The sequence below is a fragment of the Acinonyx jubatus genome, chromosome A3, assembly GCF_027475565.1.
Source record: "Acinonyx jubatus isolate Ajub_Pintada_27869175 chromosome A3, VMU_Ajub_asm_v1.0, whole genome shotgun sequence".
Taxonomy (NCBI): Eukaryota; Metazoa; Chordata; class Mammalia; order Carnivora; family Felidae; genus Acinonyx; species Acinonyx jubatus.
The window spans coordinates 131,044,352-131,116,004 of NC_069388.1; the positions used below are offsets into that span (position 1 = coordinate 131,044,352).

At 42.5% G+C, this 71,653-nt stretch overlaps 2 protein-coding genes across 2 annotated transcripts; both read left to right on the forward strand.

The window, feature by feature from the left end:
- The first annotated feature begins 14,167 nt into the window (after positions 1–14,167).
- YWHAQ (tyrosine 3-monooxygenase/tryptophan 5-monooxygenase activation protein theta) lies at positions 14,168–52,752 on the forward strand. Its single transcript, XM_027077851.2, has 6 exons — positions 14,168–14,321; positions 14,711–15,067; positions 46,419–46,542; positions 49,229–49,392; positions 49,593–49,688; positions 51,668–52,752. Exons 2-6 carry the CDS (start codon positions 14,774–14,776, stop codon positions 51,725–51,727), a joined length of 738 nt encoding a protein of 245 aa, XP_026933652.1. The 5' UTR covers positions 14,168–14,321; positions 14,711–14,773; the 3' UTR covers positions 51,728–52,752.
- On the forward strand, positions 38,842–41,561 carry LOC128311320 (copper transport protein ATOX1-like). The gene has a single exon (XM_053201258.1). The coding sequence runs from the start codon at positions 40,723–40,725 to the stop codon at positions 40,927–40,929; it is 207 nt and encodes a 68-aa protein (XP_053057233.1). The 5' UTR covers positions 38,842–40,722; the 3' UTR covers positions 40,930–41,561.
- Positions 52,753–71,653: the final 18,901 nt, after the last annotated feature.

Genomic DNA, 71,653 nt, shown 5'->3' on the forward strand with positions numbered 1-71,653 from the left:
ATGCCTGTGGAACACACGCTCACAGCCATCAGTTGGTTACACTGGACTCAAGAAGGACACCAGGGGACACATCTGTGCTTCTTCTCAGGCAGCCTGAATCAAGGAATCAGATGTGTCCATGATTAAGTTGAAGAAGTTTCTGAGTTTAATTGTCTGGAAATGAACCATTTTTTAAAAAAAAATTTTTTAATGCTTGTTTTTTATTTTTGAGACAATGCAAGAGACAGAGTGCAAGTGGCCGAGGGGTAGACAGAGGGAGACACAGAATCTGAAGCAGGCTCCAGGCTCTGAGCTGTCAGCACAGAGCCGGACGCAGGGCTCGAACTCATGAACTGTGAGATCGTGACCTGAGCTGAAGTCGGACGCTAACCACTGAGCCACTCAGGTGCCCCAGGAAATGAACCATTGTTAAAAGATTCCTGACTTTAATATTTATTGAGTACCTACTACGTGCAGGGAGAGAGACAAACACAGCCCGTGCCTTCAAGCTGGGGAAATACCAGGGCACATAGTGAACAATAAATCACTTTTCAAAGACACTGAAAGATGTTCGGGCACGAGAAGTAAACTACATAGAGCGATATAGAACCTCAAGCCCCACACTCAAAGCGCCTTCAGAATCGATGATGTTTGACTTCAACGAGCAATTTTTTGAAAGAAACTTAAAGCTTTTTCGGTCAACGAATATTTGATTCTCTAATCTATCCATCAGTTAGGTACCTGCCCAGCCCTGTGGATTTTGCCTGCGAAGCACATGATTTAAAACTATCCACCATGAAGAAGCAGAATGCATGCGTTCTCCTTTGGGCGGACAGAGCCTAGTCCCCTGGGAACAGAGGGGGTTTGCACCATTTCCTGTTTGTGTGAATTTCCGAGATGCCTCCAGCCCGTGTTGCAGCCCCGGCACCTGCCAGTCTCTTCTCAGGCGCCGGCCCACACCATGTTCCAGAGGCTGCCCTGCACCTATTCACACACACCAGCAGCCCACTTGGAGCTCAGGATGTCACGCAGGCAAAGCCCCATTATTCAAGTTTCTAGATGAAATCCTCCGCCCAGAGCACACTTTTCAAAAGGGCACCCGAAGGGGAGCTCCAAGCGGTAAGGAGGGCAGAGAGACTGATGTGCAGGCTCTGAGGGCGGGCTGTGGTCCCAAAGAGGAAAAAAGGCAGAGGGGCTCATCCTCCCTCTCCTGTGCTCCCAGCCCCAGCAGGAGATGCCCACTTTATGGGGGGAGGAAGGGAAACGTCTCTGCTGCTAAGGAAGACAGGGTGATTTGGGACCAGAGCAAGCTGGGGGAAGAAATGAGAAGGGGGAAGAATGAGGCTGGCGGAACCGTCATTTGCAACATTTATTTATTTTTTTTCTGCAGAAAGCTAAGGCTGAGTCTTCAAGGAGGGTGGGAGACCCGGCAGGGAGAGGGTGACCTCTTTCTTCTTCAGAACAGCAAGGAATGGGCCATTTCATCTGCCTCTCAAGAGCGACTGCAAAGTCAGGGTTTCAGTGCTGGAGGACCCTTCAAGGTGTTGGTAGCGGCCATCAGCATCATCATCATGACCACAGCAGCAATAACCAGCACAAAGGGAGCCCTTACTGTGCGTCAGAGCAACTCATTTAATCAACAACAAGTTTGCTAAAGAGGATACGGAAATGCCGAGAGGCTAAGTAACTTTCCCAGGGCCACACAGCTGATGAACGGGCAGAGCTGGGCTGGAATCCCATTTTCGGAGACCCCTACAGTCAGCTGTCTTTTGAACGCAAGCCTCAGATGATTTTTCCTAGCACAGAAATTGTTCTGAATCGCCATCGCCCATTTAATGACCATAAACTACTGCTGTAATTTATTTCTTTTATCAAACTGATGGAAGCATGCAATGATAGGGGCGCCCGGGTGGTTCAGTCGGTTAAGCGTCTGACTTCGGCTCTGGTCATAATCTCACGGTTCGTGGGTTTGAGTCCTGCATCAGGCTCTGCACTGACAGTGGGGAGCCTGCTTGGGATTCTCTCTCTCTCCCTCTCTCTCTGCCCCTCCCCGATTTGTGCCTTCTCTCACTTTCAAAATGAGTAAATAAACTTTAAAAAAAAAAAAAAAAAAGCATGCAAAGATCAAATCTGTCCCCGAATCATCTTGTATATCCTACAGTAATGATGTGGGGACATCGACATAGGCCGTAATTTTGAAATATTTGTGAGCCAGTACAGTCAGAGGATTATTTTAAAATCAATTTTATAGGATCATAAATCTTCCCTTCCTCACACAAGAAGGCATGTGGGGGAGTCAACACAGAGAAAATAAAGTAGAAGACACCTCGGAGTAATCTTGGATAGCTCTTAACTCCTGCCTCTAATCAATATCTCTGAAAGGTCATCTGATCAATATCTCTGAAAGGTCATCTGATCAATATCTCTGAAAGGTCTCTCGTTCCTTCCACTCCCATCTGCTACCAGAGACATTGCCTTGATTCCTCCTCCTCAGCTCTTCCGGAGTGTTCTGCAACGGCTTCTTACCTCAAGTCTTCTAACCCATCCTTTACAGGGTAGCCAGAGGAATCCTTCTAGAAAATCCCATCAGGTCATTCTCCTGCTTCAAAGGATCTGACGATAGGGGAGCCTGGGTAGCTTAGTCAGTTAAATGTCTGACTCTTCATCTTGACCCAGGTCATGATCTCACAGGTCGTGGAATCAAGCGCGACGTTGGGCTCTGTGGAGACTGCTTGGGATCTTCTCTCTCTGTCTCTCTCTCTTTCTCTCTCTCTCTCTCAAAATAAATAAATAATAGGGGAAAAAGGACCTAACTGATAGAGACAGAAAGTGGGTGGCGGTTGCCAGAGCTGGGTGGAAGCAGGGGGGGGGATACAGACTTGTTTAATGGACACAGTCCCAGCTTGAGATGGATGGTGGAGACTGGTGCACAACGATGTGATCGCACTTAATGCCATGAAACTATACCCTGAAAAGTGGTTAAAATGGCCCATCCTACATTATATATATTTTTCCACAATCAAAAAAATAAATCAAAATAGGGACACCTGGCTGGCTCACTTGGTAGAGATCTCAGGGTTGTGAGTTCGAGGCCCACGTCGGGCACAGAGCTAAACAAATGAACAAAGAAGTAAGAGTATCCGGTGATTCTCCGGAGATTCTGGTTACATCAGGATGCAACAGCCGTTCCTCAGAAAGACATGCACGGCTCCTCGGAATGCAATGCTCCCCTCTGCTTCTCATCTCCTATCTCCCACTTCTTGCCGGGCCACACACTCACACCACGTCCTACCTATTCTGTGACCCAAACACAACACACTTGCTCATGACACTCCTTGCCTCTCTGTTTGTGCTGCTCTTTGTCCCTGGAGTGCCCTTCTTCCCCTGCCCCCCAAGTGGTCAAGCACGTCTTAATCTTTAAGACTCGTTCATACTAGGTCACCTCCTCCGGGAAGGCTTCCCACCTCGACACACCTGGCACAGATGTGCCCTTTTTCTCTAAGGCACAGGCCCTGCCTTTGTCCCTACAGTCTTCCCAAGGCCTAGCAGACACTCAATAAATGTTTGTTAACTGTTTAATGAATAAGATTTTTGTCTCCATCCCGGGGGAGCTTTGCAAGACATGCATCAATGAAGTGATTCATTTCTTACGAGTATGATGCAATTTAGCGGTGGAATAGCATCTTCTGCAAGAGAGAGAGCGCTTTGTGGATCTGGGAGGAGCTCAGGTTTGAGCGGGGACAAGCTTTCCAGGTAGAGGTGTCAATCAGAGTAAAGCCCCCCTCTCTTTCTTCCAGAGAGAGAGAGAGACGAGATCCGGGCGAAGGCTTTGCCCAGACTCCAGCCTTTACGTGCCCACCTGGCTTTTGCTTTTCTCCATGCAGATCAGAAGCTCAAATATAACTGCAAGGGACATGGGTTATTTTCGGGCTGCTGGGCGTCAGAAACCCTTTCTGTTATTTGAGGAGCTCCTACTTTTCGAGTTTTAGTGGGAAGCAAAGCCCACTTTTATCCCTGGAAGGTATATATTCCTGACACCTACTTCCCCAGCCTGTCTTACAGTGAGGTGGGGCCCGTGACTCAGGCGGAGCCAGATACCCCACCCGTTTGCATCTAATGAATGACCCAAAGAAGTGGGGCTTGTGGAGAATCCCTTCTGGGGGCAGCAGTGATGCTGCCTTGAATTTCAACAAGGATGGAGCCAACGCAGGGTCTCAGGTCCGGTGTCTTGGGACCATGGAGCACAGAAAGGAAAGAGGTCTGAGGTCCAGGGGCTGAAACAACAGGCATCCCTCTGAGCAAGGTCTGCAGTGTGATTTGGGCTGTGGTTCTGGCTCTAGACCCACCCCAGGGCCCACCCATTTTAGAGGCCTGGCTTGCCAGCCTTCCTCACGGTCAGTAAGAAGGAGTGGTCTCATATTTAAGTACATTAGAGTCAGTTTCTGTTACTTGCAGCTAAGGACTCTGATGTAAGAATAATTAACCTTCTCCAGGCTGGGTCCCTGGTCTTCCAGAAGGGGAAGGTGCATTTTCTGAGCACCCTCTAGCTCACATGGCTAACTGGGCTTTTCTCATGGAGGCTCTGAGGGTCCTGGAGGCCCTGTGAGGATCTCGTCTGGGCTGGCCGGACCCGCGGGACTGCAGGGGTTGTCATGTCCCTGCCTCCCTTCGTCGTCATGTCCAGCCTGAGCTTCGGCAGCCGGCCTCCCAATCCCCAGGCCTTTGGGGGCTGCCTGTGTGGCGGCCACAACCTTCTTGTCAAAGCCCCAGGACTGCCTTCCTCTGCCTGGTGCCGGTGAGCAAATTCTCATGTCACCGGCTTCCTGGAGGCTGTGGGTTTTTTGTTTTTTTTTTTAAATCTCTGTTATTTGGTCTCGTGTACGAAATCCATTGGCTCCAGAAATGACAAGTCGCTGCCTTTTCCCCTTTATTTCCGGAAGCTGTGGGTCAGCTGTAGCAGCCTTGCTGCATTCCGTTTGCCCACATCAGGGCTGGCTTCTTCAGTCCAGCTGGCTGGCCTTTGAGTTTCAGGACCAAGAGCAGGGAGAAGGGCCAGGGATCGTTCATTCATTAGCATTGATTAGAGCAATCGCTTTCTCCAGGCATCTCGTGGCATATTAATAGTGGAGTCAGGGCGGGGCGCCTGGGTGGCTCAGTCCACTCTTGACTTTGGTTCAGGTCATGATCTCAGGGGACTTGGGATTCTCTCTGTCCTCCTCTCTCTGCCCCCCCCCCCCCAAATAAACCTTAGGAAAAAAATAGTAGCGCAGGGGGGGCATCAGCGCCTTTCTTCCAGGGGCAGCTTTTGATGGCACACGTTTTATGCATTTTGTTTAGATGTATGATGCCCCCAAGTTTCTTGCCTGGGCTTATCCTGGCTTTAGGGAAATCCAGAAGGGAAATTGTCCAAATAAATGAGGGAATATCATATTCAAAAGAATTCCTTCCTCTACAAAAGGTTGCTTCCCTGGGTTCTCTTCATTCCCAGGCCTGGTGCGGTCGGGAGCTTGCTTACAGAACTGGACAGGACTGAAGGGAAGGAGGGCCACAGGGGGCTGCCTGCAGCTCCAGCCCCTCCCAGCCAGAGTCCTGGGTGCTTCCAGCTGGGGGCTGGCCCCGGGCCAGCCTGAAACCTGAGCAAACAGCCTCAGCTCCCCCTGCCCTGTGGCCACTGTGCCCTTCCCCGTGACTCCTCCCTCCATCCATCTTCTGTCCATTTCGTGGCACCCAGTACATCCACCAAGCACTCTGCTGGGCACGGGGGCTACCCAAGCAAACCACAAAGGCATAATCCCGCCTTCCTGGGGCCTCAGCCTCTAAGGGAATCAGACCCAGGACAAGTGATGTCATGTGCTTCATGCTCAAGGAGCTCACTCAGCTGGGAGTGGACAGAAACCCAAGGACAGCTCTGAGAGGAAATGTCATTTCTGCACAGATTCGGGAGATGAGAAGCTAGCCAGGTGGGAATGCAAGCTGGTGCAGCCACTCTGGAAAACAGTATGGAGGTTGCTCAAAAAACTAAAAATAGAACTACCCTACGACCCAGCAATTGCACTACTAGGCATTTATCCAAGGGATACGGGTGTGCTGTTTCGAAGGGACACATGCACCCCCGTGTTTATAGCAGCACTATCCACAATAGCCAAAATATGGGAAGAGCCCAAATGTCCCTCGATGGATGAGTGGATAAAGAAGAGGCTATATATATATATATATATATAATGGAGTGTTACTCGGCAATCAAAAAGAATGGAATCTTGCCATTTGCAACTACGTGGATGGAACGGAAGGGTATTATGCTAAGTGAAATTAGTCAGAGAAAGACAATAATCATATAACTTCACTCATATGGGGACTTTAAGAGACAAAACAGATGCACCTGAGGGAAGGGAAACAAAAATAATATAAAAACAGGGAGGGGGACAAAACAGAAGAGACTCTTCAACATGGAGAACAAACAGAGGGTTACGGGAGGGGTTGTGGGAGAGGGGGATGGGCTAAATGGGTCAGGGGCATTACGGAATCTACTCCTGAAATCATTGCTGCACTATATGCTAACGAATTTGGATGTAAATTTTAAAAAACTAAAAATAAAAAAAAAGAAGCTAACCAGGTGAAGATATGAGGAAAGAGAGGACAGCGGAGCAAAGCTTAGAAGGGACTGAGGCCCCAGAGAAAGAGGGGAAAGCCAAGAGATAAGGAGAAAAGCTACAGTGAGATCATTGAGGGCTTGTGAGTCCCCAGAAGGATTCTGAGTTGATTCTGTTTAATGAACAGGTACATAGCACTGTTCAAAGCGTTTTATCAGTAATAACCCATCAGATCCTCATAACGACCCTTTGAAGAGGTATTATTGTTATCATCATTCCCATTTCGCAAACGGGGAAACTGAGACACGGAATAGTTAGGTAACCTGCCCAAGATCACATATCTAGTGAGTCGTGGAGTCTGAGTCCAACCAAGAAGCTGCTGCTAAATGCTGCTGAAGGATTTTAAGCAGGAAAGTAATGCAAGGGTCAGACTTAACATTTTTTGCAAGATCCTCCCTGAGAAGGGGCCAGGAGGTTAGCGTGACCAGTCTTCCCAGTGTTGCCTGCACTTGTTAAGCTGGTTATGTGGCTGAGCTGGTTATGGCTGAAGGAAGGGAAAAGGCAGAAGAGATACCAAACTCTCCGTGGGTTGTCTGCATTCCCACATGCTGTCCAGAGCCATCTCCTGGGGTCACCCCTGTCCAAAGCGGGCTTCTCACACAAGGAAAAGAGACTGTCGCCTTTCTGCCCTTCCAGAGTTATCCAGCAGGGCAGCAGAAAGGGGGAAAATACAGACCTTCCTCCTCTTGGTGGCTCTTCCCTTTTCCTACGGTGACCCCCTTTTCCTAGTTTTCTGACGCCTGACATCTTCTGCAGTCTCTCCAGCCCACACTCGTGTCTCCCTTCCCTCGACTCCCATAGCACTTACTGTGAGAGCCACACAATCAATTCCTGTGTACATTGTTCTCTGACGGGCCTCTGTTCATTCAACTGCTCAACTGTCCTGAATTGTGGGTAGATGAGTCATAATTTGGGAGGTGTTGAAGATTTGTTGCTTTATGTACCAAAACTTAAATACTGAAATATATACACACACATGGACATATAAAGAATCTTGAGCAGACTCCACGCTGAAAGCATGAGCCGGAGAGGGGCAGAGGGAGAGAGAGAGAGAATCCCTCCTAGCCTGGCACGGGGCTTGATCCCATGACTGACCATGAGATCACGACCCGAGCTGAAATCAAGAGTTGGACACTCAACCAACTGAGCCACCCAGGCGCCCCTCTACTCCTGAGCTCTAATCAGCTACCTCTAGACCAGTCAGTTGAGCATGTGAGAACTGAAAAGAGAGGGGAAACCCCCCCAGCTCCTCCCTGAGCTCTGGGTTTGGCACCCTACCTCTGGGCTCTCTGCCAAGTTCCTTGTAGGCACAGACTGTGTCTTCATCATTTTTGGAATCCCAGACCCTAGGATGGTGGCTGGCACATGGTAGTCTCTTCAGTACTTTGTCAAATGACCTAGCGAGAAATTGATCCCGATTTGGGGTGGGGCGTGCTCCTTCAAGTGTGGTTTTGTGTGAGTATTCACGCAGGAAGTTTAGGAAGATTTTCTTCTGAGTGCTCAGGGACCTTCCGTGCTGACTTCAAGGCTCTTCGTGTGTTCTTCGTAGCACATGCAATGCTGTGTTTATGGCATTTGTGAATTTACTACCGCTCTATGATTTCATATATGGTTAGGTTGCACAGGAAGCATACAGGGCGAACAATGGCTATTATTGGAAATGCCCCCCTTGACGGCCTGGATTCATTTTCAAAACAAACCTTCACTGAATACCTTCTATGGGTCAATCAGAGTCACCGGGGGCACAGAGGGCAGATGAAAGTCGGCCCCTGGAAGGTCACAGGCTAACCGGAGAGATGGACATGTAACTAAAGGGAACAGACGAGGGGTAAGAAGGTGCCCTCTCCCTGCAGATGTGTTGAGTGTAAAAACAAAGACTTCCACATGAAAATAAAATCAGCCGCTGAGCCACTGGCAGACATATACTCAGCCACCCACTAGCCTCAAATAACTAAACATTATTCTTAGGCTGGTAAACATCAGGGCTTCTGTCTTTCATCGCAAGTAGCACCGCGTCTTGTTTACTGTCGTAAAAGAAGGTGGAAATCAGACAGCCCTGTTTTTGAATCTTAATTCTATTGCTTACCAATCTGGACAGGTAATCTAGCTCCCCTGAGCACAGTCTATTCAACCACATAGTGGGGATTATAATACCTAATTTTTGTTGAGAGGGCACTAGAGATACAAAAGCAAAAAAGAAAACTCTTGGGTGCCTGGCTGGCTCAGTTGGTAGAGCATGTGAACTCTCAATCTCTGGGTTGTGAGTTCAAGACCCATGTTGGGCACAGAGCTTATATCAAGAAAGAAAGAAAGAAAAAGAAAGAAAGAAAGAAAGAAAGAAAGAAAGAGGGAGGAAGGGGGGAGAAAGAAAGAAAGGGGAAGGAAGAAAGAAAGAAAGAGAGAAAGAAAGAAAGAGAGAAAGAGGGAGGGAGGAAGGGAGGGAGGAAGAAAGAAAGAGGAAGAAAGAAAGAAAGAAAGAAAGAAAGAAAGAAAGAAAGAGGGAGGGAGGAAGGCAGGAAGGATGAAAGAAAGGAAAACTCTTACCCTTAGGAAGCTCACAGTCTGGCTGAGAGAGATTGATATGTTATAGACATACACTTAAAGCTATTAAAAAATATCATATTATTTGTTGAGTGAAAAAAGAAAGTTACTGGTTGTATTAGTCAAGATTCCCCAGAGAAAGAATACCAATAGGATGTGTATATATACTGAAAGATATTTATTACAAGGAATTAGCAAATCCAAAATCTGTAGGGTGGGCCTATAGGTTGGAGACCCAGGAGAACCAGTATTTCTGGAAACTACTCTTCTTTTCAGGCCTTCAACTGAGTGGATGTGGCCCACCCACATTATAGGAGAGCAATCTGCTTACTCCAAATCCACCAATTTAAATGTTAATCTCTCCCCAAACACCCTTGCAGAGTAATGTTTGATCACCCTGTGGCCAAGTTGATACATAAAATGAACCATCACACTGACCAAAGTGAAGAATGTCATTGTGTACATGTAAGGTCACATACATGTGTCCAAATGAAAACAGATGTCTACAAAGAGGTCACCAAAACACTAACAGTGGTCACCTCTCAGAGTCAAGCTCTCAAGTTCTTTTTAATCTCCCTTGTACATTCACGTATTGTTTCATTTTTTGTGTAGAATGGGTGCTATTACATTTTAATTAGCATTATCATCAGCACTATCATTATTACAAAAGCAATCAAGGGTTTTAAAAAATACTCTATTATGGGGATCCTGGGTGGCTCAGTCAGTTAAGTGTCTGACTCTTGGTTACAGCTCAGGTCATGGTCTCATGGGTTCATGATTTCGAGCCCTGCGTTGGGCTTTGTGCTGGTGGTGCAGAGCCTGCTTGGGATTCTCTCTCTCCCTCTCTGTCTGACTCTCCCATGCTCGCTCTCTCTCTCTCAAAAATAAATAAATAAACAAAAAAATAAAAAAATAGGGGCGCCTGGGTGGCTTGGTTGGTTGGGCTTCTGACATTGGCTCAGGTCATGATCTCACAGCTAGTGGGTTCGAGCCCCACGTAGGGCTCTGTGCTGACAGCTTGGAGCCTGGAGCCTGCTTCAGATTCTGTGTCTCTTCGCTCTCTGCCCCTCCCCCACTCTTGCTCTGTCTCTATGTTTCTCAAAAATAATAAAATGTTAAAAATTTAAAAAAAAATAAAAAATAAAAAATAAATAAAAAACACTCTGTTGTCTGGCATATAGGAAATGCTGGGGAAATGTCAGAATGCTGGAACCCTTCCCCAAAAGGCCAGCTGACCAAAAGCTATTTCAGGATGCCTGATATTCTACCAGTGAAGTTTTGTTCTTCAAATGGAACAGCTTTCTTTCTTCTTAAAGATGAGATCGTGACCTGAGCTGAAATCAAGAGTCAGACGCATAACCGATTGAGCCACCCAGGTGCCCCAGACTTACGTATTTTTTAACGAAGGAATGACTTGATTTGTTTTTTCCTTAGAACACACGGTGAGGGTTGGAAAACAATTATGTGACCGAGGGGTGTCCAAGAGATGCCAGAAATGGGGCAACCATGGGTACAGAGGGATGACAACAGATGGCAGGAATAAGCCTCACCAGGTGCATCCTTGATGGGAAACTGAGTTCTATAGGCCTGATGTGGCCCGAAGCCGGGGAATGTGTAGACGCCTTCCCTGACCCAGCTCCCTTGATTTCCTTACCTGGCCGGGCTCTGTGTGAATCTCCTTTAGCACTTCCAGGGAGAGTGAAGAGTGGGGCAACTCTTCAACTATCCACTAAACAGAGGATTGGTAATGACGATACAGGAATATGGGTGAAGAGTCCCACTCGAACGTTTGCTCGTCGGTAAATATCTGCCATGTGGCGGGAGAGGAAGCAGTTGCTCTGGAATGACCCACTGCTCTGTGCAAATAAACCACTGAAACAATTTATGAGTAAACTCAACTGAGAGGACTCATTCATTCTGAAATGTACACTGAATGTGGCCATTCTGCAGACCATTAACTCCAGTAATTACAACAGTGACTGGAGAGATAAGGCTCCTTGCCGCAGACAGGCATCTCCCTCCCTCCCTCCTCTGCGCCCCATCCACAAAGAGAGGGAAAGAAGGAAAAAAACCTAGCATTTACTGAATACTTGCGATACGCCCGCATCTTCCTATGTGATAGCTCTACCACAACCCTTTGAGGCAGGGATGGTTTTCACAGATTAGGAAACCGAGGTTCGGAGGGGATCACGGTGTCCAGGGTCAAACCGCAAATTAATAGCAGGGTTGAAATTTAGGATTTTCAGGCTTCAACTTTCAGGGTGCTCTCTCTTGCTCTAGCAGCTTCTTCTCACCAAGTAACTCAGTAAAACTAACAAGGACATCGAACAAATAAGTAGTAACTGCTCAGTACTTTCTTTGTTAGCTGTCTGGTCCCTAGAGTTCTTCCCAGCATGGCGGATGTGGATGTTTAATGTGTTTCATTTTGACAGGATGAAACTCCTGGAGAACACAGGCTAGTCTGATCTTTCCTAGAGTCCCCAAAGCACTGGAGCAAAAATCCAGCAGAGTGGAAACAACAGAGACGGGCTTCAGTGCCCAGACATCGAACACAGATCCGCATGCAGGCGTTGCCAACTTCCTAGCTAGGAGTTCTGTGCAAAATATAACCTCCATGAGCCTCAAATTCCTTATCTGTGAAACAGAGATGATGATCATAATAGTACCTACTTCACGGTGACATTAAGCAGATTAAATCGGTTAATACAAAAGTCTTAAAATGGTGTTTGACACATGTATCCACTTAATGAATGTTAGCTTTTTGGAGCATCTGGATGGCTCAGCCGGTTGAGCATCCGGCTCTTGATTTCGGCTCAGGTCATGATGTCACGATTCGTGGGTTCAAACCCGGCATCTGGCTCTGCGCCGACGGTGTGGAGCCTGCTTGGGATTCTCTCTCTGCCTCATTCTTTGTCCCTCCTCCTGTACATGCTCAATCAAGCTCTCGCTCAAAATAAATAAACTAAAAAGTATGTATATTAGCCTTTTATGTGTCAGGGGACTTGAAGTTCCCAGGGCTTTAATTTTCTCTACCTGAGCTCTTCCAGGTGCAGAGGTCTTCAGATACATACTTGTCCCTCTAGACCTTCATAAAATACTTTGTAATTTCATAGTGTGCCTTAATTTCCAAGCAGTTTTCACTCATGATTGCAGATGATTGTAACTATACGAGTTGGTGCTCAATGAATATTTGATGATTGAATGAAAGCAGAAATTTTAGAGACTGTGTTACTGAGGGCAGCAGAAACTTGCTCAAGGTCACCCAGGGATATGGCAGTACAGCCCAGACTTTCTGGCAAAGAATTAGCGTGCTTGCCCCTTCCCTCACTGCCTACCACAGAGTTTCAGTCCCCTGACAATTCCCTTCAAGGGTCTCTGTCCCCCATCCACCTCCACTGGTATGTCCCCTCGCTTGGGCCGTCACTAATTGCTAAGCTTGAAATTCACTGGTCATACACAAAGCATTTTATCTGGCCTTCCACATGCCAATTCTTTCCATTGGGATTTCTTGGTGTCCAGCTCCACCCCAGCCCACATGGCCATAAACACTTGTGTGTCTGCAGCCTGGCCCCAGGGATTCCAGAAATAACAGCGGGGCCCTACATTAGAACGCTAGAACATAGTGAGGCATTTTTGCATTGACACAGGCCCTTTGCAACCCAGGCCTCCCCTGTCCGTCAAAGCACAAAGCGACCTTTACGAGTCTGGACAGGGAGGGGGAGTGTAGGAGGGAATTTAGATTTCTGGAAAGTCTGTACCTTCTCCTGCCATCTGTGTGACCTCTCAGATCTTCTAGAGATTCTCCAGATCTGCTCCAGCCCCCAGTTAGATTTAAAATCCCTCCTCGGCTGTGGCATTCTTTGGCTTTCAAAGATCCACTCCCTTGGACGTGCTGGAATTGGAATCACAGCAGCGTGAGCCCAGATGGCAATTTTCAACTTAAGGTGGCACAGAAGCCTCTTCCCAGACGCCCAGAACAGTCACCTTATTTGTCAGGCACTGGGGAAGTGCCTGGAGAGAAAGAAGTGGCTGGAGGGGTGTGCCTAGTTTAAAGAGAAAAGAAAGTGCTAGTGGTGACCCTGAATAGGAGCCATCTGGCGCAAACTTTCTCCCTTCAGAAGGGTGTGACCAGGACAAAGTCGAGAAGAAAGTCAAAAGTCAAAAGCGAACACCTAGGGAGAGAAGCTTAGGTTTTCAAGGGTCCTCTCAAAAATAATACCATAAAATAAAACCCATAGACACATATAACAATGTGGGGAAAAAACATGTGTTCAGATGCATAACCTGGAAAGACTAGAAAGAAATATAAGAGCTGCTTTGGGCGGGGAGGGGTGTTTAATGGGTGTTTTTCTCCAAATTATCCCGAATGTCATTTCCCATTTTCAAGAAAATCAGAATATCGGCCATTGCCGGAGAGACCTGCTTGGACTTTCCTGGGGGTTTCATAAGGGAGTTTTCGGTTTTAGGTGCCTGTCTGAAAACTCGAATTAATCATGTAAAGTCATTCTTAAGCCACCTTCTCCAGGAACGAATTCTTCTTTAATGGGGATGGGATTATTTCTAATTCGCAGCTCCAATCGCAACGTCATTAAAGGCTGGGTTCAGTGTGTGGAGCTCCAAACCTTTGTCACGAAAAGGAAGGTGGCGGCTCAGAAAGCAGCTCGTGCAGCGGTGCCGCAGCAGGAGACGCGGCCACCGCAGGAGAGGTGGTGCGAGCCTCCCGCTCCCGGGCCGCACCCACAAGTGCTGGGGGTGGCGGGGAGGATGAGGGGAGTTGGTAACAGCATCGCCATGGCAACAGTGACGTCCTTTTACCCTGGATCTAATTGGAGGAAACCCCGTGGCCGAAGCCGCAGCCTGCCGGTCAACCGAACTTGCCCAAGCCGACCCACCCTCCTAGCCTCCGCTTCCCCTCCCGCCCCGCCCTCTTTGCCCCCTTCCGCGCGCTCAGTGTTCATTGGCCAGCCGCGGGGCTGGAGGCGGGACTCTCGGATGCAGCTCGGCGCGTCATTGGGCGGTGGTAGGAGGGAGGGCAGCCGCGCGGCGGCCCGCCCCTCGGCTCCGGGCTAGGCTGAGACGGGAGGGTCCTCGGCTAAAGCCAAAAGCGGATCAAAGTGGTGGGACTCGCGCCGCGGCCGCGGAGACGTGAAGGTGAGCGCCACGGTCGCCGCTGGCCCTCGGGCCTGGCCGGGCTTGAGGGCAGGGCGGGAGGCCGGCCCCCGGGAGCGGCCGGCCTCGACGCCGCTCTCATCAGGGGCGGCTCTGGCGGCAAGGTGTGGGCCAACGGCCGCTTCCATTTTGGGCCGGGCGGGCGCGGGAGCGGCCCTTCCTCCTCCCCTCGCCGCGGGCCGCCTCCGCGGGGCGCCCCTCGGCCTCCCGGGCGCCGGCGGGGAGCGTGGGCGGGGGAGGGAAATTCAACTGGGCGGCGCGTGTGGGGACGGACAAAAGGGGCGGCGGGCGGGCGGGCGGCCCGGGGCGGCGGGCGCATTGTCTGACGGCGCCGCCCCCGCCTTTCTGTCCGCGCCCTCTCCCGCCCGCAGGCCGTCCGCACGCCTCCTCCCGATCCGGGTCGGTGCTCGCCCTCGCTCTATCTCCCCGTCCTCATGGAGAAGACGGAGCTGATCCAGAAGGCGAAGCTGGCCGAGCAGGCCGAGCGCTACGACGACATGGCCACCTGCATGAAGGCCGTGACCGAGCAGGGCGCCGAGCTGTCGAACGAGGAGCGCAACCTGCTCTCGGTGGCCTACAAGAACGTGGTGGGGGGCCGCAGGTCCGCCTGGAGGGTCATCTCGAGCATCGAGCAGAAAACCGACACCTCCGACAAGAAGTTGCAGCTGATTAAGGACTATCGGGAGAAAGTGGAGTCTGAGCTGAGGTCCATCTGCACCACGGTGCTGGTGAGTCTACACTCGTCGGGGTTGGGGGTGGGGGGGAGGAGAAGGGGCGGCGGGAGCCGTCGGGGTTGGGGGTGGGGGGGAGGAGAAGGGGCGGCGGGAGCCGGGGAATTGTGCGTCTGGGGCGCCAAGGCCCTTTTGTGTGAAGCCTTTCATTGAGAATTTCATGGGAACGGGAAAGAAATGTGGGCCGGGGCTTGCCTGATTGTCTGCCGACGTGTGGAGGGTTTGAGCAGGTTAGCTTTGGCCTCCTTAATGTGTTTAGTTCCTGAGACTCAAAAAGCTGCTTTTCCAGGGGTGAGCAGATCTTTGCCCAGATGCTGGGTTGCTTGCTGCACTGTGTAGCTTCGAAACGTCCGAGTAGGTTTGTGCGAGACTGAAAATCATTTCTAGGCTTGCAGAGGAGATCTGGGCACCCTTTAAAGGTACGGAAACAACTCAACAGACTCGAGCCTTTTTGAGCGGAGGTGCCGATGGAGACCATGTGTGAATAGTAGGTTTTCCTCGTAAACCTAGCAGTGGAAATTTACTTAGAAAACCTGAACAGATACTTCGTTTTTCGGGTAAGAGTATCTGCTGAGCTTTTCCGTGTAGAATGGAGGGGGTGGGGAGAGTTCGGGAACTGTGAAAAAGGTACAGCTGAATCTAAAGAACAAAATGTCCTGATAAATTTCGGTATTTGGTGACGTTTTCTGGCTGTCATTTAGTTACACTTCAACACTGATGTATCGAATCAAATTCATTTCTGGTGTGGAGCGGGCGAGCAAAGCTTTCCAGGTTTTGAACTGTCCAGTTTTAGCAAGGGTGGCAATTGGGTGGAGTAGGGGACTGCTCTGATTCACTCTTATTAGTGAGAGAGAACATTTTTAGCTTTGTCATTGCATGGATCTTTTGGTCAATAACATAAGTTTTCAAGTTTCAAATGCCAGTGTTGTATCCTGAAGTTTTTTTTTTTTTTTTCTTAGTACTACTTTTACAAAAGGCTTACTGATTTTTAACGTTTTAGGTGGGCTTTGAAAGGCAAGCATGCTAGATGGATGATTGATTATTCAGGAGGGCCTAGAGGGGAAAATGCCTCTTTCCTTCCCAACCTTCTCTTCCTTGCCCCATCAGATCACGTGGGCAGGATTTTTTTTTTTTTTTAAACTTCTCTTTCTAATACAAATAATGGTTGATCTGGTCAAAATCATGGCTGATGGAGAGAGCAGGTAAAGGAGCAATGCAGAACGTGCACTTTATGTTATATTTATAGATCTCCTTAGCTTCCACACTCTGCCTGGCATGGAGGAGGCACTTTAAAAGCTTTTTGAGGGGCGCCTGAGTGGCTCAGTCCCTTGAGCCGCTGACTTCAGAGGGTTGGAGACCGAGTTGGGCTCTGCTGACAGCTCGGAGCCTGGAGCTTCGGGTTCGGTGTCTCCCTCTTTTCTCTCTGCCTCTCTCCCCTGCTGGCGCTCTCTCTCTCTCTCTCTCTCTCAAAAATAAATCAACATTTAAAAAATAAAGTAAAAGCTCGTTGAGCCGAATTGCTGCTGTCTTCGAGAAATTTGCCTACTTGAAAGCGAAGGTAGACTTGAATAGCATATGGTGATGGTTACGACATTGACTCTATTCGCGAAGGAAGACTCCTACAAATCCCTTGTGTGAAAAGGAGAAGCTTTTCTACGAATGTAGTACTTGGGTGGCTCTCGCAGCACGTTTGTCTCTTTCTGTTCAGTTATTACTTTGCACTTTGTTAGTTACCTTGCAGCAATTTAGAATTACCCCAGAGCTTTTCCTGTTCCCGAGCAAGTGAACTGTGGGCCAAAGGGATATTTGTTTATGTTTGTGGTTCCTACAGATTTGGTTTTTATGATGGCATGAGTAGAGGAGAGTTTTGTTTGGTTGATAAGTGACTTGAAAGAGAGACCAGGGATATTAAAGCAGACTTTCATACGGATCATTTCAGTAAGAGAGAACCCCAGAAATGAGGACAGTTTTTTTTTTTTTTTTTTTTATGCCTAGTGAAATAGAAGAGTTTTAACTTGATTAATTGGAGACACCAAGGTGTAAGGAAAATATTTTTATTAACAAAATGACTTGACAAACTAATGATGACTTGATGGCTAGCCTATAAAGAAATGCTGGGAAAGCCCATCTGTAAGTTGGCAACTGTATTTGAGGGTTTGGTATGTGCAAGGCACTTTGCTAAGCAGTATGGGGAAGAACAAAGCTGAGAACCATAGATTTTGTCTTCTGATAATTCATGGTAAGGAGTGCATATGGGCAATACCCAAATATATAATTTCCCTAAGAGGGTTATGAACAAAATGCTACATAGTTCAAAGAAAACTGAAACCTCAGGAAAAAAGCCTCACAAAGCAAGGTTTTTGGAGTGAGCTCTGGTGGAGGAGCATCTGCAAAGGGAGGGAGGTGGGAACTCCGTACGACAATGTCATGGTTTTCCTCCTTTGGTTGACAGTGGTGGAGGCATTGATTTTTGAATGGGTGTTGAAGGCCCTGTGTGTAAGCAGCATCTAGAATTCATGGTTTGGGTGCTAATTTGTAATCGAACTGATAGATAAGGAAATGATAGACTAGGGAGCAAGAGTCTGATGACTGATAAATTAGTGATTTAATGTCGAGTCTATCAGAATAATGTGATGAGTGAAACAAGAGGTTTCCGAACATGGATGCTATAACAAGATTTTTTTCTTTTTTCCTTTGTTGAACAGGAAGGGAATTTGGTGTGGAGGAAGTGAATTGTTATAGAAGGTGAAACTGACTTGTAGAAGACTAATAAAAGAGTAACCTGAACAACAGAATAGACAAAATTTTGGCCCTAAATAGCAGACATTTTCAGCCTCTTTCCCTTTTTTTTTTTTTTTTAATGTTTATTTTTGAGAGAGAGAGACACACATACACACAGAATGTGAGTAGGGGAGGGGCAGAGACAGAGGGAGACACAGAATCCGAGGCAGGCTTCAGGCTCTGAGCCATCAGCACAGAGCCCGATGCGGGGCTCGAACCTACAAACTGTGAGATCACGACCTGAGCTGAAGTCAGACGCTCAACCGACCGAGCCACACAGGCGCCCCAACCTCTTTCCCTTTTATAGAGCAGTAGGTTGGGGTGGAATTATTTAGACTATTTAGTCAAAATGACCATGGTGGACAGTTCTTTAACTTTTTAATTTTATTTTTTGTTTTAAAAAATCTTTTTAAATATTTTTTTATTCTTGAGAGAGAGGGGGAGACACAGAGCCCGATACGGAGCTCGAACCCATGAACCGGAAGATCATGACCTGAGCTGTAGTCGGATGCCCAAACAACTGAGCACCAGGACCCATCTTGTGATAAACACTATATTGAGAGAGGATACTGAACTGTAGAGGCAGAAAAAAATGTTAAAGTCCAAATGAGTAATTGAAAGAGCAAAGGAGAATAAGAGGGCCCAAATGGCCAAGACCAGACTCTATGTAGAATCTTAGAGAAGTTAAAGATTTCACCAAGTTACCTGTCTCTCGGTTTGTGAAACTGGAGGGTTGGGCTAAGTTTCTGGGGTCTCTTCTCGTTCTAATTTTTGGGGACTATGAAGTTATACAGGTCATGGCTATTCTTTCTACCTCTGTTCTGACTTTCTCTGAACTCTAAAATGAGTAATATTTAAAGTCCAGGTCGAAGAACATGTCATCGACAGTGTATGAAATGTTGGAAGAACTAACAATAGTGAAATGGTTGCAGGAAGAGGGGGTGCATGAGTTGCTGGTTTATTGGGAATAGCAAAGTTTAAGCAAGAAAGAGTAGTAAGTTGTATGACAACCAGGCATGTGTGTAAGGGTCACCAAAGTCTTCTGGGACTTGGGAACAAAATCTATCCTTTACAGAATCAGTGACCTTGGAGAAAGAACAAGACACTCAGAATTAACCGCTGTCTCAGACAATCCTATGTTGTCCTTTTGCGTCAGTGATCTTTTAGTAGACTAATTTTAATAAGCTGCTTCGATGTAACATTAATAATAACAGAAACTAAGATGTATGTAAATAACAATCATTTAAAATGGGATATAGAAACTGAAAGTTGTCCGTGTATAAAAGCAGTGTAGCCTTAATTCAGTAATATGCTTGAATTTAGTTAAGGGTTCTAAATTAATCTTTTAATGAAAATTTGTGTTGGTTATTATTTTGAAGTAAGACTGATAATATTACTCTTGATAGTTAATGAATCTTAGCCTAATTTTATTGACATTGGAAAAATTCTGGGCTCTGGAATCAGACGGACTATTTTTAAATCCTTATGACATAGCCTTACACTGTTTTGACCGTGGGCAAGTTTCTTAATCTCTTGGCCTGTTCTTCATCTATAAATTGGTGATAACAGTGCTTGTCTTAATAGGTTTGTAGCTAAAATAATAGCAAATAACTGACATTTATTGGACACTTACTATATATTAAGCACTGTTATAAGCATTTTATACTCACTTTGTTCCCGTAAGTTGATAGTATTATTTCTGTTTTAAAGTTAAGAGAACTTAGGCAAAAGGAAAATAACTTGGTCAATGTATCACGAAGTTAGGAAGTGGTGGAACAGGGATTTGAACCCAAGTAGTCTGACTCCAATGAAATTGAATGGAACTCATTCGGCCCTAAGTACAGTGTAGCTGACTGAAGATTACAGTGTGAGTCTTTTTTGAGGCATTTGTACAGTTTGATTTGAGCCATTATGTTTGTAAGTTGTGAGGGAGGGAAGATAGATCTGTGGTGGACAAAACACTCTGAGTCTATAATTTTGAAGCCCTCTTTATATGCAGGATATTGCAATAAAATTCTAAAATTCTTGACTCTTGCATCTTTTGTTTTTAGATTGTTAGCTCTTTGAGCCAAGAATTGTTTTTTGAAGAGTGAAATGGAAAGGAACGTTGTACGTACAGACATCCAAGGGTAAAGTTAGATCAGTGGTTCTCAACCAGGTGAATTTAGCTCTTAGGGGACATTTGGCAAGTTCTGGAGATAGTTTTTGATTGTCAAGAATGGAAAGGAGGGGTGTCACTAACATATGAGTTAGAGACCTGAATGCTGCTAAGCATCCTTTAATGCACAGGCAAATCCACAACAACAGAATTACCCAGCCCAAAGTGTCAGTAATGCCAAGGTTGAGAAACTGTGGACTGGATCATGAATAAAATGAGCAGTATTAAGTTGATCTGGATTGTATAATGCCTGTCCTTCGGGTCCTTATTAACATGTTGGCATCTTTTCAGAACCGTTTGTCTAGAGTTCAGTCATTTGTGTTTTTTCTCCTTGTTACTATTGTGTGTGTGCTGTTTAATTCTAGAGTTCACTTTTCTGGAACTTAATCTGGTGTCCTGTATTTTCAAGGATATGCATCATGGGTGCCTCCAAAGCTCTGAGCTTTGCTCTTTGAAAAACTTGGCATAGAAGAAAAAAGATCCAACTGAAATTATAGTGAAATTTATGAGGAAGAGATGATTAAAACTGATGAATGGCAAATATTCCCCTCTCATTCATAACTGCCACATATAGAATATATATAGCAGTGCATATCCACAGGTGGTTCCAGGCTTTTAAACCCTTGGTGTGTGTTTATTTTAGGATGTTGCATAATTATACTGATGGCTTATTGAACGTTTAGGTTGTAAGTCTCACGTATGGTTTTACTTATAAAATGGTACCATAGCATGGGATTAGTTAATTCAAGGTGCTTAACACTTGGGAGATCTGCTTGATCATATTGATATTGATGTTCCTGTGTGATATTTCTCAATACTGGCTTTTGTGTTTAGCTCTGTTTTTTTCAGAGTAAGAATAGAAAATATCTTTATACCATTGACTCTCTAGGTTTTAAGGAAGGGTAGTAGAGAAGGCATCATTTAAAAGATAGGAAGAGCTGGGGTGCCTGGGTGGCTCCATTGGTTAAGTGTCTGACCTCAGTCGGCCATGACCACGAGGTAATGATCTCATGGTTCTTGAGTTCAAGCCCCACTTTGGGCTCTGCACTGACAGCTCAGAGCCTGGAGCCCACTTCAGATTCTGTGTCTCCCTCTCTCTATGCCCTCCCCCACTTGTGCTCTGTCTCTCTCTCCCTCTCTCAAAAATATTAAAAAAAAAATTTTTTTAAGATAGAAGAAAAAATAAATAAAAATTATAGTTCATCCATTGCTACTTTAAACTCTTAATCCGTAGGTAAATCAGTGATGAAGTTTTCTTGACTATTTCACGATAAATAATTTGACCAGATTTGAAAACATTGTTTGCATTTTGAAGTATTTCAAGACAAAATGATGTTATATAGGACTTCAGAATAATGGGTGGGGGTGTAAATAAAGAGTGGCTATGAATCAATATAAGTGCAGCTGGCTTTAATGGGAATTCATTATACTATTCTTTCTTGTGTATGTCTGAAATTTTCCATAACTAAAAAGGTTTTCCCCTCCCAGAAATACTACTCCTTAGGTATTTACACAAGAGGGATGAAGACGTAGGTCCAGAAGAAGACCTGGACAAAAATCTTTATCCTAAAAGCAAAAAATTGGCAGCAATCCATTAGTAGTAAAGTGGATAAACTGTGATAATATATATATGGTGGAATACTGCTCAGCAAGCAATAAAAAAGGAATGGACTGTTGATATACACTGCAATATAGACAAGTTTCAAAAACATGCTAAGTGAAGGAAGCTGCATGAAAAAGTACATTGTGTGATTCCCTTTATATGAAATTGTAGAAGAAGCAAAAGAGTAGTCTGTGGGTGAAAAATCAGAATAGTGGCCTCTGTGGGAATGTAGGCAGTGATTGACTTGACCAAAGGGAGCTTTTCGTGTTGATTATGATGTTCTTTATGTTGAAATGGGTTAAAGTTCCACAGGTATATTCATCTGTCAAAACTCAAAAAATGTACACCTAGCATTTATGCATTTCATTGTATGTAAATTTTGCTTCAAAAGGAAAAATGAGTGAATGTATGTACTGATATCTTCAGTTTACATGCAAACTAATAGAAATGAGTGGATATGTGATAGAGCGAATATAATATGACAAAAGGTTAATGGTAGAATCTGGGTGGTGGGTATAGAGGTGCTCACTGTAATTGGTGGTTGCCGTGTATTAGGGGTATGACATTCCCCACTGTTGTGGTTGAATGCCTTTAAAACCTATAGCAAGAAAAAACAGTGAAACCTAGGTCTTACTGATGTCAGGACACGAGCATATATAGAAAGGTATTGATACCTACCTCAGAGAAACAGACCGATAGACTTGGCACCAAAGGGGTTGTTTTTATTTGGTGATGAGTGTTAATTAGATTGGAGTTATGGGGTCCAGTGGAAGATTTACATAATTGACTGATACTCTAGGGCTTGTAGGTTTCTTTGTTTGTTTTTAAGTAAACTCTTTGCCCAACGTGGGCTCAAACTCACAACCCCAAGATCAAGAGTTGCATGCCCTACCAGCCAGGACAACCACACCTACTTCTAGGGCAGTGGTTTTCAAACTTCTTGGACTCTGGACACCTTTGCAAACCTAACCACATTGTGGAACCCAAAAGCTTTTGTGGAAACTATTACCTATAGATGTTTACATTATTAGAAATTAAAAGTAATTGTTTAGAATACATTTGGAATAATAAGCCTCTTAGTTAATATAATGTGTGGTTTTTAAGATTGTGGTAAAATATATATAACATAAAATTTACTATTTTAAGTGTACCGTTCTAGGGCATGAATTACATGTATATTGTGCAACCGTCACCACCAGCCATCCCCAGAATTTTTTCATCTTTTCCAACTGAATTCCCTGTTCTTCCCTTCTGGCAACCACCATTCTTTCCATCTGTAAATTTGACTACTTTAGATACCACATATAAGTAGAATAATAACTTCTAAAAAGAAAAGTAAATAGTGGCATTGCTTTACGTTCTATTGTAATGTCCCATCTCTTGTAGCTTCTAGAAAACACTCATTTAAGAGTGACGGTGAGAAAGCAAATAGCATCTTAGTATTGTGAAAGTGGTTTGACTTTGTGCCTTCTCCCCAAAGAGTGCAAGAGAGACTCCTAGAGGTCCCCAGATCACACTTTGAAAATTGCTACTCTCGGGGGATTCTGCCTTGAAACTTGCTAGTCGTCATTGTGATGAGTGTTTGAGCACTTTTCTGAGTAGTTGAGTCCATATTAATTCCTGAAAAATGAAAGAACTGGTATTTTGGAATGGCTTCTGCTTCCTTATATTGAGAATGTTAATGTAAGGTTAATATAATCTCTGTCTTCGCTCTGATCTCTCAACCCAAAAGCAGAGTTGGCATTAATGAAATATGTAGATAATGATCTTTTGGAGTTGCTTGCATTTAGCTTTGAAAGTTACACGGCTTTGGGGTGCTTGGGGGGGCTCAGTTGGTTAAGTGTCCGATTTCGGCTTAGGTCACGATCTCACGGTTCCTCAGTTTGAGCCCCCATTGGGTTCTCTGCTGTCAGCACAGAGCCCGCTTTGGATACTCTGTCCTCCTTTCTCTCTGTGCTTCCTAGCTCATTCTCTCTCTTTCTCAAAATAAATAAACTTTAAAAAAAAAAAAAAAAAAAAAAAGAAGCCACACAGCTTTTGAAGACGGGTTAGTTGTGAACCAGCATGGTCCAAACATCTCAAAAAAACCATTGTCTTTCACACAGATCTTCCCAATCCATTTTACATTTTTTTCTATCTACATGAGCTGTATTCCATGATCTCTTCATCCTCTGGACCATTTACTCTAGCTGGGTTTGGCATAATGTGGTACTAAGTGTGTGTCGTAACTATTCCTTAGTTTAGTGACTGAACATGGTCTCTCCTGTATGTTTGCGTAGGCTTTACTTGCAGAAATGGGGAAACGGTGGTGCAGGTGGTGAGAACGTGACTGTGAGGATTTCTAGAAATTTAATGTAAGTGCTTTCTTCTTAAAGGGCAAGCTTAGATTGCTGTTTATAAATGTCAGGGTAACTGGGAATTAAGTGAGAAGGTACATGAAAATACTTCTAAATACTTAAGAGTGTCATACTGATGTTCACATCACACTTTTTACTGGTCAGGTTACTCTTGGCCGGCGTTAGTCCTTTAGAATTAGTACTCTCACTTCGCCTCTTGTTTTGCTCAGTCCAAGCCATTACTTGAACATAGCTCAGAAAAGTTTTGCTCTTTAAGAACTACAGTATTAGAGCCCTGCCGTTAACACACATACATAAATGGTGTTTTGACCTTTCTGCCTGGTATTATTTCCACGTATTGAGCAGTATATTTTTTAGACCTTCAATGCTTGTGCTGTCTTCTCATAATTCTGATAGACTAGTGAAGAGGTTGGAAAGGTTACAGTAAGGGTTTATGCATCTTTTAGTCAGAAAATACTCTAGATTATTTGGAGGCTGGTTACAGAGACCATCTTGGTGATGTCAAAAACTTAGAGTTTGGCAGGATTGAATGTCCCATTAATATCATTATGTTATGTGAAAGTTATTTTTAATGTAATTTAGCTTTTACTGTATTTAATCTTGTAAGTATAATAAACATACAAGGACCGACATCTGAAATGGGAAATGGTGTAGTATGTTGAAGTGACTTCAAATTGAGATGAGAGCATTTATCAAACTACTGATGGTCCCCAGAAGATTTTTATTTCTTCCTCCTTTCCCATACCTGCCAAGATATTTGAGGTAGAAAAAACTTGGGAACCATATAATTAGAGAAATGGTCAAGAGAGTAACAACTTGAGTAGATGAGGGAAAGAAGCAGAGGAGTGTGCATTGGCTGGGTTCAATGGCTAAGTTTAAGAGTAAAGAAGATATTTAAAAGGCAGTGTTTATTCGGCAAATTTCTTTTATCTAAGGGCATTTCATTTATTTTGCACAGAGATTAGAACTATAATTAAGAAAATGGCATTTTTTATTATTTTATTTCTTGTCACTATTTTTTATCTTTATTGCTGTATTTAAATATGGCAGAGTGGAGTGCCTGGCTGGCCCAGTTGGTAGAGCATGCAACTCTTGATCATGGGGTCAGGAGTACAAGCCCCACGTTGGGTGTAGAGCTTACTTTTAAAAAAATAATTAAAAGTGTGTGTGTGTGTGTATATGTATGTATGTATGTGTAATTCAAATACTGTAAAATTCGCCTAAAGTATATGATTCCGCAGTTTTTAGTGTATTCACAAAGTTGTGCAATGCCACTACTGTAATTTTGGAACATTTTCATCATCACAAAAAGAAAAACTATGCCTGTTAGCAGTTACTCCCCATCTTCCTTTCCCCCAGCTCCTGAGAACTACTAATTTACTTTGTAATTCTTTTTTTTAAAATTTTTTTAATGTTTATTTATTTTTGACAAAGAGACAGAGCATGAGCAGGGGAGGGACAGAGAGAGAGGGAGACACAGAATCCGAAGCAGGTTCCAGGCTCTGAGTTGTCAGCACAGAGCCTGACGCGGGGCTCGATCTCACAAACCTTGAGATCATGACCTGAGCCGAAGTCAGATGCTCCACCGACTGAGCCACCCAGGAGCCCCTAATTTACTTTGTATTTCTGTAGATTTGCCTATTTTGGCCATTTTATCATACAACTGGAATCATACACTCTGAGGCCTTTTGTGTCTGACTTCTTTCACATAGCATAATGTCTTAAAGGCTAAAGACTTAGCCATGCCTTTTTATGGCTGAATAATATACCATTGTATGAATATACTACATTTTTATCCCATTATCTGTGGATATTTGGATTCCTTCCAAATTTGACGATTTCAAATAATGCTACTGTGAACATTCATGTACACGTTTTTGTGTGAAAATGTTTTCATTTCTCTTGAGTATATACCTGGGTCATGTGCTAATGCTTTTTACGCATTTGGGGAACTACTAGAGTGCCTGAGCGGCTGCACCATCTTAAACTTCCACCATCGTGGAATCTGCATCCTCACCAGCAATGCTAGTGGGTGGGAAGCAGTATCTCCCTGTGTTTTTGATTTACATTTTCCAGATGATTAATGGATGTTGTATATATTTTCATGTGCTTACTGGCCATTTGTGTACCTTTGGGAGAATTGGCAGTTCCAAATCTTTGCTCATGTTTTAATTGGGTTGTCTTTGTTAAGTTGTAATATTACTTTATATATTGTGGATACTGATAACTTTTATCAGTTACAGGATTTACAAATATATTCTCCCATTTTTTAGGTTGTCATTTACTTGCTTGATAGTGTCCTTTGAAACACAAAAGTTGGTAATTCTGATGAAGTCCAATTTCTTTTTTTTTCTTAGGTTGCTTGTGCTCTTGGTGTAATATGTAAGGAACCATTGCCTAATCCAACGTCATGAAGATGTACACTTTTCATCTAAGACTTAAAGTATCTTAGGTGTTACATTGAGGGTTTTGGTCCATTTGAGTTAATTTTTATATATGGTGGGAGGAAGGGGTCCAACCTTCATTTCTTTTCATGTGTTTGTTCAGTTGCCTGGCACCATTTGTGGAAATGCTAGTTAATAGATCCTTTTTTTTTTAATTTGTTGATTTTTTAAATTTACAAATAATACAAATAGATGGTTAAAAATTCAGTTCTTACGTAAAAGGGTATACAGTGAAAAGTATATCTTCTCAGACGCAATAACTATTACCAGTATGCGTCCGGAGGTAATTTTATACCTGTGCAAGCATGTCTCGGAGATAAATTCATGTCAGTATACATAGATTTTGTAACTTTTGATAGTTCTATGTTACTTTATTGTGAGCATTACCGTACTTAATTTGACTGGTAACCTAGTGCTGGACATGAGGTGGCTTCCAGTTTTTGTGACTACATAGTGCTTGCATGACTCTCCTTGCCTTCAGGTCTTCGTACTTAAGAGTTTTGAATAATTAATATACCCTTGGTTTGAAATTCTCAACTTAAGGAAAAAATAGTCAGAAATGGTTTGGCATAAAAGTTCACTTAAGGAAAACTTGTGACCACTCCGTCCTTAAACTTGAGCCAAATTGTTTACCCAAAGTACTCCATAGTTTGTTTCTATCCCTCTACTTACTGCTGTTCTCACTTGTAAAGCTTTCCCTCTACTATTTTTGTATGTTGAAATCACACCTACCCTGCAAGATAATTTAGGTGCCCCTGCACTCATTCCATAGTCAGTTACAAATTATTGTTCATAATACTTTCAGATCTGTTTCCTTGTACTACTCCATGTGCAGTTATGGATAGATGAGATATGTGTTTACCTGTAGGAAAACTGAAGCATATTAATTTATATACTTACATAGCCAGTTAGCTGTGAACTCAAATTCAACTTTTATAGAAAAGTACTCTTCCTGTTGTCCACTGCCTTTTATCATAAAGCCTTCCTTTACAGACCACGTTCATCTGAGGTCATCTCTCCTTTCTCTGGATTCTCTTTTGTCTGGAAGTGGGGAGAATTGGGGCTTTACACAACCATGCTCTTCAACGAGAGCAGCTCCCATTTATCTCTTTTGATGCATACTTCTGTTTAAAAAGAGTCGGGGAAGGAAGTAATTATCGATTGGTAAGATATTCAACTATTACCATGTTAAAAGAAGTCCATTTTCCTCAATGGGACTTAGGAGACCTTCCAGTTTTTCTCGAAGCCTCCTTTCTCACTTGTCCTTCCCTCTGTGCTCCAGCTACATGGAACTACTTTCCTGTTCTCCTGTATTGTGAAGTTTCTTACTCTGGCTCTCATGCTCTCCCCTGTGTAAGAATGTGTTATCACATTTACCTAACCTTTTCTTTCTCACTAGGCCTAGTGATGGGGCCCAATTCCATAGGTAGTGTCTGGAGTTTACCTGTGTCCTGCCTTCTTCTTGTGGCTGCCCCCAAAATAAATTGTAACCAGTTCAGATCAGTATTGGCAAGCTGTAAGGGTATGTAAGAATAAAGACTTCATCTTTTTTTTTTTCCTCTCTATTTTACTAAGCACTACTTTATTTTTCAAGGTTATTGTTTTGTGCTGTACCCAGTAGTTCAGTAGAATATAATCAGTAACCTGCATAAATTTAGTTCCAAATGTAGAATAATTTCCTTACCACAGTCTCTTAAATTCCTGTTGACTCTCTTCCCTTTGTACCCTATGACAGCTATCTGATAGATGGGAGCACTGTATATAATATAGCAGCAGAGATAAATGTATGTGGCACGGGTTAGCTGTTGATGGGAAAATTAGTCTACAAATAATTATATAATTTCTGTGCCTTAGAAATGGCTTAGTCCAGCTTGTCATAGACTTACAAAAGACAGAGTTCATGGGGTGCCTGGGTGGTTAAGCCTCTTGAGCATCTCACACTTGAATTCAGTGCAAGTCATGATCTCATGGTTTGCAGGATTGAACCCGCATTAGGATTGAGTGCACTGTCAGCATGGAGCCTGCTTGGAATTCTCCCTCTCTCTCCCCCCCCTCCCTCCCCTTCCCCGTCTGCCCCTCCTGTGCTCTCCCTCTCAAAATAAATAAACTTAAAAAAAAAAAAAAAAGGCAAAGTTTGTATAAAAGTACACCGGTGTCGTCAATAGTATAAGCTATGAACTATTTTTAGTAGTTTTCCTAGGAAATCTCAAAACTTGACCCATATACTAAGCTAGCAAGGCAGTTTTGACCTGATTTTAATTACTAGAACATGCTTTGTATTAGAGATCAAGATGTCTGTCAGTACCAAACTTAAGATTTGACTTCCTGTTTTGTTTTGGTATTCCTTTTTTTTTTTTTAAGTTTATTTATTTTTGACAGAGATAGAGTGCGAGCATGAGCTGGGGAGATGCAGAGAGAGAGAGAGGGAGACACAGAATCCGAAGCAGGCTCCAGGTTCCAAGCTGTCAGCACAGAGCCCGACGCAGGGCTCGAACTCACGAACTGTGCATGACCTGGGCTGAAGTCGGAGGCTGAACCGACTGAGCCACCCAGGCGCCCCTGTTTTGGTATTCCTTTTAAGGAAACCTCTTGTTTCTCACTGTCATTTTTCTTTTCATTTGCAAATCAGTGGCTAGAGTGGTTTCATATCAGTAAATTGCATAGTTTTCTAAGGGGAAGGAAGTGTAGACGTTGGTATTAGCCTTGGTTCTTTTAGTAGCACTGATATTTAAATGTTGGTAAGTTGTGGTTGTGTATGTGTCATTATTTCTTATGCAGATTGACAAATTTGGAAAGTAGTGTTAATACTACCAGCTGGATGTATTAAACTGTCATTCCAAACCTGTATGTCTTGGCCAGAGAGTTAAGAATCTTTGAACAGAAGGTATACCATTCCTGTTAAGGCAGCTCAGCATCCAGCTGCTAAAATGTGAGGAAATAGCAGACAGGTCAGAGATGAAGGACTGGGCATTACATTTGTTTCTAACATGTGGATTGGCTCTGCTGCTTTGTGTGAAGCGAAGTACGAAGACTGTGCGTTTTCTTTGCTATGCGCACATGGCAGTTCACACACATCCCAACATTTGTTACACACACAACATTTGTTACACATCCCAACATTTGTGTACACACATCCCGTAACATTTGTTACGTGTCTTCACCACCATAGTGGTGACAGCTGTGTAGGTGAGTTAGAAGATAGGATGAACATTCTTCTACAAGAACAGCATTTTACTGGTTTGGGGTTTTTTAAAGTACTAATTGTTTAGGGGAGCAGAGGAGGTGCACTGTGTTCATAAAAAGGCCATCTTGGCCCCTAAAAAAAGCACCACTGTGCTGTAGCAGGTGTTGATAGCAAGACTACTGTCATTGGTAATCATTTTTCCTCATTCACGGGATGGTGGTGGCTGGAGATCTGATGGACCAGGAGAAAGAATTTAAAATATTTGGGGCAGAAAGATAGGTAAAGTTTTTTTCTTTTTATTGCGAGCTCTGGGTTTTTTTTTCTTGCCTTTCCCCTTGCCTGTTTATTCTCTGGTTTCTAGCTCCTTATTTTCTTTTGCCCACAAAAATAATCAACTGCTTGACTGCTTGGACCACTCTGGCTTACTTTTTGCTTTTATTATAACTATAGTGACACATATCCCTTTGGGTCTGAAGAATCCATATTAGTTCTCTATGAGAACAGTTGGTCATGACAGAAATCATATTATTTTGATTTCTTAATTTGACAAATATCTCAGCCAGTGTTGGATTTTAGGTCTGTTACTTTTAGAATTATGTTTCAGAAGTTTGAATACAGTTGGATTTTAGTTTAACACTACAGTCAGCTCTTTCTCCCAAGAATGCATGTGCGCATTCATGAATGCCCTGGGTTTGTATGACTTTTAATAAATAGTAACTGTTGCTGTGATGGCCCAGTAACAGTTTTGCAGGGATTCCCCGCTGCCACCAAAATCAGGACAAGGAAGAGTTTGTTTGTCAGGGGCACCAGATGAGTAAAAGCATAGTGGACATCGATGGCCCAGGGTTTCTCCCCTTGGCCTTTTGGGCTCCATGTCTCATTTGTTGGCAGTCTGAGAGTGGAGCTGCAAAAACTGTAAATCGATCAGAGAATAATGTTAGTTGCCTACAGACCAGTTTACAGGAGGAACCAAATTCAGCCTTAGGAAATTGCTTGGTGAGCACAGAAATCAACAAAAGGCGACAGTTACATGATCTTAATGACTAGTTACTCTGACACCTGCTGCATCCAGCCTTGGTATAGGTGCTTTGGTTTTGGAAGACTGTGTTCATGGACCCAAGTACCTTGTCACTAGTGCTGGAGATTACTTGGTGTTTGCTTTTTCACTTTCTCCCCAGTACCTGCCGTGTTACCATAATTACTAACATAATTAGTGCCGATTTGTTTGGCTTCAGGTACATGGGAGGTGCCTCATTATTGCTCGGTGCTTGCTCTTCCTGCTGTTGCAGGAATGGTAATCGTAGAAATAAGGTTGGGCCTCAGTCAGGACAGTGCTTCCCAAATGTTCTTGTGTTATGGTACACAGAAAAACCATCTTTATATGACACACTGGGGAAAATGGATTCCTCCCCCCCCCCCCCCCCAAGCTCACCCTGCTGCTGAGAGGTTCAGTATCTCTTTACCATTTATATTAGTTGAAATCTATAGGTTAGAGTCTTATTCTGGAGAATGGTGAGTGCTAGGCTATAAATTTATTCTTTCTTCAGCAGGCCATTGGGATTTCTGAGCAAGGGATTATTAATATACCCAGAATGGAATTTAAGGTTAATCTGGCAGCAGGCTATAAAATGGATTAGAGAAAGACAGCCCTAAAGCCTGATAGATCAGTTAGGTGATTGGATTAGTTGAGGTGAAATGATACGGTTAACTTGGATGATAGAAATAGGAATGAGGCTTGAGAAGTTCAACATGTAGACGCAGAGAGGGCTTGACAGCTGGTGGTAGGATGAGAAAAGCAGAGTGAAAGTCAAAGGCAGTGCTGAGGGACCTGGACCTGGGTGGCTAGGAGGGGGAGGAGGATGGTGGAATAATGAGTAGCAATAAGGACTGTAAGTATAGTAACAGGTTTGGAAAGACATTTACTTCTGTTTAGGACGTTTTGAGGTCCAGTAGAAACTCATGTCTATAAATGTATGAGGACGCTCAACCATATAACACTACAGAGAAGTTGGGAGTGTGGATGGGCTGGTAGGAGGAGTTGGTTGCTTACCTCCCTGAGTTTAGTGCACTTCAGAGTATGGCCTTTAGCTTTGTGGACTCAAACACACTTCAGGGATAGATCCACACCAGTCAAGTTCAATGTGATTGGTGTACAAAACCAAGAACATTGGGGTGCCTGGGTGGCTCCGTCAGCTAAGTGTCCGACTTCAGCTCACGTCACGATGATCTCATGGTTTGTGGGTTTGAGCCCTGAGTGGGGCTCTGCACTGACAGTGAGGAGCCTGCTTGGGAGTCACTCTCTCTCCCTCCCTCTCTGCTCCTCCCCCACTTGCTTGCTCTCTCTCAAAATAAATACATTTAAAAGAAAAAACCAAGAGCATTATTCGTTTACAGTGAGGAATAACTGGCACAAAGATTGCAGTACTTGTATTGGCATGACCAGTGTGTTCTCTTTCAGTGGGCAGATAGACTCACATAGGAATCAAGTCATCGTCAGGAAGTTGCTTAGTAAATGTGGCCTCCTGATGAGTTCCGTGGCTGCTCAGGTGTATAATGGGCATCGTCTCCACGGCAGGGCATGGGTTTGTCAGTGGGTTGATGGACTGTAATTCACACTCCTTAGGCAGTATATTGGATTGTTTTCTTCCGTGTCTGTCCCTTTTCTGTGTCCATGTCTCTCTCTCTTCTTTCTGATCAACTCCTCCTTATTTTTAAAATATATTATTTTACATACTGTCAGATGACAGGCGTTTTGCATTTTTATTAATTTGCTATACAAAGTTTTGTATCAGATCTAGACAAAATAAAGCCTTCGGTGGTGTATAGTTAAGGAGAGGGAGATACATGTTCCCAAAGTATACAATGCTTATTGGTCTGAGGTTTCCAAATGAAGTCTTGACTGAGGTAAAATTACATCCATGAGTTTAGGTGACGAAATACCAGAGGGCCTGGGGAGTAAGGCCAAAGGAAGCATTAGGATGACACCCAGGTTTCTAACTAGGGCAACCAGGTGCTTTTGCTAAGAAAATTGAATAGGGGAAGAGAATCAACAGTAGACTGTGTTAGCAAGGCAAATTTAATTTTTTTTTAATGTGTAAAGTTTAAAGTCTCAAAGGCCCGTCCAGGGGGACTTGTGTGTGTGCGTGCGCATGTGTGCGTAGGAGCACTCGCTCAGTCTGGTTGTGAGAGAAAAATACGTGTGGTGGTACATGGTCATTGAGGCTTATGTGTCACATAGTGTTCTGGATCAATTTGCATGAACTCACTTAATCTTCATGACAACCCAGTGGAGTAATAGAGATTGGCATTAACTCTGTTTCACAGGTGAATAGACCGGTTTAGAAGTGGAAACGTTAATTGCCCAAATAGGTAAAGGGCAAATCTGTGGGTCATTAGCATGTAGATGGTGGTTAAAATCATGCCAATAAACACCTCAAATGAACCCACACCTTGTCAGTTACCTTAAAATGGTAGTGAGCTATTGAGATATTTGAGATCTTTGATTATTCTAATGAAACCTTTCTTCCTGGTAGCAAATTAATGCTTGTCAGATTTTAGAAAGTGTAGTCAAAAAGGCAGACACCTGTTGAAAAAAAAGATAACCCTACTTAAAAATGTAGGGGCTCCTGGGTGGCTCAATTGGTTAAGCCTCCTGCTCTTGACTCTTGATTTCAGTTCAGGTCATGATCTCACGTGAGATGGAGCCTTGGGCTCTGTGCTGACCGCACAGAGCCTGCTTGGGATTCTCTCTTTCTCTCTCTCTCTGCCCCTCTCCCACCCCCCCCCCCCCAAATAAATAAGTAAACTTCTAAGAAAAGGTAGATAATCCTCTAAAAGAGGGTTGGGAGACACATGTCCTTTTTATAACCAACTCAGTTCTTTGCACATGCTAAGTACAAAAGAAGTTCTGTATTTCTGAATAATCCAATACGACCCTCTGCGAACATGAGGTGTCACACATGTATTGCTGTTCAACATGTTGTAATAATTTTGTGTTGTTACGGTTTTAGGAAAGTGGAAACTTCACAGATTAAGACCAAGAATTTTTCAGTTACTTGAAATTTCAGTTACTGTAATTATTCTAACTGGTGACTTCTCTTTTATTCCATTATTTCTTCCTTCCCACTCCAAAAGGGTTTTTTCAGTAAAGGTCTGAGTGGGAACTTCTCTCTTCGATAGATCATTTATTTTGCACCTGCTTTTATATGGCACTTTAATTGGTTGAGGAATTCTGACTGACAGTTGTTTTTCTCAGCACTTGGAAGATACTTGATTGTTTTCTGATGAAAAATCAGCCTGTCGGTCATATTGTTTCTTCCTTGATAGGTAACGTGTCCTTTCTCTGGTTGCTTCTAAGAATTTTCTTGTCTTTGGCATTCTTCATCTTACCGTGCTGGTCTAGGTATGAATTTATGTTTATTTTATCTTGCTTGGGTTCAGTGTACTTTTCTACTCTGAAGATGGTGTCTTTTATATTATAACTGGGAGAGTCTCAGCCTTACTTCTGAATAGCACCTCTTCTTCATGCTTTCCCTTCTCTGGAATTCGTATCACATGTTCTCTTAAACATCATTTTTTAGACATCTCTGTAGAATTCTACTTGCATCTATAGACTTATCCACAATTTTTTTCATCTTCGTAGTTTCTTAAAGTAAGCCTTCCGTTTTACTAATTTTCTCTCTTTTTTAATTCTAAAAACCTTTCCCCCTCTTCCCTCACTTCCAGGCTGCCTTTTCTTAATTTACTGTATCCTGTTCTTCCTCCTAGCTTCTGTTCCCTCCCCCCTTTTTTAAAAAAATATTTTTGCTTATTTGAATCAAGTGAAAGTGTCAAACTTCTACAAAGATAAAGAGAATGTTGTAATAACCCATTTCCCAGCTTTAACAATTAGGAATTCTGTTTTGTTTATATCCCCACCAGAAACACTCCTCTGCCTCCATTTGAAGCTCGCCCTGGGCATCATCTGTTTGATCCATAACTATTAAAATGTAGGTCTTGAATCATTTTTAACATACTTATTTTAGGGGCGCCTCGGTGGCTCAGTTGATGAGGCTTCTGACTTTGGCTCAGGTCATGATCATATGGTTTGTGAGTTCAAGCCCCTCGTTGGGCTCTCTGCTGTCAGCAGCACAGAGCCTGCTTCAGATCCTCCGCTCCCCTCTTTTCTGCCCCTCTCCTGCTGTCACACATGCACATGTTCTCTTTCTAAATAAATATTTATCATACTTACTTTATGTTTTATTTTACACACTGTCTTTTTTTTAAGTTCTTCGGGTTCTAACCATCCCTTGTTTGCGTGTTGATCCCGTAGAGTGGATCTGTCCCTTGAGTAGCTTTGTTGTTGTTGTTTTTAACGTGTATTTATTTTTGAGACAGAGAGAGACAGAGCATGAAGGGGGGAGGGTCAGAGAGAGGGAGACACAGAATCTGAAACAGGCTCCAGGCTCTGAGCTGTCAGCCCAGAGCCCGACGCGGGGCTCAAACTCACGGACCCTGAGATCATGACCTGGGCCGAAATCACTTAACCGACTGAGCCACCCAGGAGCCCCTGTTGTTTTTAATAATATGGATGTAGCTTTTTCCATGGAACTTGTGGCTGTGCCTTGCATTTGTAGAAGTAGCTTTACACAGTCAGTGCTTTTGGGGATTTGTTTCTTCTGGGCACACTAAGCTTCAGCTCATTTTTACATACGTTTTCAGCTCGTGGATTCACACATTGTGTATGAAATAAAAAGCTAAATAAATAGCACCTGCACAGAACATGGGTTTGAGTTTCAGTGTTTTATGGGACACCGCACCCACCTGCCAGAAAACCCCAGGAAATAGCTTTCTTGCTACCTTTCAGCATTGATAGGTTTTTCTAGGGTCCCCAGTTCTGGCACACACCACTCTCCTTGCGTTATAAACCTTGACTTTTTGCTCTTAGTTTCATCTTATCCAGCATTTCGATGTCTCCTTTTTTCTTTTGGAGCTCTTGTAGTTTTTCTATTTTATTTGCTTCTATTTAGTGTTTTGATTATTTTTAGAAGGGAAAGTCTGTTCAGTCTCACTGTATTGCCAGAATCAAAGCCTTTTCTGCCCATCTATTTTAAGGTGGTGAGTCAGAGATTTCTTAAGTACTCCACTCCACCATACTAAGAGTGCATGAGTGTGTGTGTGTGTGTGTGTGTGTGTGTGTGTGTGTGTATTTTAATCTGTGGTACTGCTCTGCAAGTAACATTTAAAATGTGTAACCGTTTCATGTGGTCAGTAGACAGTACATTAAACACACATTCAGACTTGTATTTCAGTTAAAAATCTTCTGTCCTTGTATTTTATTTGGGCTAAAATTGAACAGTCACGTTAACTTGGACTTCTCATACTGAGAAGTATTTTGGTTATATTATATATGACTTAATGTAATAGAAAATATGAATAAATGCCATTTAATTGCCAGTCTTTAAATACATGAAACTTATGTGAGATACATCTGGGAAATGAATCCATTAACGTATAAAGAGTTCTTACAAATCAGGAAGATGGCAAAGGACACAAATAGAGTGTTAATAGAAAAGGATACACAACTATTCACTTCATTTATAATCAAGAAAACTGCAAACAGAAGCATAATAATCTATTCTCCCCTTACTAGATTGGAAAAGAGAAAAAAGAATGTTCCCTGGGTTCAGAGGATATTGAGAAATAGAAACATTAATAACATTGCTAGTGAGATTATAAATAATTGAAATCACCTGGGTGGCTCAGTCAGTTAAGCATCCGACCTCTGCTCCAGTCATCATCTCGAAGTCCATGAGTTTGAGCCCCGTGTCAGGCTCTGTGGTGACAGCTCAGAACCTGGAGCTTGATTCAGATTCTGTGTCTCCCTCTCTCTCAAAACATAAAGATTAAACAAAAAAAAAATTTTTTTTTTAAATAAATTGGAATCACCTCCAGGGAGGACAGTTTAACAATTTATCCTAAGGATCAAGTGTACATTTTGTGCACTGTTGGAAATATCCAAAGATTTGAAGCAATTTAAATGTTCATCAGTGGAGAGTATTTAAACATTTATAGTATGCCCATTTAGTGTACTACTGTGCAGTTTTAAATATATGGATATGGAATGATCTCAGAGGGATTATATGGAGATAAAAACAGGGTACAGAATAGTGTGTAGTGTGGTGATAGGAGCGGGGTGGGGAACATGGATTTTAAATGTATAAAAAATATCTGGAAGAATGTATAAGAAACTGGAGGAAGGAAAGAACCGGATGGCTAAGAACCCAGGGGTGGGAGAGAAACTTTATTTAGCATTTTTGAATTTTCTGGGATGTACATGCATTACCTCTTATTTTAATGGCAACCAGAGTCTTCTTGTGTGTGAAGAGAAGATACAAATAAGGAAGAATCCTGTGGTGTTGATTTGAATTGGAGATACCAGTATGAGGTCATGATTTAAAAAAAAAAAAGGTTTCCTTGAAGGAGCAAAACCGTGAAATAACAGCATAGCAAGACTATTATTTTTCTGTAGGAATAACAGAGGGTGGTTAACTCTTGCAGTTATTACTTTGATGAAAATAAAGAATTAGAAAAAGAAGTGCGTACTGCACCGTTTTAAGGTGGTCCCGTGCGCGAAGTCCTGTTGCTCTTGCACCTGTTCAGCATGCTCCTGTGCAGTGGCCTCGGTTCATTGGACAAGGAATGAGTCTCACTGTGTGATAGGCGCTGTGCTACATGCTTAACATGCCACATACAGAATTTTATGAATGAAAAATGGCAAGAAAACATTTTTATCTAGAGGTCGACCTGCTTAACAGATTGCTCTGTGATTTAATGCCTTAATAGTAGCATAGGTTCTTAAAACTTAGCGAATATTTTGTTTATTTTATTTTTATTTCACCTAGGCTTTTGTTTCAGATTTAAATTCTAGTTAGTTAACGTATAGTGTAATCTTGGTTTTAGGAGTGGAGTTTAGTGATTTATCACTTACATATAACACCCAGTGCTCATCACAAGTGACCTCCTTAATACCCATCATCCATTTAGCCCACCACCCCCCCCAAAACACCCCTCCAGCAACCCTCAGTTCTCTATAGTTGAGGCTCTTATGATTTGCCTTCCTCTGTTTTTTTTTCCTCCTTCCCCTTTATCTGTTTTGTTTCTTAAATTCTACATATGAGTGAAATCATATGGTATTTCTCTTTCTCTGAGTTTCGCTTAGCATAGTATACTTTAGTTCCATCCATGGCATTGCAAATGGCAAGATTTCATTCTTTTGGATGGCTGGGTAATATTAGAGAGAGAGAGAGAGAGAGTGTGTGTGTGTGTGTGTGTGTGTGTGTATCTGTATCTATATTTATATCTACCACCTCTTTATCCACTCATCAGTCGATGGACATTTGGGCTTCTTCCATAGTTTGGCTATTGTTGATAATGCTGCTGTAAACATTGGGCTGCATGTGCCCCCTTGAATCAGTATTTTTGTATCCATTGGGTACATACCTAGTAGTTATTTTGCCTATTTTATAGAAGAGGAAATGAAATTAAGGAACTTGCTCTAGATGCAGACTCTAGAACCAGATTATCAACTAGCACTCATTCCATTGAGGCGTTCGAACGTAATTCATGATGGATATTATGAAATTTGGTGCCTTTTAAAAATGTTCTTGTGATTTGGGAGTTTTTTGTATTTTTCTTTTGAAAAGATTGCGACCTTCAGTACTTTCCACCTATTTGTGCAATTGTACCTTTGTGCCACAGACTCCTTCCTTCGGAGTACCTTCTTCCCCCATGCTTTCTGCCTATTTTTGTAAAATCGTATTTACCCTTTAAGACACGGGTCACTTGATACCTCAAGAAAAACTTGTAGGGACGCCTGGGTGGCTCAGGTGGTTAAGCATCCGGCTTCGGCTCAGGTCATGATCTCCCGGTTCGTGAGTTCGAGCCTGGTGTTGGGCTCTGTGCTGACAGCTCAGCCTGCTTTGGATTCTGTGTCTCCCTCTGTCTCTGCCCTTCCGCTACTCAAGGCTCTGTCTCTCTCTCTCTCAAAAATAAATAAACATTTGAAAAATAAATAAAAAAGAAAAACTTCCAGTTGCTTAACAGAGTAGTTATTTCCTTATATGAGCTCCCATAGGGCTGTTATATATATATATATATATATATATATATATATATATATATATATATATATGTATATGTATGTGTGTATATATATATATACACACACATATACATACATATATACATATGTATACACACACACACACACACACACCATTGACTCACTCATTGTTTCTGAACAAGTGTAGGGAAGGCAGCACATTGAGTGAACAGAGCTCAGTGACACTAGACCTCCCTTAGTACATAGACATACAGTCTAGGGTAATGAATGTCCAGCTGCTCACTCATTTAGGTAGAAAACTGTTTTACAATTATCTGAGGCTAAGACCTAATTTTGTTTTATTAACTAGTTAAACACAAAGGGTTCTCCCCCCCCCCCCATGGTTTTAATGTATACAAAATTAACCAAGAATGCAATTACTATGTAAAAGTCAAGAGAAGATTTTACTTTATTTTGTTTGTAATGACTGGTTAGACTGTTAGTGATACTTGTACAGACTGTGGAAGTCTGTATCTGAAGGTTCTCATATTCATGGTGATCTCTTAGAGGCAAACATCTGGCTGTGTTAAGCTTTACACTTTAGGCATATAAACATTTACATAGGGAAATACATACTGTTTTACTACAAATTGCTTTTATTTCTCCCTTGTCTTAATGTATATTAATGTAGATTTTAAAATTATGTGTAGACATATTACCTACTAATTTCATTTTAGGATAGTTAGGGACGCATAAAATACTAGTTATGGAAGGGATTATTATCTGAAAGGATAATTGAATAGAGGAGGAGGGGAGCGGCAAAAGTATTAAAGTAAAAGCTCTAAAATTTAGGTCAGTATTGTTACTAAAGATGCTTTGGTTTCATTTTTTGTCACTAATGAGGCTGATATTTATAGTTGGTTGTCCAAATTTGCATCTATTCAGTTGACAAATAGGTGATGTTTAAAAGAAGAAGTTCAGAGAAAGAACTAGTTACATGGCCCCACCTTCGGTTGTCAGTGCATGCTTCAAAGTTTTAGCACCTTCTGTATGATTGTTAAAGGGTCTGGCAAGAAGTTTAATCCCTTAACTTTTAGTATTGAAATAATACTCTGAGCTATGACTAGGTGTCTGCAGGATGATTAGATATCTTCAGAAATGGGGTACTTCTTAAGAATGAAAGAGATAGCATTATAACTGTACGAGACAGCAGGCTTAAGCCAGGCAAACCAGGACATAGGGTCACTCTACTCCTCTGGTACAATTTACTAAAAATTTTTTTTTGTTCATTTGTAGAGGTTTGGGATTTGATATAGGTTTGAGTAAAGAAGGTAGGGACCTGAATATAGGCATTGCAACTTGAGTTTGAGCTCTTACTGATCTGATCTGCCATGTGATGTCAGCTAAATCACACAGCCTAACCTATGGGATCCCTCACATTGGTGATTAGCCTCTATGAAAATTTTTACTTCATTCCTTCATTTTTTTAGTTAGGCACCAGAGCTGGGGTTTAAGACTTAGATTCCAAGACTTAACAGTTATGAATCAGTAACATTTTTTTAAAGTTTGTATTTATTTGAGAGACAGCGTGAGTGAGGGAAGGACAAGGCGAAAGGGAGAGAGAATCCCAAGCAGGTTCCATGCTCAGCATGAAGCCCAACGTGGGGCTCAAACTCATGACCCTGAGATCATGACTTGAGTTGAAATTAAGGGTCAGACACTCAACCGACTAAGTCACCCAGGTGCCCCAATCAATAACGTTTTTAAATAGTGCTGGGGGTGGGGGCTTGGGTGGCTCAGCTGATTAAGTGTTAAGTGTCTGACTCTTGGTCTTGGCCCATGTCATGATCTCACAGTTCGAGAGATTGGGCCCCACGTTGAACTCCGTGCTGACATTGCAGAGTCTGCTTGGGATTCTCTCTCTGCCCCTCCTCTACCTGTGTGTTCTCTCTCCCTCAACATAAAGAAATAAACTTTAAAAAAAAATAGTGCAAGGGAGAGAGCCAGCAGAGGCGTCGCGTCGCTACCACCACATCCACAGTCATGCTGAAACACGAGTTGTTTGTGGACATGACCTGTGAAGGCTGCTCCAGTGCAGTCAGTCGGGTGCTCAACAAGCTGGGAGGAGTTGAGTTTGGCATTGACCTGCCTAACGAGAAGGTTTGCGTCAACTCTGAGCACAGCGTGGATCTTCTGCTGGAGACCCTGGGAAAAACAGGACCAGCTGTGTCCTACCTCGGCCCCAAGTAGTGAGGGCCTGGACCCTGGGCCCAAGATGGAGCAAAGCGGGCAGGCCGCTGATCCTCTCCTGCCTTCCCGACAGACCTGGGCCTGGCAGTCCTACTCAGCAATAGGAGTTCCTACAGAGACCCTCACTTGCCCTGCTCCTCCCTAGCGTCCCTGCAATAAAATCGAGCCACTTTGGTTGTAAGTGTTAAAAAAAAATAGTGCAAGGGCAATTAATTGTGCAAGGCATTTATTTTATTAAGGGTAGAAAATATTTCCATAGATTGATAATGCGATAGATGATTAACTTGGGTCATGTTATAGATGATTCATTGCCTCCTTAGTTAAGGCAACAAGTCCTTTATGAGATTCAACCCTAGCTGGTATACTTAGAATGGTAATTTTTTTTTTTTAAGTTTATTTATTTTGAGAGAGTGAGAGAGCACATGGGAGCAGGGGAGAGGCAGAGAGAGAGAGAGAGAGAATCCCAAGCCAGCTGTCAGTATGGAGCCCAGCGCAGGGCTCGGACTCATGAACCGTGAGATCCTGACCTGAGCCGAAATCTAGATGTTTAATCATCTCAGCCACCCAGGCGCCCCTAAAATGGTAATTTCTGAGAAGAGGAGGCCTTTGGATCATAATATTCTCATTATGTATAAAGAAACAGTTTTGAGAAGCCGTGATTTGCCACCAGGTCATAGAGCTAATGACATAAATCACTTTCACAAAGGAATCTAATTTCTAAAATCCTACATTCTAAAATAACCCAAAGTTACCCTGGTCCTTATCTTCCTCTCTCTCGGACCCATCCTGTAATTCCAGCCCATCACATGCAGCCTCTGAAAGGTCCACTCAGCCACCCCAAATCAGGGTGGTTACGTGTGTATAATTTCTTTCTGGATGAAATGTGATTTCCTTCTTGAGTCTTAAATTTTACTTTGATTTCAGTGCCTTGGATTAATCAACCTAATTAGGAGACAGTTAATGTCTAGAGACTATTTTTCGTGCATATCATGTCAGTGGGTTTTTTTTATTTTTTTGTGCTACATGATACTTGAGGTTGGAGTGTCAGAAAAATGTAGCTCTTACCATTCAATAAATGTTCCAGTTGTTAAATAATCATATTGCCCTGTACGCCATATTAATTATTTTGTTTTACTAATTGTAATAAATACCTAACATAAGGACAAATGCTTTTAGGTATTTTTGGGTATTATTAACCTTTATTTTACAGGGTAGGGCTTAGAAATACTACCTCCAGTTTCAGATAGTGGCTCCACTTAATTGTATGACTTGGACACGTTTTTGGACTCCAGTGTGCTTTTATTCGTTGTCACGATGGTTTGTTTAGCTGTAAATAATACATTAAGTGCTTAGAATGGGGCTTGGCATATGTTGAGCATTTGACTATTTGCTGAATGGATGGATGTAGTTTTGGTAGTAGTATGTGCTGATTAAACTGATAAAAATATATGGATAATGACTCTTCATCAGTTACCTACTCTTCTAAATAAATCAGCTTCTTATATAAAGAATAAGCTAGCTATATGATGAGGGACAAGAGCAGTTTATTTTGTCTGTAAACAGGAATCACTTATAAATGAGTTTAAGGTAAACATTATTTTAGTTTGTTGAATGCCATGGAATATTACCACTGAAGCCAAAGGAATTGTTTAGAAAAACTGTTGATGTGATGGTAGGATTATTATAAGCCAAAATAATTCACTGCTGGGGATAGAATTAGTACTAGAGTTTTGCTTTCTTCCTAGCCTTTTCTCTAAGACATCGGCTTGAAGAGGAATAGTTGCTATACTAAATTTACATCAATATTATTGCATGACAATTTCATTTCTTATACAGTTCTCCATAGCTTTTCTGATACAACCTTTTATTTTTATTGCCATCCTATCTTTATGAGATTAAGCTTATTCTGAGGTCCTTTAGCGTCTCTCAAAGTGACCTGTGTAGTAACTTAAACATTTTCCTCTGATTTTGCTCAGATTTGTGTTTCTTTGGTTTAGCCCTCAGTTACGAGTCCACCTTGTAATTTTGGGTAGTGAGTACGTGGACTTTACAGATCTCTCAGATTTTCAAAAAAGAATGACCATTTGCCTTCTACCCAAGTCAAGTCACACAGTCAGTGCTGGAGGAACCCCCATCTTAGCTCTCCAAGCCTCCCAGGATCATAAAATCTGCAGGTCGAAGAGTTACAAAGGGGATCTCCCGCTTAATTGACAAGAATAATGTGCAGGAGAAATCAGCGGGGGAACTTTTAACTACCTAGATGTTAAAACTGATTCTCTTTCTGTCTCCTGACTTCTTACCAGTTACCTTATATGGAAAGATTTTCTTATTCAGGTACTTACCATTTATCATTTTGGTTCTCTCTCTCTGATCCATGTTGAGTTTTTAAAATAATCTTTTAAATAAAAGTTGTACATTTAGACTTTATACCTTTAAGTATAGCCTTTATTCTGTCTGGTATTAATAATTAATACTGGTATTTTTTAAAGTTATTTATTTTGAGAGGGTGAGCATGAGCAGGGGACGGGCAGATGAGGGCGAAGAGAGAATCCCCAAGCAGGCTCCATGCGAAGCCCGATGCGGGGCTTGATTTCACGAAGTGTGAGATCCATAACCTGAGCTGAGGTCCAGAGTTGGATGCTTCACCGACCGAGCCACTCGGGTGCCCCAGTACTGGTATTGATACTACCTGGTAATAGCCATGATCATTTTGGTAAGACATGAAGCAGAATCCACTGTCTTTTGGGGCTAAAATATACATCTCTACTACTGGTAACATGTGGCAAGACAGAGTTATTCTGTACCTGTTGTTTCCGTCCTTCTTAGGGAGCTAGTGATGTGACATCTGACAAAGAACCCGTAATATCTAGCTGAAACTCCAAGGTGGAAGTAATGTACAAGTGACTATGTAAAAGCCAGCCTTGTCGATTGTATGTCGTGGCTGTATGCAAGCTAGTAGTCAAAGTTGGCAATTTTAGAAAGGACGAGTTTAGCTCACGAGTGGCTGTGTACTTACTAGTGCAATAGTTGTTCGCAGCTTTCCCGATCGTTTGGAGGCCAGTCAGCCGTCCTCATGAGCGCGCCCACATCTGGCTGCGTGACTGAGGAGGGATCGGTGCTACAACCGCCTTTCTCTTCTCGCCCCAAGTCCTCGCTCGGGTCAGGCTTTTCTCAGCCTCTGCTACCACACTTCGGCCACGTTCCATCACAGAGTACTACGTCTTAAAGGAACCGAGTAGCTTTTTTTGTGACAAAATGTCTTCACCAGAGCTGGCACCTTTTTGGAGCTCCTCTGTGTGATCTCGTCTTAACTGACTCACTCGGGAGGAGAAGAATATTTTATATTCCAGTTCTCAGTTTGGGTGCAAGCAGAGGTTGTGGCTCCCACAGAATCGATACTGTGTTTGTGCTGTGTAATGCAGCTTCTCACAATCCACTCTTGTTGAATTTTTCTTTAAAGATAGGGATGGCTGGGGTTCAGTTTGCGATTTCAAAACAAGTCCGCTTCTTTGCGGCGGTCCCTCCACGCAAAAGTCCTAAAATCTGGTGTTCCCCAAAAATCGTTTTTAAATTGAAAGCCGTCCATGATATATATAGATGGTATTAGAGGGAAAAGTTAAAGTAGTACGAATTTCTAAGATTCTGGGAAAGAGTTTCTCAGGTTCATGTTAGCGAATAGCTATTAAAGTTGAATTGGTGATGCTGAGCAGAAGAAATTCTTACAGCCTTCTCTTGAATCTTTTCTCAATTAAGAGTTTGGTGGTGGTCGGGAGCCAGCATTCGTCTTCACCGTTCCCCCCGCTAGTGTTTGGGTGTGGCCCTTAATGACATCTATTGATTCATTCCTGGCCACAATTTTTATGCAGTTTGCCAGTTTTATAACGTATAGACTCCTGGGGCTTTGTTAGGTAATTTTAAAATAAAAAATTTTGCCTGAGCTTTAGGCCCTTTTAAAATATTTTTTATGTAAACTTTTAAAAAGTAAATTTAAGGATTTAAAATATGTTTTCCTGTTCATTTCCGTGAAAATAAGTTATGGATGTAATCATTGCATTTTGTTTAGGCCATGTTTAGTCAGGTAAACAATGAGAGAGTTCTTCAGTTAGAACCGTTTTCTAAACTTTTTCTTAGCTTTTTTTTTTTTCTTTTAAACTGTAAACAACCTTTTGCTTCTTCAGTAATACAGTTAGGTGAATTTGAAACCATCTTAGCTGGATTCTTCTCTAAACTTCAGTTTTGTATTGTAGTTTGTTTTTTTAATGTTTATTATTTTGGGGGAGGGAGCAAGCAGGGAGGGGGCAGAGAGAGAGGGAGACACAGATCAATGCAGGGCTCAAATTCAGGAACATGATACTCATGACTTCAGCCGAAGTTGGACACTTAACCGACTGAGCCAGCAAGGCACCCTTGTAGTTGGTATTTTTGTATAATGTTAACTGATCATATCTGTGGCTATTTTTCCAGAATGCAAAGATGACCGTGGCTGTTTCTTGCTTAAACTTTTTCACTAGTTTTCACATTGCCTAGATCAGTGCTGCTCAAACTTTGCACCGAGTCAGAAGAGGGGCGATACCTGGCTGGCTGACCACTGACACCAACCGCTTAACATGTGACACTGCACTGCGCATTGCTTTCACATCCACTGATTGGTTTCACTCCCAAAACCAACCTGTGAGGTATAGGTGTTGGTGTCTTAAAATTTCTGTGAGAATTTTACTCTCCTCCATAATATGTATTGCAAAAAGATTTTTAAATTACTTACCATCGAGTAAAATTGATAGTCCACAAAGATCTCTATTCCTATTTGTCTTCTGTGACTTTTTTTTAAAGATTTTATTTGTAAGTAATCTCTACACCCAGTGTGGGGCTTGAACTCATGACCCTGAAATCAAGAGTCGCATGCTCTACTGACTGAGCCAGCCAGGTGCCTTTCTTCTGTGACTTTTCTTCTGGCACACCTTGTACAAATTCCTCAGTTTGAGAGGCACTAGCTCATTGGATCGAGTGTACATTTCTTTGAGTAAAATAGGGAATAAAGACATACTTAATTACTAACCCAATATTTTCTTTTGAGTTTATTTATTTTGAGAGAGACAGATGGTGGGAGTGGGGGAGGGCAGGGAGAGAGGGAGACACAGAATCCGAAGCAGGCTCCAGGCTCCGAGCTGTCGGCACAGAGCCTGATGTGGGGCTCCGAACTCACAGACTGCGAGGTCATGACCTGAGCCCAAGTCTGATGGTCAACTGATTGAGCCACCCAGCTGCCCCCAGGCTCTTTCTAATTAGTGTTCGATGTGCTCTAGCTCTACTATTAGAAACTGTGACTTGCTGTGAGCCAAAGCATTCAACTAATGACAACCTTGTGACCCCTGCTCTCAGTCCATGTTTCAAGTCCAAGGTGGTATGGTTGTAGTTGCTGTGGTAATGATGCCAGTGCATATTGTTGTGAGCTCATATTAGTGCCTAATATTTTATCTTGTTTCTTGCAGGAATTGTTGGATAAGTATTTAATAGCCAATGCAACTAATCCAGAGAGTAAGGTCTTCTATCTGAAAATGAAGGGAGATTACTTCCGGTACCTTGCTGAAGTTGCATGTGGTGATGATCGAAAACGTAAGTATGTTTGGTTTATGGGTAAAGTTAAAAATGGAAAGGAAAGGAGGATAAATGGGACCCTGTACCAGTAGTCACTGTGTCATCTCCAGGCCCTCTTTAACTTTTTAAAAATCTTGGAGTCTTAAAAAAAATCTAGGGATCTATGTAAAAGAAAATTAATAATGTTACCTTAGTTTTCTCGAAAATGAAAACAGTCATGAATTGACCTTATGTGCTGCTGTTTTTGAAAAATTAAACTCCTAAACTCTGATTATAATCGGATAAGATATTTTAAAAATATCTTAAGAAAGCTTAATCTTTTATGCTTTAGAATTTGGCTAAGTGTATTTTTAGCCCCCAGTCAGTTGCATCTGCTTTGAGTGATTCTGTTGTCTCATGGCCCTTAGTGTCATTATACCTTACAATTTAAGATAATTGGAAATTACATACAGAATATAGAAACAAGATGTTGTACTTCTTCTGTTTGACATATTAATTTATTAACTACTACCTGTTCTGAAGGATCATCTTGTTGACTAATTATAACTGCATTTCCGAGGAAGAGAGGTGAGATGAAACTATTATTGCTCGTATATAATTTGTCATAGAAAAATGTAGATACAGAAAAAGAGAGTAACTGAATTGCCAGTCTTGTTTGTTTAAAAAAAAAAAAAAAAAATCAAAGTGAATGTATTAACACTGAACTCTGTCTCCTGGAATATTAGTAGCTAAGTATAAGGCAGGTCCTATAACTAAATTTTGTGTATGTGCCTGCTACCAAATTTATCAAGTTCTAGATAGAAGCTTCACTTAATTCCTTATTAACAGTAGGTTCATTATTTTAATTTTGCCCCATCCAAAAAGAGTGTGCCCCTTCAAATAGTTACTGTGGCTTCCTGCCCGCACAGAGTTACTAACTGAAAGTGGGACAGTGTGACCATGCCAAATCTCAGTGTAGTTGAAGATACCAAGAGAAGACTGTTGTACTCTGCTGTAATAAAACTTGTATACTAAACTTAATATTATTGATGTATAATTTCTGTTGCCATAAAGATAAGCAAAACTGAAAGTGACAGATACTTGCAAGTCAAAGGGGGGGGTCTTTGGAAGACTGGGACATAGGCCCAGCCTTAGTCTGATGATTTAATCCTTTCTGGTTCATGGGCATTTCTGGTCCTCTCCATAGAATACTCTAATAGTCTGGGATTCGTAGATAGTCTATATTTACAGCCTAGATGCTGAGACACCTTTACCGCTGCTCATTGTATGTAGTACTTCCTTACATGCCAGTCAGCGGGAACTCCTTCGTATGTGAGGGCCATATTTAGATCAATAAATGTGCCATTTCAGAGGACGGAAAATGCACATATTCAGGCCAAAAAGGGCTAACTTTAAATTTCTGTTAGGTCAGTATTTCTAAAGCTGTACTGGACCAGTGGTCTCGTTGAGAAAACCTGCCTGCCCCTTTGAACGCATGAATACAATCAGATTAGTGTCGGTAATAATTACTGAACAGTTTTTTCAGGAAGGTGACATTTTTATTAGGTCAGTAATCCACCTCTGGTCAGAGCAGATTTTGTTCTATATGTTGACACTTTCTTATTGCCTTTCACGTAATACCTCTTTTGATACCAAGAATCAGTATTATTTTTACAAATAAATCACAAAAATACAGATATTGGTGGTGATGATCTTTGTAAAGTGTTTTCATTATTTTGGAAAGAGGTATTATAGCCCAGTTTTTTTCTGGTTTTATTGATATTATTGACCCATATCAGTCAAGTTATTACTACTATTTATTATTATTATTATTTTAAATATTTTATTTTTAAGGTAGTCTCCATACCCATTGTGGGGCTTGAACTCATAACCCCAAGATCAAGTATCACACGCTCTTCTTGTAGGGGCCCCTGGGTGGCTGCGTAGGTTGAATGTCTGACTTCAGCTCAGGTCATGATCTCACAGCTTGTGAGTTGGAGCCCTGCAGTGAGCTCTGTGCTAACAGCTTGGAACCTTGGAGCCTGCTTCGGATTCTGTGTCTCCCTGTCTCTCTGCCCCTAACCCACTCACATTCTGTTTCTCTCTCTCTCTAAAAAATAAACATTAAAAAAAAAAAAAAAAAGTGCATGCTCTTCTGAATGAGCCAGCCAGGCAGCCATCAGTCAAATTATTATTATTATTTAATGTTTATTTATTTTTGAAAGACACAGTGCAAGCGGGGGGAGGGGGTGCAGAGAGAGAGGGAGACACGGAATCCGAAGCAGGTTCCAGGCTCTGAGCTGTCAGCACAGAGCCTGTCGCAGGGCTTAAACCCACGAACCATGAGATCATGACCTGAGCTGAAGTTGGATGCTTAACCAGCTGGGCCACCCACGTGCCCCTCAGTCAAATTATTTTAATTGCTGCATTTCCAATTAGTGAAATTAAAAGATAGGAAAAAAGTGTCTTAGTCCAAGAGATTGAAAAATCTGGTCACACTCTCTCATGCTGTTTTTAAAAAAGCTGATTATAAGCAAACAGCATTGTAAACTAGTTTTTAAATAGCCTACTACAAGAATGTTTTTGTGGTATAAGTGGCTTTAAGAGAAAACCACAGAAAAATCACTGCTACATGAGGCAGTAGCGTAAGTTTAAGGGTGTTAATGTGCTGCATATTTGATGGATATTTTCAGTGTTGTGCTTGTTTGTTTCCTTCCCTTCACAGAAACGATAGATAATTCCCAAGGAGCTTACCAAGAGGCTTTTGACATAAGCAAGAAGGAGATGCAGCCCACACATCCAATCCGCCTGGGGCTGGCTCTTAACTTTTCTGTATTTTACTATGAGATCCTTAATAACCCAGAGCTTGCCTGCACACTGGCTAAAACAGTAAGTTTCAGATCATTCTCCTAAGTCCTTACTCATACTGATAAGGTCATTGCCACAAACTGAGAATCTGTGAAAATGAGTCCGTTGAACTTTATTTTTAATGGATAGTAGAGTATAAAGTGGTTGCTCACCTATTTAGTAAAAATGGTTTGTAATTGTAATCACTCTGTGTTGATGCAAATATCGTTTACCACGCATAGGCTTTTGATGAGGCCATTGCAGAACTTGATACACTGAACGAAGACTCCTACAAAGACAGCACCCTCATCATGCAGTTGCTTAGAGACAACCTAACAGTGAGTTGTTCATTCTTTCAGTGTTGTTATCCTTTGTCTTTTTTTAAGAACAAAAATAGTTATTTCAGTCTCCCTATATTTTGAGTCAGAGCTCAACTTTCTCTCAGAAAATGAACACAGGTATGTAAGTGAAAGTATCATTGAGTGCTTGTTAGTATTCTGTGTGGGCCAAATGTTCTTTTGTAGGCAGACTTTCAAGTTGAATAGGCGTTTTATTAGACCTTCCTGAGAAGATCCGACGTTTGTAGGAACTCTTAATATTAATGTCATTGACTATTGCATTGGAATGAAGATGTTGATAATTATGTTAATATAGGAAGGTTTTATAGTTGCAGTATTTTCTTGTTTTGGATCAATTAGCGACAGCAATTTAGGAATTGTGTAGGTATCTAAGCTTTCCTAAAATCCCATGAAATGCCTTGTTATAATGAAAATTTACTTTGTGATGTCTTACAGTCATTTGATAGTGAGTAAACCTTAACCTCAGTTTACCCCACTTCTGTCTCTAGGCCAAGACCTGTTTCACTTGTTTATCTTTTTTGTTTTTCTTTTGTTTTTCTCCTACTTCTTGGATAGGCAGATAATGAAGGGGAAAATAATGGGCAGAAAAACACAAATTGAGCTTTACTTAGCTTCTTTTATAGGCTCAAGTAAATTTAATATGTCAAAACGTTTAGACAAAATGTGGCCGAAGGGACTATTCCTTTTAATGTAAGTGTAGTTCTCCCCAGTTTGCAGCTTTATTTTTGCTAGAAAGGATTTTTTTTTTTTTTAACGTTAGCACCGTATCTGTTCAACTTTGCTGAACAAGGGAATAATGAAGATACTTCATTCCCAGCCATTAGAAATCTCTTCTTGTGGGGTAGTGGTAGAAGAATGATCGGTGTAAATAGCTTCCACAGAAGAAAAGCAAACTGAGCCATTATCTCTTCTCAGGACTGTTGTGGGGCTGCCTTTATCTTAACTGGTTTTGTTTTATTTTCTCTCTTAGACAGTTCTTTAGGGACATTTTGTTTCTATTTATTTTAGCTTTTTAACAATAACTGAAAAATTATATACGATTCTTGTTTTTCTAAAATTACCCGTAGCCTCTTTGTGTTGATCTAATAGAAATTCATTTTGTGAACTGTTGTTAATAGTCAGTAAAACTTGACTATTTCCTTCTTCACTTCATTGTTCCACCCTAAAATTGGAGAGGTCCTTGGAGATCAATTCTGTTTTAACATCCTAGCTAATTCAAGAATGCTTTCTCAGGGCACCTGGGTGGCTTAGTTGGTGAGGTGTCTGACTTCGGCTCAGGTCATGATCTTGCGGTTCGCGAGTTCAAGGCCTGCATCGGGCTCTGTGCTGACAGCTCAGAGCCTGGAACCTGCTTCAGATTCTGTGTGTGTGTGTCTCTCTCTGTCTCTCTGTCTCCCTGCCCCTCCTCTGCTCATGCTCTGTCCCTGTCTCAAAAATGAAATAAGTGTTAAAAGTTTTTTTAAATTTAAGAATGTTTCTGTACATCTTCTTGCCCACTACTGCGTCCTTCTAATTTCCATCACCTGTTCTCGTTTAGCCCTTTGCAGCATACAAAATAGGTCTGCTCCTATTTCAATACAGTCACCCTTCAAATATTTGGAAACCGTTAAAATGACTATGGTTCACCTCCTTCCTTAAAAATTTTTTTGCCTTGTTAATTTCATAAATTATATTTCAGTAGTGCTTTCAGGAAGAACATTTGGCTGCTGTGAGCAGAGATAACGTTAAATTCTAACAATACTACGTTTTTTTTCCTGAAATTATACCGCTATTAAAAAAGAGCTTTAAAAACGTACTGAAGCAGTTTGTGTCATTTTGTAAATGCATATTGGGAGGTTCACAAAAATACACTTCGGGGGAGGAGTTGATGGTGTTTGGGAGTTTGAGAAATCTAACTTCCAGTCTTTGGTCACAGTGTCTATTGTCTGGATAACTTAATATGATTTTTTTTTTCCTAGTTATGGACATCAGACAGTGCAGGAGAAGAATGTGACGCGGCAGAAGGGGCAGAAAACTAAATGCGTACAGGGTGTCATCCTTCTTCCCCTCAAGAAACCTTTTTACTCATCTCCATTCCTTATTCCATTTGGATTTCCTATAGCAAAGAAACCCATTCATGTGTATGGAATCAACTGTTCATAGTCTTTTCACACTGCGGCTTTGGGAAAACTCCATTCCTTGATTTGTGTTTGTCTTGGCCTTCCTGGTGTGCAGTTACTGCTGTAGAAAAGTATTAATAGCTTCATTTCATACGAACGTCAGTAACTTCCAAACACTTATGTAGAGGACTAAAAATGTATCTGGTATTTAAGTAATCTGAACCAGTTCTGCAAGTGACTGTGTTTTGTATTACTGTGAAGATCTGAAAATGCAGTTCATTACAATTTCAAAAGTGTTCTACATAACTTCTTAATTTCTACATTCCCTCCCTTACTTCTTTGGGGGTTTCCTTTTAGTAAGCAACTTTTCCGTGCTCTTCCTGTATTCCTTTTTGGTAGGAATCCAGAAGTATTAGATTGAACGGAAAAGCATTTGGCATTTCTGCGCGGGGGGTCGCAAATTGAAATTCCTCCTGTATCAAATATGATGGAGGTCTTGTGTATCTGTGACAACAGGAAGTTTCCTTATTCATTCTTCATTTGCTGCTGTTTAAGTTGACAACTTCCCTTCCCAATAAAAATTCACTGACACCTCCTGCCTTTTGTAGTTCTGGTATTCACTTTCCTATGTAATAGAAGTAGCATGTTGCTGCCAGAATACAAGCGTTGCTTTTGGCAAATTAAAGTGCATGTCATTTCTTAATACACTAGAAAGGGGAAATAGAGTCCACAAGTCCGAGTCTAAAACGTTAGTACTTTTCCATGCAGATTTGTGCACATGTGAGGGGGCGTCCAGTTTGTCTAGCGACCCTCGTGTAGAGAGTTGGACCACTGTTGTGTGTTGCTAATCATCGACTGTAGTCCCAAAAAAGCCTTGTGAAAATGTTATGCCCTATGTAACAGCAGAGTAACATAAAATAAAACTACATTTTATAAACCACTTACTATGGCTTTGTAACAATTGCATACTCATTTTAAGGGACAGACGAATTTACTACTTCCTGAAGTTTATTGATACTCCTCTTTTATCTTATGTAAAATGTAGTGATGCTCATACCTGCATTGTGACTTCACTTGTCTAGCGGTGCCTGGAAATGGATACACTTGGACTACATGTCTTAGAGTTAGTGTTTTGCCATAGAGCAGTTGTGTGGACCATCTCTTCTTCAGATGTAAATGTTACCCAGTTAAGTGTTACATGGAATAAAGTGGACATTTTAAAACTAGAAAAGTTAATGATGTGAGTATGAGTGCTTTGGTTGGTATTAGAATCATGCTTCCGTGGATATTCAAGCCGAATGTCAGAGTTCCAGAGTATATTACTTGTTTAGTTTTCAAAGAATTCTCTCTAAACATTCAGTTGTACCATGAGTGAGGTTCGAATAATTTTTGTTTTATAGTATCACATTGGCTGTTAAACTAGAATGTCTTAAGTGTTGACCTGAGAATTTATTTCAAAGTCAGAAGATAAGCTGAAAAATTCAGCTGCGTAGAATCAGCCTTTATCTCCTTAAAACGTGACTATGAAAAGATAGAATTGAATGAGACTTGGGGAAAAATCAGTAAGACACTACGTTTTATTTATTTTTAACGTTAATCATTTTTGAGAGAGAGAGAGTGTGTGTGTGTGTGTGTGTGTGTGTGTGTGTGTGTGTGTGAGAGAGAGAGAGAGAGAGAGAGAGAGAGAGAGAGAGAGAGAGAGAGAGAAAGGGAGACACAATCCAAAGCAGGCTCCAGGCTCTGAGCTGTTCGCAACAGAGCCCGATGTGGGGCCCGAACTCATGAACAGTGAGATCATGACCTGAGCTGAAGTTGGATGCTTAACTGACTGAGCCACCCAGGGCGCCCCAAGACACTAGAAAAAACGTTGTGAATTAGAAGAAAGAATCATCACATTGTAACAAGTACTGGTAAGTTCTGAGTAATCACTGAGTTTACCAAAGTAGCCTTCCTTCTTAAAAAGCAGATTATTCTCAGTGTTTAGTCTCAAATTTAAATAAATATGACCTTGCTTTAGCAGAAATCGGCATCTTGCAAAGGGTCCAGCCTGTGTTATCTCCTTTTAATCCTCTGATTCGGGGACTTCTTGCACTAGATGTAGAGGATTTTTGTAGATCTTTGCTGAGAACCTAGTGGGAGAGAAAACACCTTTCCTCGGGAAAAATACATGAATAAAGTTTCTGGTGGAGGAAAGGGTGATAGGCTTCAACTTAAACTTTTTAAATTACTTTCAGACATCAGAAATGTTAAATGTCACCTGCTTTGTAGTTCGAACTTAATTAGCAGGGTGTTTTTTTTTAAATGTCATTTAGGTTTTAATAAAATAATTGGGGGGATTGCATTCTAACATTGACGAGCATTGGGGATTTCTATTCAACATACAGTGCAGTGAGCTATGGTTTGTTGATTTTAGATTGGAAAAGAAAAACTGCTTTTTGATTGGGGGCAGGATTGGTAGAAAACACTCACGTATATCAAACTTAATTATCAGTAGAGACTGTTATTTTTGTTTTTTAAAATCATGAAAAACACTAGAAAGACCATTTAAAGATGTGTAAAATTTCTAGTAGTAAAAATAATTTGAGAAAAATCAGAATTGTAGTCACTTATCTTTAAATGTAGTCACTTCTTTTAAAAAGCCAAACGTTCAGACACACTTGAGGGTCTATTACAGGCATGCCATGGGACTGTTTTTGTCAAATTGTGAGCCTGATTTTATTCGGACTGATTATAGGTGAGTGTCATCTGAATATATTAAAATTAACACCTAACTTCATCCTTCTTCATAGTTGAGGAAGATTTTCACTTTAAAATCTGATTAAGGCAGTTATGCTCTATGTTTTATTCTGACCTACATCTATCCTCTTCCCTTCTCTGATTTGTATTTAATGAGCTTTGCAAGTGGACAGTTACCATGTGTGTATATCTTGTGTATTACTATTGAATTTTGAGGACATTGCAACTAAGTACTAATATAAACCACGGTTAGCTTTTTTTGATCCATTCAGCAGGTGCTTAGGGAACCTGTAGTACCTGAAGATGTGAAGATCATCATCATGAAATCCAGTTTGAAGCCGTCTTGCTATTTACTGCTTATCTACATTTCACTTGCAAATGACTATATGCCTTTAGAACTAATGCCTGAAGGGAATAAGTAATAATAAATACCCAGAGAACAAAGCGAAGATTTCCACCTCTTCCATTTAAAATTATAACACCTTGAGCATATCCATAAGTGGTCCAGCCCTTTTGTTTTACTTACAGGGAACCAGTACTGATTGAATGGATTGTGGTGTCTGATCATGTGCTCTGCCTGTTCATATTTTATCCTCTCAAATGCCCTGCCAAGTAAATTTCCCCTTGACTGATAGGACATCTGATCAGGGTGGGGGGAAATTATCAAAAATTGTGTGTCTATTAAATGGCAGACGTGGAGTTTGAACTCAGATGCTATACCAAGTTCGTTTCTGTGCCACTATTCCCCTGCTACAGGTGCTACAGTTTGAAACGTACTGAGTCCAAACAGACCAACTGACTTAGCTGAGGGCCCAGCAACTAACGAATGTTTGGCCTGGAACTAGACAAAAGAACCAGATGCAAATAACCAAATTCTCCGTAATTCTCTACTGGCTAAATTGAAAAGGATTTTCAGTGAAAATTACTCTTAATTCTTTTGGCCGCTCAGATTTAGAAAACGAAGGCTTTAATTTATGCGTCTCAATTTTTTTTTTTAAAGGTGTGAGCCCTCTGACAACCTTTAGAAAGTAAGGAAGTAACATTCGTTGCCAAGCATTTTTTTTGTCATATCTGTGGTTTACTGCATATGCTTCCCGTTGAATAATAGTCCGTGTTAATCATGCTCAGTGCTTCGGGCTGCCAGTCCGCTGGCCCAGGCTTCCACTCGTATTGCTGTGTGCGGTCTTGGGCCAACATATTGAGGCCCGACTTTCCCATCTCGACAGGTCCTGTTTTTTAAGCATCTTCACAAATATAACTCCCAATAAAATCTGGGGGTTAGATTTGTCTAAAAGGACTCCTCTAAAAGGAGGAGAAAGTTGAAGCACAGAAGCTAAGGACGGGTAGTAGCGTCAGGGTTTGAACCGGAGTAGGCTGCTTTCAAGCTGGTACTCCTAGATCCTGTGGTACATTGCGCCCCGCCCCCTTTTTTGGGGAGATGAAAGCAGTGACAGTCAATCAGTACTTTTCCCAATTTTAGGCTAAAACCAGATACCAGATGATGGGTTGTAGAAACTTAATGGGTCGCTGCCAGCTTTTTTTGGTTAGTTTTTAATAGGATGAAGAATCGAGGCACCTGGCTGGCTCAGTCGGTAGAGTGTATGACTTGGTCTCGGGGTGGTGAGTTCAAGCCCCGTGTTGGGTGTAAAGCTTACATCAAAAAAATAATAGCGTGGAAAATATATGGCATGTTAATAAAGGTAATAGTTTGTAAAGTCAGTTTCTGTGAGTAGTGTTATGTAAAATTGAGTTCAAATGAGTTTGGAAACCATTTCTTCTGGGTGATCTTACAGGTTTCTTTGCAATCCATGTTCTAGGACTGTACGTTGATAATTTTACTGTAGTGAATAATATCCATTTTTAATGGTTGGGGCCTTTCCGCTTACAGCATTTTGATCTTGGCAACACTTTTCTGCTTAGGAATGTGCTGAGCAATGAGTCCATTGATGCCCTTTAGAAAAAAGGGGAGACTCCCACTTTTGAAAGTGGTGTTTTTATTTCACATTGCTTGAAGGATTATGTAAAGATTAATTCTTTTATCTTTCCTCTCCGACACTTTCTGCAACGTAATCCCAGCCTTGGCCTAAGACTACCAAGGCAGTACCTAAACCCTGGAAACAGGGCAGAGTTAGGATTTACCCAACTAGCAAAGAGGTTTTTAAGGGCTTTCATGCAATTGGAATTATTAAGCGCACTTAAACTCAGGGTTGAACCTGGAGTAAAAAAAAAAAAAAGTACAGTAGGCCTTACTACCCTAGGCTCTTAAATTCTTTTGTGTGAGCTGGAATACAGCTGTTTCAGGAATATCTGGAGACCTTACTCCTGCTTATCAAAAGGGTTAAGAACTATAACTTGAACTAAAGATTTCGTAATTTCCTTGCTAATTCAGACATAAAGCGATCCGCTACAGGCTCGTTGTTTGCCATGCTGGGCTGTGGGGGGCTGGTTTGGTGCTCTAGTTCGCTAGGGCATTTGCTTTGCTCTTGCTTGTGATATGTGCCCCTGACTGAGGGTGGCTTTCATGGTCACCTAGGCTATTTAGAAGCACCCTGTTGTGGTTATTGATAGATATTTGCCTGTACAAAAGTCATCATTGTTCTTTCTGTGAGTCTTCTGTTTCCTAGATATCACTGGTGAAAACTAGAGGTTTGTTTAAAGCCAGCTGAAATTTAACTTAGAGGGCAGCCTGGCTTCCACTGCGGTCACATAGAGGAATTAAGCCCTCTTAGTGAGGCTCAGGTTAACGTTATTTCTGAGTGTGTGTGGATGTGTATACTGGAAGTGAGCATGTGTTGTGAAGCTACCTGCCATTCATTCCACACCAGCTGACTTGAATCAGTCAGGCCCCTGAAGGAGACTTGACCTCTAGTTTCTCATTTTGAGCTCCCATCACCAGGTTTTTTTACCATCTGGACTTGGTGAGCGCTCTTTCTCCCTCCTAGACCTGAGGGTCTTCAGACAAGGCGGTGTGTTTCAGCCATCGCCCCTCGACATAACGCTGTTCTTTCAGCTATTCTGGAACTTGGATTCACTGGAAAGGTTTTTCTCTTTTTCTTTTTGGTTTATTTTTGAGAGAGAGCACGAGAGCGGGAGGGGTGAGAGAATCCCAAGCAGGCCCCACCGGAACTCGAACCCACGAGCCGTGAGATAGGACCAAAGCAGAAATCAAGAGTCGGATGCTTAACTGACTGAGCCACCCAGGTGCCCCATCCCTGGAAGGATTTCTGAAGACTTGGCATTCTCCGACTCTGCAGCGCCACCACTTGAGAGTTGGCACTCTGAACGGGACCAGATTGTTAACTCTTCCAGGCTAGACTTGCCTCTTCCCACAACTGCAGAACACGAGGGCCGGTGACCTAGTGGAAACAGTGGCGGCCTGGAAGCGTAAGGTCTAACTTACGTCTTCCTTCGTTTGTTGGTTGGTTCGTTCGTTCATCCATCATCCACCCATCCATTCACTAACGGAGAGCCTGCTGGGAGCCAAGGACTACTGGGCACTAGAGCTGGGAACTTCCACTCCATAGCTGTAGAGTCCCATCTCTCCTCATCAGCTGTCTTCCCTGTGACAAAGATAGACCCCCTGTTCTGCCCGTGAGCCTCTTTGTGTTAGCATTTCCAAGTGTAAAGGATTTGGAATAGATGCCTGTGGAACACAGGTGGAAAAGAAGCCTAATTTCAGAGTTGGAAAGCTCCAACAAAGTGAAAAGGCTTGCGGATAAGAAAATCGACCACACTTTGAATAGACCTATTGCCCTAGATTTTCAAGGACGCAGACACAAAAAGAAAATGACGGTGTAACTTGGGAATGCAAAGTTAAAAAAAAAAAAATTAAGCCATAGTTTTGCTTCTAATTAGCATTCGCTGATGGAATAAAATGGGGAGAGGTCATTGTGTTAAAATAAGAAGAATCGAGACCCAGAGAACAAGCCAAGAAGAAATGCCTCTGTCTCTCAAGAGTTAACTGGTGAGTGATTGATGGTGCCTCCAGGCCATAACTATCAAATGTTAGCGCATCAGGAGTACTTGGAGGGCTTGCTAAAACAGGTTTTGATCTAGTAGGTGTGGGGTAGTGCCCTTAATGTGCCTTTGTAACAAGTTCCCAGGTGATGCTGATGCCGGCCAGGACTTGGTACTTCTAGAACTACTGCTTTAAGGAAGTTTGAACAGTTCTTTAAAGCCAAAGTAAAGATCCAGTGAGTTTCACAGCAGGGGAGTAAAGTCAAAGGATTCTGGGTAGAGCAGCACATTGTGAAGCTAATGAAGGAGAGGGTCTTCCTTTCAGCCGCTGAAATTGATTGGGTTGTGTGTGCACAAGAGCACCAGAGGCCCTCTGGATAACTGCCTCTGTCCTTTCATTGCCCATATCAACGATTTTGTATTAAGAGCAAAAATACAGGTTTACTCTTACCCTGATCAAGCAGGTTTCGTGATTTGACAAGATGCTGAGGCGATGAGTTAGTAGGCTTGATCCTTAAAGTCTTAGATAAAGAGATTAGGGATCTGGCTGGTATGAGGCCAGAGGTCTACATTCGGTATTAACGGGAGATCAGTGTTGATGGGAGATTGGCCTCAATCTTAAGGCTGGGGGCCCGGGAACTTGTTAGGGCATCTTGTGAGCTAATGGTTCTGTGAGTCGCCGGGGTCAAACTGAGGGCCCAATATTCCTATCACAAGCTAGAGCACTTGAATTCCTTCCTCTATTTTTATTCACCAATCCCTCCTGCTCCTAAATTGTTGATTTTAAAGCAAAAGTAAAATACGAGTGAGACTTTTAGGAGACCGAATAGGGGCGCCTGGGTGGCTCGGTCAGTTAAGTGTTTGGCTCTTGGTTTTGGCCCAGGTCGTGATCTCTCAGTTTCGTGAGTTCGAGCCCTGCATCGGGCTCTGCACTGGCCACACGGAGCCTGCTTGGGATCCCTTCTCTTCCCCTCTCTCTCTCTGCCCCTCCCCAACTCGCTCTGTCTCTCTCAAAATAAACTTTAAAAAAAGATCTAACAGAAGAAGTAATATGCAGTCGTTTAGTATTGTGTTCACATATTTCATGTGCCTTTAAGGTGCAGGGCTGTAGAAAAGATGAAAAGGCTATTTCAGACCAAACCACAAGGGTTTCTTGCAGGGTGACGGATACCCCAAAGTGAGCTCTGCACGTTTTGCTTAAGTTTCTAATAGATCAAATAATGAGAAGGATAGAGAAATGATGTTCACGTCTTTGTTGCTCACCTCGTATATTTCCAATCCTGTGTTTGGTAACAGATTTGAAAATCTCTAAGGGCTGGCTTCACCTCTCAAGTGAGGAGATGTGCGTAATGAATGCATGGAACACCAAACACGCCGAAACACAGTTCCTGCCCCCACGCAGCGGCTCAGCATACTCATCAGTGAATGAAATGTGTGCGGTGTGCTAACAGATGTCAGAGTTTAGGAATGGGACGTGAGTGCAGCCTACGGAAGTGTGGGAAAGTAGGCTCAGGATGCCGGCTTCCGTCCGTTTTAGCACCAGCCAGAAGAGTTCCTGGATGTCTGACAAATCCCACAGGTGCTTGTTAGGCGGGTGAAGTGAGATGGCTCTGGACTTGAATCTTGTGACCTTGGGCAAGTCACTTCAAATGTGAACCGGGGATAATGCTTCGAAGGGTTGTTAGAGGATCAGAACAGAAAATTTGTGCATCGTGCATGCAATAGAGACCTGATTTTGAGATCCCAGCCCTTCTGCCAGGTGAACAAAACAAGGGATCAGGCAGTGATAGAACTTGGGAGATGTTTCCATAATGTACTGTGTTTCATGCCACGGTATCGTTCTGCCCTAACTCTTTATCATGAAATCATTGCTCTTGGCTGAAGTATTTTAAAGCAAATAACAGGCATTATGTATTTTTTACTCCATAATTCAGTGTACATCTCCTAAGAAATACAATGTCTTCGATAATAATGGCCATTTTCACACCTAACAAAATCACATGCATTCTTTGGCATCGTCTCTACGGTTCGTAGTCCTACTGCCTCGGTTGCCTCAAAAATCTATTTTTAGTGATTTGTTGGAATCTGGGTTCAGAGAGGGACCACATGTTGCATTTGTGGCGTTTCACATCTCTTAATCTAGAGCGTGCCTCTTTCTTTGGGTGGGGACGTGGGCTTGTTGCAGAAGCAGGGGTAGGTTCCTTTAGACTGCCTCCCATTTTAGATTTGTCTTTTGCTTCCTTGTGGTTTTATGTAGCTGGTTTCTCTATCCCCCATCGATATCTCCTATAAGTGGAGGTGAGCTCAAGAGGCTGCATTAGATTCAGGTTCAGCTTTTCTGGCAAGAAATCTAGAACTTGTGCTGTGTCAGTGTGGCACATCTAGAGTCGTGCTTGTGGGTCCTTATCAGTACTGCTCCCTATACCTAGCGTGTCCTTTCCTTTTCTGCCAAGCAAGTTCCTATTCATCCTTCAAAACCTTGTTTCTTTGAAGGAAAGCTAGAAGAGACCCGTTGCTAACTCCATTCAAAGTGAAGACAAGTTCCTGATGGCTCCAGGGAGATGTCACTTCTTAGGTAGAAATGGGATGCTAATCACTTCCTCCTCAATTCTTCAAAGCTTAAACCAGAGTAAGAGAGATCACAAACCCAAATTAGGCTGCCCTCTTTATCTTTCTTTCCTTAAGAATCTCCAGAGCAAATATGCCCCTACATCTCCAGGAGCTAAGAGCTCCTAACGGTAAAAGGGAACATTGTATCCTCTCAAGTCTCCCAAAACTCACTTGAATTTTGCCGTAGGCGTTTGACTGCCCTGTTATTGAGGCACATTGGAGGTGAAAACTGGTGAATAGCTGGTGGCCCAGCTGTTCTTTTTGTATATATTGTGCTGCCTGGACGTGCCTGTCACTATCTACTGTTGGACTGCACACTCCTCTGTCAGCTAGCAGTCAAAAACCAGCCTGTCTCAGCTGGGGCCCCATTTTAGGAGTTGTCTAAAGGGTTAACCACCGTTGAGGTGGACAGAGCCCCAAATTGGAGATCAGAGAGGCCTGGGCCATCATTCCTGCTATTAACTTGCTGGGGACCTTGAGAAAATCTCTGAACTTCTTTCTGGGAAGTTCAGAAACACTATGACGATGTTCCAGGAGTATTTCAAACCCTGCTTTGATCTACATAAAATAGGTATTTGCATTGTTTCTGCAAAAGATTCCTTTGGGGGATAGAGTGCTGTGGCTAAAAACAGCATCACCAGACCGGATAATAACTGCATTCCTTTGTATATTTAAAGTTTATGTCTGTGTCACTAACTGGAGTTTTTTTGGTTTTTTTTTTTTCTTTTAAGATTTTTTTTTTTTTTTAAAGTAATCTCCACACCCAACATGGGGCTCCAACTCAACCCTGAGATCAAGAGTCACATGCTCTACTCACTGAACCAGCTACGCTCCGTGGCATCTTTAATGGATGTCTGCTTCGAAATTATTTCTAGAACCAGGCAGACTATAAGTCAATACATAGTTAGATTGTCATATTGACGAAGCATCAAGGGCTGTGCGTGATACCAACAATAAGCCGCAGCGTCAACTTACTTGTCTGATCTGTACTGCTTCAGAGTAAGCCAATAAATAAATGGTAATGTCCCCCCACACCCACCCCCCAGGCAGCTCTGTTATGTTCTGGCTCTTCAGCGTGACCTGTCCCTCTGAAGCAAAGCACAGGACTGCATGGTGACCATGCAGGTCAGACCAGCAGGTGTCCCTGGTTTTCATGTATAACCTGAACAGCATGGAAGTGACAGTGCTTCCTTCTGTTGCCTAGATTCTAGGATGTTTTTATAAGCAGATCTCATTGATCAAGATCCTAGACCCTGACCTCATGGCTCCCTGCAGCAATGCCGTGGTCAGCTAGGTACGCTGCCCACTGCCCAACTACGGACACCATTCCCACCAGCTACAACCGGAGTGCCACCCCCTTAGAGCAAAGGAGTCTGGAGCACAGATAACCCCAGCTCTGTCACTTCTTCCTCCTAAACCACATTATGGGTAAAAGATCCGCTTTTGTATAAAAACGATGGGCTCATTCCTTATCTGCCAGGACTCCCCAAGCCTCAGTTTGTTTCTTTAATAAACTTATTGAGCACCGACTGTGGATGGGGTTGCACTCCTCGGGCCTCCAGCCAACCTGTTTCCCGAAAACCCCTGAGCTATTCCAAGGGTGTAAAAAGCACTCCCCGAAGATCCTGACGCTCGGTTCAGGGCGCGCACTTGCCTCCAGCTTTGCTGCTCTGCTCTCAGCCTCCTGCAGCCTGATGCCTCGGTTATCTTACGTGTGACTCACGACAGGCTCCCTGCCAGCAGGCAGGGCAGAGGGGGAGAAGGGGCAGGAGGCCAGGCACACAGCTACTCCATCGGAGCCTTGGCAAGTGGGCGCAGAGGTTAAGTCGCTGGGCTAGGTCAAAAACGTGGGAGTTTCTTCTGGATTTTATTGTTCAACCTCAAGCAAGAAGAAACTGGAATTTGCCCAAAAGCAAAGAACACATCCTTCAAGACTGTTAACCAGTTACTTTATTTTCTGGGAACAGATTCGTGAACTAAGGTTCCTTAAGTGGAGTCAGTCCCCATGCCCAATAAACGTGTTTTCTCTGAACAGTGTATGGGGGCTGGGACAAGGAGAGTTTTTCCCCAACTGTGAACAGAAGCAAAGAGCTTGGGTCCCCGTCTAGCGTGTGACCTGGCTTCAGGGCTCCTCAGAATGGAATCAGTTGAAGAATAGCGATTAAATCACTAGAGCTTTCATATTAAAATTTAGGAGCCTGGAGGAGAAGGGAGGAGGAGAAAATGTAAACTATTCTCTTCTCTGCTGGCTACCTGACATCATCATCCTCCATCAGAACGGCTTTGGAAGACCGAATATTTGCAAAATGTGTGGTTTTTCTGTTTTTCCTTTTATCATTCTGCTGCTCCAACAAATTGCTTTAAAATGCTACAGTTATGGGGCGCCGGGTGGCTCAGGTGGTTAAGCACCGACTTCGGCTCAGGTCATGATCTCACCATCCTGAGTTCAGCCCCGCGTCTGGCTCTGTGCTGACAGCTCAGAGCCTGGAGCCTGCTTCCGATTCTGTGTTTCCCTCTCTGCCCCCTTCCCACTGGTACTCTGTGCCTCTCTCTCTCAAATATAAATAAAAACGTTACAATTTAAAAAAAAAAACCAAAATGCTACAGTTATTTTCCCATATCGCTACCTGACAACATCAGCCTCTCATTAAATCCCTACAAGGTTGGTACTCTTCACTCCCTATTTTAAACACGAGGTAACTTGTCGAAGTAATTGCCAAGTGTTCAAGTCCAGGCTGTGTGGCTGCAAAGTCCATGCCCTCCTTTCTAAGCCACAATGAAATCCTCAAAGAACAGAGCAGAAACTTAGCAATTATGGTATAATAAAGGATGAGATGTAGCTCCTGGACCAGTCCGCATTGGTCCTTCTGCCCCCTTTGCTAGGAGGGTTGCTGTGGCAACGACATAGCATTTGGAAGAACCTGGGGAAAGTGCTGAATACTGTTGAAATTTATTAAATCCGCCTCAAAGCTTCACTTAGTTGGGTTTGGATTAGGGGATTGACTAATTCTCAGGGTGCAGTAAAAACTGTCTCCATGGGGCACCCGGGTGGCTCAGTCGGTTAAGGCTCCGACTTTGGCTCAGGTCATGATCTCTCTGTCAGTCCGTTCCAGCCCTGCGTCAGGCTGAGTGCTGACAGCTCGGAGCCTGGACCCTGTTTCGGATTCTGTGTCTCCCTCTCTCTCTGCCCCTCCCCTGCTCATGCTGTCTCTGTCTCTCTCTCTCTCTCAAAAATAAATATAAAAAAAAAATTTTTTTTAATTGTCTCCTAAACTCTGCTGGTTAACTGTTCTCTGCCTACTCTTTTTCCATTACCCTGGAATCTTCAAAAGGTGACAAGTGCGAAAAACGTCCCAGAGACCTGGAACCTACAACAATAGCTTAAGTTGGCCACTGAAGTGTGGTTAGGTTTTTGATAGCTAGAACTATGTTCTGGGCAAGAGGAATTTCAGAAGGAAAGGCAAAGGGGGAAGAAACCCCCTGGTGTTTCCCATGAGCTTATAGTTCTGTGAGGTCTGTGTAACACATTATAAACCCAGTGGCTTCAAACAGAAGTTTATTCTCTCACAGTCCTGTAGGTCAGAAGTCCAAAAATCAAAGGTGTCAGCGGGGCCATTCTGCCTCTGAAGGCTCTAGAAGAGAGTCTTGCCCTCCCTCTTCCTGGCTTCTGGTAGTTGTGGGCAACCCTTGGTCATTCTTGGCTTGTGGCTGCATTACTCCAACTTGTTCTTGTTCTTTTTTTTTTTTTTTTTTTTTTTTTTTAAAGTAAACTTGGGATGCCTGGGTGGCTCAGTTAAGCATCCGACCTCAGCTCAGGTCATGATCTCCCGGTCCAAGAGTTCGAACCCTGTGTCCGGCTCTATGCTGACAGATCAGAGCCTGGAGCCTGCTTCAGATTCTGTGTCTTCCTCTCTTTCTGCCCCTCCCCCGCTCATGCTCTGTTTCTCTCAAATAATTAAATGTTAAAAAAAACTGTAAACTCTATGCCCATCCTGCGGCTCAAGCTCAACCCTGAGCTCAAGAGTCGCACCGACTGAGCCAGCCAGGTGCCCCTACTTCAACTTTTGCCTCAACATCATTACATGGGGTGGGGGGGGCGCTTCTCTTTCATATGCACACTAGTCATTGGATTTAGGGCCCATCGCAATCCAGGAACACCAACTCTCAGCTTGATTAGATCGGCAAAGACCTTATTACCAAGTAAGGTCACATTTGCAAATACCGAAGGTTAGGACTTGAACCTATCTTTTGGAGATGATACAATTCTACCCACTCCAAGCATTAAAATTGTCTCATTTATTTGATTAAAAATGGGAAATTGTGGGATATCTAGCTGTCAGATAACTTACTGATAGTTATTTAATAAATACTGTTGAATTCCTTATGCACAGCAGTGTTACTTGCTATGGAAGGCAGCAGGATCCTTGCCTTAGGAATTTTGCTCTGGTGAGGAAAAGTAAAATATCATCAGTAGACAACAAGACAGGTTAAAGCAAATATTGACGATAAAAGAAGCAAGAAACATGTCATGAGAAGACATTAAACCAGTGCTCCCTAGACCAGTAGAGGTGTTGGTGGAGGGCAACCAGAGGCAAAAAAGTCACTTCAGAAGCTGTTAGACCAGTACAGAGGGGAGGTAGTGAAGGATCCCGCCGGACAATTACCTTGGACACCGATTAAGCAACCTCGACTAGTGCTTCCCTACAGAATGAAATATTTTGAAACAACTTTATGAAATCTAAAGAGTACAAAGTTGGGGCTCCTGGGTGGCTCAGTCGGTTGAGTATCTGATTTTGGCTTGGGTCATGATCTCATAGTTTGTGAGTTCGAGACCCATGTCAGGCTCAGTGCTGACAGCTCTGAGCCTGGAGCCTGGTTTGGATTCTGTGTCTCCCTCTCTGCCCCTCCCCTGCTTGAAGTCTGTCTTATTCTCTCTCAAAAATAAATAAACATTAATAAAAAGAAAGAGTAAAAAGTTAATGTAGTTGAGGCACCTGGCTGGCCCAGTCAGAAGAGCGTTCGACTCTTGATCTCAGGGTCTTGAGTTTGAGCCCCACCTTGTGTGCAGGGATTACTAAAAAATAAATAAACTTAAAAAAAAAAAAAAAGTGAACGTAGCTAAATGCAGTGTGGTATCCTGAGTTGGACTGGGAAACAGAAAAAGAACATTAGTGCTAAACTGTGTGATCTAATTAGTGCTTGCTAGGGGCTGGGAGGTGGGGGTAATGGACAGTGTGGGTGTGAATTTCTCTTTGGGGTGATTAAAATGTTCTCGAACCAGATAGTGGTGATGGTTGTACAAATACTGAATGTACTGAATGTCACTAATGGTAAATTTTATGTGTTTGATCACTATTTTGAAAGGCCATAAAAAGATACATTGTCCTTAAAATTGTGAAATCCGATGTTAATTTTTTAGTTTTGACAAATATACTGTGATTATGTAAGATGTGAACATTAGGGGAAGCGGAGTGATGAGTATGTGGGAACTGTGTGCGAACTTTGTAAATTTTCTGTAAATCTAAAATTATTCCAAAGTGAACATTCTGTTTTAAAGAATTAACGTGCAAAAACTGCCTGAATCCAGTATTGTTTTTAGGCCAATATCACATTGTGTGTGTTTTTGTTTCTATGTACCTTTCATCTTTGAAATAGAAGTCCTTTGAGGGCAAATGTTGAATGTCGGTCTCTTTGGTACCATTTTTCACCCCAGCTTTATTGAGGCATAATCAACAAATACAAACTGTGTATTTAAGGTGTACAACATGACGATTTGATATACCTATACGTTGTGAGATGCTTTCCACAATCAAGCTAATTAACACATTTATTACCTCACAGAGTTAATTTTTTGTGTGTGTGGTGAAGAACACATACTCTCAGCAAATTTCAAGTATACGATACAGTATTAACTAGTCACCATACTGTACATAAGATCCCCCGGAACTTACTCAGTTTGTTTTTTAATGTTTATTTTTGAGAGACAGACCGGGGTGGGGAGGGGGGAGGGGCACAGAGAGAGGGAGACACAGAATCCAAAGGAGGCTCCAGGCTCCGAGCCGTCAGCACAGAGCCCCACGCGGGGCTCGAACCCACAAGTCATGAGATCATGACCTAAATCAAAGTCGGAAGCTCAACCAACTGAGCCACCCAGGTGCCCTGGAACTTACTCATTTAAAAACTGAAAGTTTGAGGCACCTGGGTGGCTCAGTCGGTTGAGCTTCCGACTTCGATTCAGGTCATGATCTCACGACTTGTGGGTTTGAGACCCAGGTGGGGCTCTGTGCTGACGGCTCAGCCTGGAGTCTGCTTCGGATTCGGTGTCCCTCTCTCGGCCCCTCCCTGACTCGTGCTCTCTTTCTCTCAAAAAATGAATAAACATTAAGAGAAAAAAAAAGAGGGCACCTGGGTAGCTCAGTTGGTTAAGTGTCTGACTTTGGCTCAGGTCATGATTTTGCAGTTCATGGGATCGAGCCCCGTGTCAGGCTCTGTGCTGACAGTTCAGAGTCTGGATCCTGCTTCAGATTCTGTATCTCCCTCTTTCTCTGCCCCTCTCCTGGTCGCACTCAGTCTGTCTCTCCCTCTCTCAAAAGTAAACATTAAAAATTGAAAAAGAAAAAGTCCCTTCCTTAAAAAAATGAATGAAACTGAAAGTTTGTTTCTTTTTTTTTAAAGTTTGTTTATTTTGAGAGAGAGAGAGAGAGAGAGAGACAGAACACATGAACAGAGGAAAGGCAGAGAGAGAATCCCAAGCAGGCTCCATGCTGTCAGTGCAGAGCTCGACAAGGCTCTGTCTCACAAACTGAGATCAGGACCTGAGCCAAAATCAAGAGTTGGAAGGACATTCAATGGACTGAGTCACCCAGGCACCCTGAAAGTCTGTGCCTTTGACCAACATGTCCCATTCCCACCCCTCCCATCCCAGCCCCTGGCAACTACCATTCTACTCTCTGCTTCTTTTGAGTTTACCTTTTTAAAAATTCCACGTATGAGTGGCTTTATACATATACAGTATTTGTCTTTCTGTGTTGGATTCCTTCATTCGGGTTGTTGCAAATGGCAGGATTTCCATTTTTAAGGTTGAATAATATTCCATTGTATGTGTATTCCACATTTTCTTTATCCAGCCTTCTGCCCATGAATACTTAGGTTGTTTCTGTTCCTTGGCTATTGCAAATAATGCCACAGTGAACATGAGGGTGTGGATATGTGTTTGAGACAGTGATTTCATTGCCTTCGGGGATATTCTCCTTAAAAAAATACTAGTAGAATTACCAGATTTTAAACATTCAACAACTGAGTTCTGATTTTTCTGAAAAGTGCTAAATAGAACACGTTTTCAATTAAGGTCGCTGGCCACTGAAGATCTGGAGGGTAATTGGTGATAGCCTCCTCTCTGGGGCCTGTCAACGCAAGAGTAATGACTTATGGCCACTTTAGACCTGAGGTAATTTCAAACCAGCACAAGTTTCCATTTTTTCTCTTTATCCAATCTACTCTCTGTGTTCAGTTATTCATGTGGTTCAATTACTCTGAGATCTCAAGGGAGAGAGAAGGGATTGAAGAACAAAAAGAACCAACACAGCTCCCTTTTTTCTTTAAAAAAAAAAATTTTTTTTTTAACGTTTATTTATTTTTGAGACAGAGAGAGACAGAGCCTGAACGGGGGAGGAGCAGAGAGAGAGGGAGACACAGAATCCGAAGCAGGCTCCAGGCTCTGAGCCGTCAGCCCAGAGCCTGACGCGGGGCTCGAACTCACGGACCGCGAGATCGTGACCCGAGCTGAAGTCAGATGCCTAATCGACTGGGCTACCCAGGCGCCCCATAGCTCCCTTTTTTCTATGGCGTATGATATATATATATAGGCAGTATGATACCTCTGCTGCTCACAGTGTCCAGTGATTCACTACAAATAATCCCGTGATGAAGATTCCTAATAAGAAAAAGTCATAAGGGGTGCCTGGGTGGCTCAGTCGGTTAAGCATCCGACTTCAGCTCAGGTCATGATCTCACGGTTTGTGAGTTCGAGCCCCACGTCGGGCTCTCTGCTGACAGCTCGGAGCCTGGAGCCTGCTTTGGATTCTCTGTCTCCCCCTCTCTCGGGCCCTCCCCAGTTCGTGCTCTGTCTCTGTCTTTCAAAAATGAATAAATGTTAAAAAAATTTTTTTAATAAAAAAGTCATGAAAATAAAGTGTGGGGGGGCGGGGAGAGGAGGGAGGAAAAAAGAAATGGTTACTAAAATTTTAGAGATGAATCTCCTTGAAATAATATTTTCAGTGAAATGATTGGTTTTCTTCTCGCATTGAACCTGGGGGGAAATATTATTCCAGTTTCTATCAGGCCTGGTTCTTTTTTTGCCCATTAAAAAAATCCAGAAAAGAATCATCTGTTTATCGGTGAGGATCCTCAAATATTCTGCTTTGCTCCATGCATGGTATATTTTTCATGTTTCTTTCTAAAAGACCCTGCAATGGGTTAAAATTTCTGAACTAAAATCTTGGAATCTAGAATTCTTGGTGTATAACTTTGTATATAGTCGTGTTCCAGGAATGGCATTTGTTATCTGATGGAGGTTTGTGAATTGATTCACTTTTCTTGAAGTAAGTGCTAGCTTTACAGAGACTTGTTCACTGGCAAAAAAAAAAAAAAAAAAAAAAAAGCGTACAGATGTAGGAATAATTAGCATTTTAGAAATGGAGTGAGGAAGGCACTATTCATCTATAAGTACTGGTGGGATTAGGACAGAGAGTGGCTAATAAGAGAAATTGAGCTAGGATGACAGAAGTAAACAAAACAAAACAAAACAACTCAGCTAGAACCAAACAGCTATCTCTCTGATCATTTAGACAAAAGATCTTACCAACACTTGTGTGGATTTGGTAGTTAACTCCAGAACCAGATGTGGCTACGTGCGATTAGTATTTGTAACTATTTTACTTTTTATATTTTAACATTTTTTTTTAAATGGTTATTTTTGACAGAGAGAGCATGAGGGAGGGAGGGACAGAGATAGAGGGAGACACAGAATCCGAAGTCAGGCTCCAGGCTCCAAGCTGCCAGCACAGAGCCCGATGCGGGCCTCGAACTCACGAACAGTGAGACCATGAGTGAGATCATGACCTGAGCTGAAGTCAGACGCCCAACTGACTGAGCCACCCAGACACCCCATTACTTTTTATATTTTATTCTCAAGTTCACTTGCATTAAGTATATAATTATAAACAATTCCGTTTATAGCAGATCAGTGAATCTCAAGTATCTTTTACTTATCTTTATTGAATTCTAAATTAAAGGAACCACTTCTGGTGTTAAGGAAAGGAACCTAGTGTTGCAGGATTTTCTTTACCACAATACCTGGGATTCGTTGTCTCGCCGCTTGGAAGAATGGAGAGGTGGACACAGAATGAGCAGCGGGCAAAAGTTTATTAGAGTATAAGATTAGAAAGGGAGAATAGTAGGAAAGCTCTCTTTACAGAGAGGGGACTTGCGAAAGCGAATGCCTGTGACTCTAGACAAGGGTCCTTGTTTTATAAGGTTCTGGTCAGCGCCCACCTCCCCTTCCCCCTCATTCCTTCCCAGGTCCTAACCCTATTGGCCAGATAGCTCTGGGTGTTGGGTTGTCCATTCCTGATTGGCTCGTGTCCATTGAACCAGGGGTGGCCTATGGCCTCACTTAGGTCTTTTGTCAAACTCCTGAGGGGAACCCTGAGGGGGAGTAGGTGGGGTCTTACAGTCTTAAGAGGAAACTTGAGGGGGTTTGCTGTGTTCAGACATGCCTAGCATTATTCCAAAATGGGTGTCCCCCCCGCCCACCAGGGACCTCAGGCTCTAATCTTTCCCTCTCTGCCTAGTGAAACCTATTGTCTCCTATCATACTAGTCAACCTGCTCCTGTATTTTTTTAAAGCAGGCCCTATGCCCAATGTGGGGCTTGAACTCATGACCCTGAGATCAAGAGTCACATGCTCTATAGACTGAGCCAGCCCGGTGCCCCTGGCTGTATTTTTGTAAAGTGGATAATAGTGGCTGTGTAACAAATGACCCCTACCTTAGGAGCTTAAAGCAACGTTTATTCTCTCCCGAAGTTTCTGAGGGTCAGGAATCAGGGAATGGCTTAGTTCAGTGTTTCTGCCTCAGGGTCTCCAGAGGTTGCTGTCAAGCTGTCGGGCTGAGGGACTGTGGTCACCTCATAGCTCGCCGAGGGCTGGAGAATTCACTTCCAAGCTCACTCATATGATCTTCAGCAAGTCTGACCTAAGAGAGAGTGAGCAAGCCAAGTGAGCACATCAGACGGAAGACACAGTCTCTCACAATCTTGGCAGTGAAATACCATCACTTCTGCTGTATGCTGTTGGTCATACAGACCAACTCTGGGTCAAGTGTTGAAGGGGATTGACTATACAAGAGCGTGCGTATCAGGAAGCAGGGATCACTGGGGGCTACTGGGAGGCCAGTGGCCATGGAAGCTATCAGATCTCTGATATTTACATCCCATTGGGTAAATCTGAAAGGACTTTTAACAAATTCAATTTTAAAAGTGTTC

Bases quoted from the DNA above. Each gene is read 5' to 3' on its own strand.
- YWHAQ (XM_027077851.2), top strand. From the start codon at position 14,774: ATGGAGAAGACGGAGCTGATCCAGAAGGCGAAGCTGGCCGAGCAGGCC. The intron at 49,393-49,592 runs GTAAGTTTCAGA...TACCACGCATAG, and splicing joins CCTGCACACTGGCTAAAACA to GCTTTTGATGAGGCCATTGC. The intron at 49,689-51,667 runs GTGAGTTGTTCA...TTTTTTTCCTAG, and splicing joins TGCTTAGAGACAACCTAACA to TTATGGACATCAGACAGTGC.
- LOC128311320 (XM_053201258.1), top strand. From the start codon at position 40,723: ATGCTGAAACACGAGTTGTTTGTGGACATGACCTGTGAAGGCTGCTCC.